The sequence below is a fragment of the Ylistrum balloti genome, unplaced genomic scaffold (assembly GCF_031769215.1).
Source record: "Ylistrum balloti isolate Yb309-2 unplaced genomic scaffold, AGI_CSIRO_Ybal_v1 Utg370612, whole genome shotgun sequence".
Taxonomy (NCBI): Eukaryota; Metazoa; Mollusca; class Bivalvia; order Pectinida; family Pectinidae; genus Ylistrum; species Ylistrum balloti.
The window spans coordinates 855,082-922,728 of NW_026782376.1; the positions used below are offsets into that span (position 1 = coordinate 855,082).

The 67,647-nt window shown below is 35.3% G+C and overlaps 3 protein-coding genes across 3 annotated transcripts; 2 read left to right on the top strand and 1 right to left on the bottom strand.

Annotated features, from left to right (window-relative positions):
• The first annotated feature begins 24,333 nt into the window (after window positions 1–24,333).
• Window positions 24,334–28,829, top strand: LOC132557003 (small ribosomal subunit protein eS21-like). Its single transcript, XM_060221468.1, has 5 exons — window positions 24,334–24,404; window positions 25,835–25,898; window positions 26,070–26,141; window positions 28,103–28,158; window positions 28,749–28,829. Exons 1-5 carry the CDS (start codon window positions 24,355–24,357, stop codon window positions 28,756–28,758), a joined length of 252 nt encoding a protein of 83 aa, XP_060077451.1. The 5' UTR covers window positions 24,334–24,354; the 3' UTR covers window positions 28,759–28,829.
• Window positions 28,830–34,653: 5,824 nt separating this feature from the next.
• LOC132556958 (uncharacterized) lies at window positions 34,654–41,513 on the top strand. The gene is made up of 8 exons (XM_060221422.1): window positions 34,654–34,930; window positions 37,238–37,375; window positions 38,099–38,301; window positions 39,084–39,181; window positions 39,953–40,166; window positions 40,382–40,507; window positions 40,669–40,864; window positions 41,395–41,513. The coding sequence occupies exons 1-8, from the start codon at window positions 34,654–34,656 to the stop codon at window positions 41,511–41,513; spliced, it is 1,371 nt and encodes a 456-aa protein (XP_060077405.1).
• Window positions 41,514–48,091: 6,578 nt separating this feature from the next.
• Window positions 48,092–53,652, bottom strand: LOC132556959 (apolipoprotein D-like). Its single transcript, XM_060221423.1, has 5 exons — window positions 53,509–53,652; window positions 53,082–53,212; window positions 49,718–49,797; window positions 49,396–49,503; window positions 48,092–48,228 (listed from the first exon to the last, which is right to left on the bottom strand). Exons 1-5 carry the CDS (start codon window positions 53,650–53,652, stop codon window positions 48,092–48,094), a joined length of 600 nt encoding a protein of 199 aa, XP_060077406.1.
• Between the last annotated feature and the right edge of the window lie 13,995 nt (window positions 53,653–67,647).

Genomic DNA, 67,647 nt, shown 5'->3' on the forward strand with positions numbered 1-67,647 from the left:
TATTTGATAATTTACAATAATAGTTGTGGTTAACGTACTTGGACCGTAGTCAGACTACTCGTTCTTATAGGGATGGGCGGATTGAATTTTAATCACTGAGTAATTTCTCATTCCCGGTCAGCGGTTACCTTATCAAGTGCTTGACAGGAGTATGTTGATCTATTTTGTACTAGGCTTAGTAGTGAGATATATTGATAATAAAGTGTTATGATAGAATATTTAAATTTAACTTAGTAAACATATGTTTGTACTGAAAGTTCATTTTTGTTGGTAAGAATAAGAAGTCTATTTGTGTAAGAAGGATTAAGAAGTCTGGAATACATGGATGTTAGTTGTTTTCTTATTTTATCAAAGAATGTAAATGTTTATCCTGAGAGTGTGTAGAGACCAGACCTAGAGCCGATGTGCATTTTGTCTATTTTAATGTAAGCTTTAAGCCTTCTGATTAATGTGTTAATTTTCTGCCAGGAAAGCTAATATAACAGTAATAATATTGTACGTCTTACTTGAAAATATCGATTTGTAGAAATTAACAATTTAAGTGTGAAAGATTGTGTGAGTCTGATAGAATTATTACTGTTAACTATTTTATTCACATATGGGGCGCGTTGCCTAATTAAATATTGAACTTTATCACAATCTTCTGGTTTTCTGTACAACTGAGCTATATATCTAGAAACATGACTTGTTCAAATAACCATAGGATAGTCTGATGCTATTAGAACATTCTTCATAAGTGATTACTTAGTTATCTGATTATACTGAATTGGATGACAACAAAAGGTCAAGTCCAGGTCCAAGTAATGTCATGATCAGTTGAATTAAAAGGGATAACAGATTATTAAGAAATATACCAATTTAACTGGATGACCTGGAAGCTACAGAGAGGAACATCACTTAGTCCTGAATGCAGATGGAATGAACATAAAATCCTGATGAAGACTTTAATCGTTATTTATCTATATATCTATTGGTTTAACTCTACATATATTGTAACAGCCTACACGCTACCATGTTGTATAGATCTGAGATTGGGTCCAGATCGCTATGGTATCACAATATTGAAATTAAAACCAGAAAGATAAGTTTTTGGAAAAAGTTGAGAGAACCTAAAGAAAAATCAGTAATTGATCACATAAAGTATCAACTATTGTAAATGAAGAAAACGTTGGTTCAATTACATGGATCGAATGTATAACAGATATAATGAATAATTGTGGACTTTCTAATACATGGTTAACCAAAATACTACTTATCCGAAATAGCTTCTTTCAAAAATTTACCTTACATTAACTGATCAATTCAAACAAACCTGGACAGAAACATGCAAAAACTCTCCAAAATCTACCATTGATAGGGTTGTTAGGGACGAATTTGTTTTTAAAAAGTAAAATTCTATCAAAAAGGATGCTTTAATACTTTGTAAATTTAGATTAAGAAATAATTATTTACCTGTCGAAATTGGAGGTTGGAGAAATACACCAAGGGAAGAACGCATCTGTCACAAATACAATTAACGAGAAATTGGTGATGAGTATCATTATATATTTGAATGTTCGGCTTTAGAAAATGAAAGATGTTGCTTATCCTCGAAATTAATTATGAGACAAACATGCAGAATGTTTTTGTTTAAAAATAACGTAAAAAAAGTATCTTTCCTATAAAAAGATAAGAACCTTCATTAATAAAATTAATCATATATGTTCCCCCAGTAATTATAAGTTTAACAAGGTACATTACATCCATGGTACAGTCTTCCCTCAGTATAGTCACGCATGCGCAAAGTATTTCCTATTCTATGTATATATTGTACATCTGTGTATACCATTTGTACAGTTGTTGAGATATGAGTAAATTTAATTAAATATATTGTTTAAGACGACATAGAAGAAACTATGACAGGAAGTGCACTGAACGCCTTCCTTCAGTGAGATATATTTCACGGAAAACAGATTTTTTATTCAAAAGAGACATTATAATGCAAGATGTCATAAAAGGTATTGCTTATAGAGAGAGAGTAAAGCTGAGTAGACAAAAATATAAGGAAAATAGTTTGAATATGGAAAATATTTACGAAAAAGAAAAGACTATAGATTAGTTTAGTCATATAGCGGTAGATAAAATAAAAAGTCCATCAGTATTCTCATATTTATATGACCGTGGTTTGTCGGTTGTTTTACTGATTACCCAATCGTACGACGATACGCCACGGTCAAAGTATTATCAGTAAATGTTAAACATTTCCTGCATGAATAAAAATCGTTCGCTGACAGCATTTCCTCCTTTCAAATTAAAGTTCAAACTAGTATAACATACCTCATACACATTACTTAGGCTTATAAATTCTACGGCAACTTATGTGGAGCATATTTCACGAATGCCTATGGTCGTTCAGTACAGTCTCCGTGTAAATGAATTTCGTTGAGATTTTGCCCTGGTTTCGTCAATATTCAGTTTGATTTCAGATGTTAGAACTCACCCATGTCTTATCATTAAGAGAAAAGATTATTAATATTTGTTATAGAGATGGTGGGGTAGGGGGGATAGTACATTAATATTACAGATGAAAATGAAATTGTTGGATTTTTCTGGCGAATTGAAATGTTTTCCGATGCAGGGATATAAAACAAAACTGTTTTATAAGCCCTAGATTAATTTAACGAAAACAAAAAATGACCAGCCGTATATGACTAACACGAAAACTACATAAAAATGGCCAATGAGAGTTGAAACCGGTATATAAAATCGAGTCTTTATCGACGGCATACGCCTAGCAATGTCATGTTCTCCAAATGAGAGCAGGAGTCGTGATAGCGAAGCCATCATGTACATTAACTGAAAAGCATCAAACACGCCAAACAGCTACATATTGCAGTATAGACTCGGGGAAATTACACATTAGGATCACGATGGCGATTAGGACTGTAAATGTTTTGTATCAATATTGATTCACCCGCTGTAAAGACGATTCGTTATCTTAATGGTGAGCACATATGGTGTGCCGTAGTATATATATATATGATAAAAGACAAATACGTAAACACTAACTCACATGTATTCATATCTGGCCTGTCTCAGATGATCGGACTAATTATGAAGATGCTTCTTATGTTGGGGAGTATTATCGTCCTATTGCTTCCTCCAGGTAACATGTTGTTTGATTCTCACACAATGGTCCTTCTTATTTGATGATTTTATAAAACAATTCCCTGCATAAATTAACAGATACACTTATATCTTGCAGAGGGCTTCAAATATAAAGATGTAGTGATTTAATTTAAACATGATCAAAGGGTGTTTTTACTGTTTAGATGCTTAAGATTTAAGAATAAATAGAAATTAAACCCATATGATATTTGAAAAAACAAGACGGAAAGGTGATGTAAATTTGTCTTCACTTCAAAGACTATGAACTGCCATTTATTTCATAGTGACTTAAACAGGACATCATTCTTCAAAAAGTGCAATTAAACTGGTAAGGAAAATTTATTCTTGTTCAGAAATTGAACATAATGAAATACTCATGTTGAGTGAGTTTTGCCATGCAATAAATATGTTTTATGGTAAATTAATAAATGCCAGACTATTGTTATCGCAGAGAAGAGATTGAATTCCTTTATTTTTATTTATTAATTTCTAATTTGTTTCATTTGTACTATTTTGCCTAACAGCATCTGCTTTATGGAATTTACAACCCTGTCCGAACGTGGTGTGTGCTCCTAGGGATAACCGCGTTTCCCGTCCCTGTCTCCAGGAGACGGTCCTGTATGACAACGGAATTCCGTGTCTAGGATGTCCTCGGAACATTTGCAACATTGTACCATATTGTCCAAACGTCATGTGTGCCCAGGTGGAAATACCCGCGAAGTGCCGAATGGAAACTTTTATGATGACGTCATACGGCGGAATGTGCCGAGGATGTCCGAGAAATATTTGTGGAAACATCGGTTGCCCTGTCCCTGGAGGTTGTGAAAACAATGGACAGATGGGATGATTGAAATACAAGGCATATTTGATATCATTATCGCGTTATGATTGTTACTAATAAACGAGGTACATGTGCGAAATAAGGTAAACTTTGTATAATTGTTTTGGAAATATCCTGTGATTTTTCTTATTTGATAATAATTCTATGTAATGATTTTTTGACCGTGTCTATCAAACGACATATCATTGGAAAAAAAATAATTAGGGTCCGTCTGTGAATAAATCTTTCGGATAAATATTGATGTCATTAGAAGCTACCTCGTTTCTTTCTTTCAATGACTACACCGTAAGACAGGTTTCCTTTGAATATAGCTCTTTGATCACTGCCAAATTGTACACTCATTACTTTTTTTTATATCATAGCATGTATGTTCACTTTTACCGGATGTGCGTGATAATCACTACAGCATTTAAAAGGAAGTGCCATAATGTTCCTACGTGTAAATTTATTAGCGATTCGATATATCTCGCTTGATGCGCGCACACACAAAATTGATGACGAAGTTGATTGTACATTTGATATCATGAAACATTTGAAAGCTACAAGTCATCTTATAATTATCTTTAGAACAGCCGCGAGTTCAATTGAACAGTCTTATCGGAAGCAGTACTTGGCACCACTTAAGCGTCATTGACAACACCATGATGACAAAACAGTTCCAGGAGCAAATGACTAAATCGATGCTTATCTTTACTTTCTGTCCCTTGTATGAACAGAATCAGTTTCTACACCGACACGGAAAAAGCTGAAATGTCCCTTACATGATTACAATCAGTTTCTACATAGTCAGGACAGAGACTGAAATGTCCCTTACATGATTACAATCAGTTTCTACACCGACACGGACAGAGACCTGAAATGTCCCTTACATGATTACAATCAGTTTCTACACCGACACGGACAGAGACTGAAATGTCCCTTACATGATTACAATCAGTTTCTACACAGTCAGGGACAGAGACTGAAATGTCCCTTACATGATTACAATCAGTTTCTACATAGTCAGGACAGAGACTGAAATGTCCCTTACATGATTACAATCAGTTTCTACACAGTCACGGACAGAGACTGAAATGTCCCTTACATGATTACAATCAGTTTCTACACCGACACGGACAGAGACTGAAATGTCCCTTACATGATTACAATCAGTTTCTACACAGTCAGGGATAGAGACTGAAATGTCCCTTACATGATTACAATCAGTTTCTACACAGTCAGGGACAGAGACTGAAATGTCCCTTACATGATTACAATCAGTTTCTACACCGACTACACTGAAATGTCCCTTACAATCAGTTTCTACACACGGACAGAGACTGAAATGTCCCTTACATGATTACAATCAGTTTCTACACAGTCAGGGACAGAGACTGAAATGTCCCTTACATGATTACAATCAGTTTCTACACAGTCAGTCCCTTACATGATTACAATCAGTTTCTACACCGACACGGACAGAGACTGAAATGTCCCTTACATGATTACAATCAGTTTCTACAGACTGAAATGTCCCTTACATGATTACAATCAGTTTCTACACAGTCAGGGACAGAGACTGAAATGTCCCTTACATGATTACAATCATTACATGATTACAATCAGTTTCTACACAGTCAGGGACAGAGACTGAAATGTCCCTTACATGATTACAATCAGTTTTACTGAAATGTCCCTTACATGATTACAATCAGTTTCTACACAGTCAGGGACAGAGACTGAAATGTCCCTTACATGATTACAATCAGTTTCTACACCGACACGGACAGAGACTGAAATGTCCCTTACATGATTACAATCAGTTTCTACACAGTCAGGGACAGAGACTGAAATGTCCCTTACATGATTACAATCAGTTTCTACACAGTCAGGGACAGAGACTGAAATGTCCCTTACATGATTACAATCAGTTTCTACACAGTCAGGGACAGAGACTGAAATGTCCCTTACATGATTACAATCAGTTTCTACATAGTCAGGACAGAGACTGAAATGTCCCTTACATGATTACAATCAGTTTCTACACAGTCAGGGACAGAGACTGAAATGTCCCTTACATGATTACAATCAGTTTCTACACCGACACGGACAGAGACTGAAATGTCCCTTACATGATTACAATCAGTTTCTACACCGACACGGACAGAGACTGAAATGTCCCTTACATGATTACAATCAGTTTCTACACCGACACGGACAGAGACTGAAATGTCCCTTACATGATTACAATCAGTTTCTACACAGTCAGGGACAGAGACTGAAATGTCTTTACTATGGACATAACAAGTTAACTACATACAGACGGACAGAGAACGAAATGTTCCGTATGTAAACACAACCATTGTAGTACAAAGACACAGAAATAAAGGATGTTCCTGAACGTCAAAATTTGTTTGAACTGTGGGAACGTTTTTCACAGCGCTGTCTTTTTTCACCGCGATACATTTCGCATTTAATGAATGATAATTTGAAAACATTGAAGTGTTACCGCTTAAAGTGATAAATGTGTTAATTTCAATAGAAAAAGTGAATAATTTGACATTTCAGCACAAAATCATATATAAAAATGACGTCTGAAATATGTACAAAAACAACAAATTTGACGTTATAGGCGCGTGTATCGCTTTATTATGGATATACTTTATTATTCATAAGCCGAATTCTCCTTTTCCCGATGTTGAGATCTAAGGCAATTGCCGCTTTAAAAAAAAGAAAGCAAACACCGTTTTGGAAACTTCCAAAGAAATATTTGCCAAAAGAAAACCAGAATTCGTCAGAACACGGAAAGGAGTTTCTGAACGACTTGTGACGCTATTGTATATCCAAAGGAGTCACACATTTAGCGAGTCAAAGTGATTCCAAAGCTGCTTTTGCCGAATCTTTCATGGGTAGATTGAAAAATATCATGTATAGGTACTTCCACTCGAATCAGATACAGGTTCACCGACGTGTTACCGGATCTCATGCGAAGCTCCAACGGTAGAAAACATTCGAGCCTCCAAGGTATTGCCCGCAAGGACATAAACAAAGACATCAAACAGAAAAGAAAGTATGAGAAGAGAAGGCCGTACAAAAAGAAAGAAGGAGATCAGGTGATATTTAGTAAAACAAAAAAACGTTAGTTTCGTCGTAGATGGCAATAGAAATGGACCAAAGAACTATTCAGTTACACCATATTTATATCATGTATAACTATCATGTCTGTCAGATATTTTTCAATCTTTCACGAGGAAATATTCTAAGACTGTACACATGAAAAGAAAACATATGTCACGTGATATGCCTCAAAAAAACATCCAAACAATGATACGCGTCTCCCTGACATTTCATATGAAAAAAGTGTACCGATCGAAGAAAAACAATATTGAAATCCGCGACGTACCCGAACACATGTTGCCACCCATACCCGTCTGTTATTTCTTACCTTGGATATGTTCTTTGACGTGCCTGATTACGAGCCCTACCGGAAGCAGAAAGACCATATTCGTACAAAAAATATCAGACTCTCTACGTGTTCGTAGAAGGCGTCGACTTTCACGAAAGTTTACCTAATTTAGATCGTTTAGATGCTTCTCTTCAGCACTTGGTGGTCGGGTAGAGCAGTGGTAACGCACTCGCCTTTCACCTAGCCGACCGGGATTCGATTCCCGGAATGGACGTGAAAAGGTAAAGTTGACATAACTTGTTTCGCAATTGTTGTAAAATAAATAAAGTTTATATTATAAGCACTTGATAGTCTACAATCTGATGACGGAAGTGGTGCAAGACTGACCTCGTTATTAACGAAGAAGAGTCAGCAAAGAAACATCGTACAAAATTTATTTTTCCAAAACAAAGAACTCAGAAACATCAGTCTTAACGCCCATTACATCGTGTTGATGAAAAACCCTAGAGACGCCTCACAAATCAGATGTCTTTCTCAACAGATGTTTCCGGGAGGAAGAACTCTTCTGTGAGAAGCTTACGACGACGCAACGTCTAAACCCCACGGCTATTTGCTGATAAACCTGAAACAAGACACACACCCCGACCACAGATTGCGTACCGATATATTTCCCGGACAATATCAAAAGGTTTATCTTCCCTAAAAAATCTGTATAAGGTAGCCGCCTAACGAAACAGTTTACAACCATTCGAAACATGACGTCGTTTCTCGAAAAACACCGTAGAGACTTGCAGTATCTATGTCTAGCTAAACCTGCAACGTGTAGAGCGATCTTCGAAATGGCCGATGAAGTCTAATTAATTGTATTTGTGAAACGCATCGTCCAAAAAGGGGTTTCATTCAGGCACTGGCACCGATGGTGTTACTGTTAGCAACCAAACTCATGGGTTGATTGTTCCAGGGAATATGAGAAAGAAATCTTTGGTAATGCATGGATATAGGTTACGAGTGAGACCTAATCCGCTGGTGGACTCGATCGTGAAATCCATGCACGACATAGACGGCGATTTGTCAAATATCTTAAATCGAGACGATCTTCCGTTAGACGATAAAATGGCGTTATACGATCAGAATATAGAAGTACATGTCCAGATATCGGCAATACAGACACTACAGTAGTAAAGCTATATTGATGGATAACGTCCACTCGGTGGGTGTATCGAATGGCAACGCGGGAACAACGGGAAAACCAAAGGACTCCATTCAAGATATCATCTTATAGAGAGTACCGAAAACTTCATGTTAAAAAATGAATAAGAGGAATTAGGATACAAAGGTCAATCGGTGATTAACTGGTTCGAATCTAGTAGACTTAGTCGGTAATGCTTTGCGTCACAGATCTCTTAAGTGCGTCAATCCCGAATGTATGAACAGTTTCCTGACCGCTCTCAGAGACGTAACATTCCTCATAGATCATATTTAGAAAAATGAGAAACGTAGTTCTCACTCCGATACAAAATGCTCCGGTAATTCCCGCTACAGAGCAAAGAATTCCAAAGCATCATCGAACGGAAACTTCAGTCATACAACGAAGATTAGAACACATTGACAAGGATGTGTTGGAATGGAATGACGAGGATAACGATGATGATGATGACGGCGACGAAACCGGTTACGGTAGTACTTCATTGCATTCGAAACTCCCAGATTTTAAATATAAACTTCCCGTCGACCAATATCAAAAACTTTTAAAAAGTGGGCTAGATATAAGTCTTCAGATTGAGATACCAAAGTCAAAAGGACCAAAACGGTCTATGTATTGGAAGACAGAACAAAACCAAAAAACACGCACGCAAAAAAGATGATGGAGTACACAGAAAATACGTCTAGTGGAGAGACATAGCGGTTATAATTTGGCCAGATATTACCGCGAGGGCATCCTTTGTCAAATCGTCATTCTGTACAGTGTAATTGCTTGAAGTATCTATAATTTAACTGTTAGCGATCAACAGGGGTCATTGTAGATTGCTTTGTTGAGCGGCAGTATCTGCTATATATTGCCTAATCACCATTACAAAGAAATACGATATTCTACATACCCCTACCTAGTAACAGTTCAATGGAATATTTCCCGATAATAATTTGACCACTTACACTTCGCAAACTCCAGACCTGAAAGGTTCTTGGAAAATCGGTTCAGCCGAAATTCCTTATCCTCATTCTGGGTTTGATGTGAACGAAGGCGAACTGTGGCTAGAAATGATGGCCGGTGGTAGTGAAAACGTCACTTCTGTGCAGATCGATCCCGGAGCATCGGCGAAACTGCACGTGGAAGTAGGTTATTATCCGACAGTATAATTCCTATTGGAATATTTGTGGGGAGCTAAAGGAATAATGGTATTGCACGGCGACATGTTCAGAATCAACGTTAACGATATCGACAGGCTCACGCATCGTCGTCAGCGAAAGATTAACGAAATTGTTATGTTTCGAGAAAAGGAAATTTCCAGAAGGAAATCATACAGGGAATTGCATGGCAGACGTCAGACAGGGATTATGTTCAATCTACGTATATTGTCCGTCAGTAGAACCTCAAATGGAAGGAGACACGAGAATAAGAATAAGAATAGTTTCCATAAAAGACAAGGGGAGGGAGTAAAATGTACCCTGAACATTTGAGAGTGTTAAAAACCAGAGATGAAGGAGGAGGCATAAAGTCTTGAATTTCACCAATTTGGAGTGTTTTGAACAACGAGAAGGGCTGTACGATATATCTCAAACAGTGGATATCGCCATAGGAAGCAGTGTACAGCGAGAAGGATTCCATTGATCGTACATCGATTACCTGTAGAGATCAGAACAGGAAACAGAGTACAGCGGGAAGGTTCCATTGAGTGTACATCGATTACCTGTAGAGATCAGAACAGGAAACAGAGTACAGCGGGAAGGTTCCATTGAGTGTACATCGATTACCTGTAGAGATCAGAACAGGAAACAGAGAACAACGAGAAGGATCACATTGATTGTACATCGATTACCTGTAGAGATCAGAACACGGAACGATACGTCTAACTTGAGAGATGAAATCACAAAGCGTAATAGTTAAGATCGACACAATGAAAAGGTTCCTATCGATTGTACATCGCTTTATGTATTTTTTACCAGAAATGTCTATACAAGGACCACGTTCTAAATGCTTTTTAAAAAAAGTAAAAAAAAAAGTTAAAAGGAGAATATGGTGACATGTGACATTTATAAATATGACCACTTTTGACCTAAATTCCGGTAGTTTCAGCTTAGCTCTTCTTTTAAAGTATTACATTTATAATTATAATTAGGTATGTCTTCACCTACTTTTAGCAAATCAGCAATACACCAATATCCTCTTGGGAACAGTCTAATTCTAACCCTTGGAAAAAAAGGAAAGATCTCTTCAAGTTGTAATGAAAATGCATGTGAAGCAGTGGATAAAACTACGAAATTATTCTGTTTAAGTATATTCGAGAAACTGTCTGCTGTCGCGATTGAAAGTGTAGCTTTTTTAATGCCGTTCTGCACAGATAGGAAATAGAGCGTAGTAATATGTTTAACGTGTAAGTTCAGGTACACGATTGATAGCTTATCTATGCGCCTCGCTTCTACACATGTAGTTCTCGAGTAACATGAAAACGAGGTTTCAGGTATATTTATATTTGAGTGGGCATGCTCAATATGTTTAAGGACAAAACAAATTCCAGTTATCCAACCTTCACAGCGGTTGATATGACGATGCTGATGGACAAGCTAACCAGACCAGCTGGTAAATATATCTTTTAGTCTGAATGTTATAAATATTGGTGTGACCTTTCTTTTGTACTCTGAGCTTTTATTATGGCTGTATCAAGTCTTAAAATGTAATTGTATTAACACGATCAGTAAGTCACTTGCTATTGCCGCTTATGACTCTGACAATATTTTGATGAATAAACTGAGCCCGTATAGAGGAGCAGCCGCTAATATTTCTTCTCTTAAACCAGTGAATCGGTGTTAATATCATCTGAATTCCAGCCAATCGTCACTAGACAAAGTTTAGTCTACGAATATTTTTACACCGAAAGAAATTGCTGGATTGCAGCTCATTTTATGTCAGAAGGATCGAAAAAGCAGCATGTCTATTCTAGGTCGAACCATAAATTAGTCAAATTGTATGAATGAGACAATGATTACGATATTTCCTTGATTCGGTGCAGATCAGACACAATTATTCTAGTGTTACATAGTGTTATAATACAATAAATAACACTTGGTGGCTAATATAAGGATGTTACTAGGAATCTTTGGGTTTTTGTTGGTTTTTTTAGATAATGATGATAAATGCTCTATTAAACAAATGAATAAATATAAAGTAAAATACCCTATATTCTGACGTATCATAAATACATAAAGTAAAATGCCCTATATTCTGACGTATCATAAATATAAAAAGAAAAATGCCCTATATTCTGACGTATCATAAATACATAAAGTAAAATGCCCTATATTCTGACGTATCATAAATACATAAAGTAAAATGCCCTATATTCTGACGTATCATAAATACATAAAGTAAAATGCCCTATATTCTGACGTATCATAAATACATAAAGTAAAATGCCCTATATTCTGACGTATCATAAATATATAAAGTAAAATGCCCTATATTCTGACGTATCAGTAAAATGCCCTATATTCTGACGTATCATAAATATAAAGAAAAATGCCCTATATACAGTATCATAAATACATAAAGTAAAATGCCCTATATTCTGACGTATCATAAATATATAAAGAAAAATGCCCTATATTCTGACGTATCATAAATATAAAAAGAAAAATGCCCTATATTCTGACGTATCATAAATACATAAAGTAAAATGCCCTATATTCTGACGTATCATAAATATATAAAGTAAAATGCCCTATAATCGCGCCCCTGTCGTGTCGTGTGTAATGTTGATAATGTTGCTGTTATTAAAGAATTTTTGAAAGTTGTAAATATTTTTTTATTTTTGTAGATTACTGCTTTCTAAATCTACAAAAACTGAAGCATGGTAGTCTTATTAATTTAAATATCATATTTTCATTATGTTACATCTAATGATAAAACTGACAAATGAATATATTGTTTGTAATAATCAATATGAATTTTGTTATATAGGTACTGGACTGAGCCTGATGCACTTTCCATCAATTATGGTAATCAGTTTATATTTCCGCAAACGAAAAGCCTTGGCCATTGGGCTGGTTGTCTCTGGAGCTGGAATGGGATCTCTTGTATTCGCCTCTCTCAGTGAATTTCTTTTGGAAACATACTTCTGGCGTGGGACAATGTGGATTATTTCAGCAATTATCCTCATCGAAATACTGAGACAGATATTAAAGCCGAAAACAAAGTTGCTCGATGTAGTGACGTGTGTTGTAAACAATCGTGTTTAAGTATTGAACGCATGCTTGAATCTTTTCGTCTGAAAAGCCCAACCATATTGATATATAGTGTATCATGCTTTTTCGTCATGCTAGGTATATGCATATAAGTATATCTTTTACAGGTTTTTCGTCCATATGTCCAAATGCATTTATATTACAAGCATGGTTTTAATGACGGACAAGATGAAAGATATTTTTGGTAAATAGAGACGGACATCACAAAAAATTAACACGAGTTCATATTACTTTAACAAGTTTAACAAATTGCATGCCATGTTGAAAATCTAAGATACAAATAAAAATGCCACATATACACAGACAATAATAATGATTGTCTATTACTTTTCTCCTTAGGAATGATATAATTATACGTTTATACTTTTACAGGTTTTTTTCATACCACTAAATGTCCTTCCTGCATTGGCAATTGATGTCAATCTATCGACGAATGAGGGAGCATCTCTTATTTTGATCCTGGGTGTTTCAACAGCTGTTACACGTGTTTTAATTGGTTACATAACGGACCTACCATGGGCAAATAGTTTGATAATAAGCAACACCGCCCTGTTGATCGGTGGAGTGTCTACTAGTGTTCGGAGCAGTTATTGGTAAGTTAATTGTATTGATAGCTGCGATTCAATTTTCATTTAATTCTCCAATCTGTTCAAAATGGGCTTAAATATATAGTCCACAATGAAGTAAGTTTTTCGAATTTGAAAATATGTTATATATTTATAAATCAGTTAGAGAAATCAAATGGAAGTTTGTTGCATCCATTAAATCCTAGCCATGTTCGATAGTAATTAATATAGATACATGTCCGATATTATATAAGTTATATAGATATAAGGCATTGCTGTCGTTACAGGGACCTTTGTATGCCTTAGGAGTATCTCAATGGTTGAATTACTGCAGACACATGGACTCAACAGTTCGTATAGCTTTATTGGACTAACCATGGGGCTCTCTATATTCGCTGGATCGCCGATAGCAGGTACAAGTATATATAATGTTCTTCTTAAACCATCGTTGTTAACGATAATTGACACTAACTAGTGTTCCAGAAATAATTTGGATTTTCTTTTCTCAGTACATTGTAAAATAATGTCATTTACCTGTAGGGTTGGCCTGCGATACATAGGGTTGGCCTACCATACACAGGGTTGGTCTACCATACATAGAGTTGGCCTACCATATATAGGGTTGGTCTACCATACATAGGGTTGGCCTACCATACATAGGGTTGACCTACCATACATAGGGTTGACCTACCATACATAGAGTTGGTCTACCATGCATAGGGTTGGCCTACCATTCATAGGGTTGGCCTACAATACATAGGGTTGGCCAACCATCCATAGAGTTGGCCTACCATACATAGGGTTGGTCTACCATACATAGAGTTGGCCTACCATACATAGGGTTGGACTACCATAAATAGGGTTGGCCTACCATACATAGGGTTGACCTACCATACATAGGGTTGGCTTGCGATACATTTTCACCGCTTGTTGGCTTTGTATGCGTCATTCAGTAACTATAACACAGATCAGCTTAGTTTCAAACCGTCTGTTTAACACCACCTTTCCTATTTTATTATTCATATTAACATAAATATAGAATCTGAAACCGGCATTTAAAGGTTAAGTAAAACTACATCAAAACGTCTATCTTCATTTTAATCAAATGTTTAATGTAATGTCAAAACGCATTATCTGTTTTTATCAAAGTACTGATTGCATATTTTGTTGATTGCATTGACTAATGAAGGGAAATGAACCTCATGTAAAAGACATCTGAGATGCAATGCATGTATTATTTGCACGGGATTCATATCCATGCAATAAATTGACAACCATTACCTATATATACATACGTACTTAACAAACTGACCATGTTGTACATTTAACATTGTTGTTCTTATTGAACATGTACGGTACATGTGTACACACAGACGGAACAGCTGGCAGCTAGTTTGATTTCTCACCAAGCAACACAATTGTGGTCCAAAACACGATTTGATTATTACGATGTAGATATGCTAATATTAGACTTTAATTATGCTTTCATTTTGATTGAATAGGAAACACGGTTTTGGCAATCTCAACTTTCAAGTATCATAAGTAAGGGTTTGTAATTTGGTCACACTTCAAGCAAGTCATTGAAAGTTGCCGGAAATCTAATTTAGAAAAGAAAACACATTCATAAGAGTGAAATTTGACAACGCCCATAGACTTTATTCAGATGATGTACACGCCGACATAAAATCTTACGGTATCAGATATTGGAACGTCTGAAGAAATTTCTCATTGCATCACCGGACATTATATCATATCACAATTGAGAAAACCTACATTCACAAAACAATGACAAGAAAGCATATACATATGTAATTAGTTTTCAGTAGAAAGAACACTGTATCGCATATAATATGTACAAAAACAGCTCTATTAGGCGTTTGGTAATCACAACAAAGAGCATTGCTTTACATGATATCATATTTTCTGTTACAGGAGCACTGTCTGACTTGAGTGGGAGTTATAACATGACGTTCTATTTCGGAGGAATCAGTCTTGGACTAGGAGGTTTAATTTGTCTTCCGCTCAGACGGATTTCGGAATGGGAGAAAATTAGGAGTAATACTTACTCAACTGTTACCAACGATGTGAATCATCACAAAAATGACAGAAACAATGTATAAGTGAAGTCACCGTATATATAATATCAGAATGATTTGAAATCAATTAGTTCCGGTCGATCAGTTCTATGTATTGTTTATGTGAGAGTCGTTCTCAGATAATAATAATATTAATGTTATCTTTAATATGCCTATTGTTGTCTTTTTTATGTTTGAGGCCTATAAAACAAAATATACGCCATTAATGTTGATTGCTTCGAATAAAACAGAAACATAGAAAACACGGATATATCTCACAACTCCTTGTTGAAAAAAATGCATTATTGAAAGTAACCTTTTTGGTAGGAGTTGGCTGTAGAAAGGAAATGAAATTCATATTTTTCATTTTTGTTCTTCATTATAAAAGTTCATATTGACGTGATATATAACCGCGATTGTGAAAATGAGGGCAAATGCAAACCAAGTTGTCAGTGATGCTAGAGCATTGAGACGAATCAGGAAAATCTGTCTTCACCAGAAGAAATGTGTATACATTTTCGTGTGGCTCAAATTTCATGGTTTTACCCAAAATATGCATTTCCGACACCACTTCATTTCGTAGATATATATATATTATTATGTACTACTCACTAAATCCTCTTGCACTAAATTTCCTGTCAGTTTTTTATCTCGTAATTGTTGTGTTGACACATGAATTCGTGGATTAATAGTAATCAAGAATTCGGCGAAAATGAAACTTCGAAGAAAAGTCGGAAAGTCCCTCCAAGTTCAAAACGAGGTTAAACCTCACTTGCAGACTCCAAACTCTCGTGCAAACGTCTTGAATATACTAAATTCTTTGTATGATATGCTAAATATACAGAGATTATTGACATCCTAGTTGTATTAATGTTGATAGATGATTATGTACATTGTCCAATGTCAGAACAAAATAATAAATTTGAAATAGAAACAGGTGAATGATTACATTCCCATGCTACCATCGAATTGTATCACATACAGGTAAACAAACATGGTCAGCTAATTATCTATGTTGCCTTTCCGACCAGACCATAAAATGGGTACATCACATCAAATCTGAGACATGGTACTCATATTGACTCCAGATCAGGTATACGACGGATGTACTAGCCAGTACAGGCGGACTGATGCTTCTGTATTGTTCTGTGTTCTCCCCGACATGTTTTGGACCATAGAAAATCTTAAAACAGAGAAATAATTATTGGTATACAATTCAATTATCTCTTACACACAGTAAAGCAAAAGATACGGATATATATAGATATATATATTTGATTTGGGCTGACCGTAATTTATAAATGCCCAATTCCAGTTTTGCCTGACATTTAATTAGAGTTCTAAATTGTCAGCTGTATAGAAAAATAACAACCTTAACTTATGAACATTAAAAACGTATTTTGGTGTATTGTGGTACTATTAAATGGTGTAGATTTGTCGGATACAAGATTAACAAAAAAAAACATGGGTCTACGATAAAATTTATATATCGATATGGTGTGCTCATCAGTACCACAAGGTTGTAAAAAAGACAAAAAGGTGAATAGAACCTACCAGTGCAAATTTAGAATAAAAGTATTATGGATCACTTCGTGCACTCTAAAATAAGAAATCAAATTGCACATGGACCTAATTGATTTCATATCTTTATAAAATATCCCTGATAATCTTCATATAGTGGGTGTTAATATAAATATTTACCTGGTTGTATGACATAATTTAAAAATGAAGAATGCTTTTCGATAATCACGGTTTTTTCTCTTGTGTAAGAATTGATGATTTACATGCAGCCTTTCATCGTTTCCTAATAGCATTTTTAATCCATGCATGGTAAGTGCATTACTCAAGACACTGTACTTTGAATGTAGAATAGTTTACTGTCAAGATATTGATGATCAATTGACTTCGGCAAAGGAACGCATTAGAGTTAATGCTACTCAATATCCACTGCTCATTGATATAAAGGTTATGTCGGCTCTACTGTTTGTCAAACGTAAATTCGGTTTTAGCATCAGCAATCCAATACACTAAAACTCTGTCTCTAAACTCCAGATTTTACTGCTCATGGTGGTTCAACATCTCAAACAGCATCGGTTGTCATGATTTCAGAGGACAAAACTTACAGGTCTGCAGTATTCTGTGATGTTTATATATTCAGCAACTGACAAATATACTGTAAAAAACTTTTCCCGATTAGGTGTCATTTATCTGAACACTTGGATGCATTCAAAATAGTGTACACTGATATGTTGGAGCAGTTTTAAAAGTCCCGGATTATTATGTAAAGTTGTGTTTATTCTGTGAAAAAATATGTCTTTACTTGAAACCAGGATGATCATAACTTGGCTGATAACTTATCTACTGAGAATTTCAAGTGGTTCTACATATGACTGTGACTTATTATTAATAATTTGCCCAGGCGAATGTGAATCAGTTTGTGTGATAACTGGAATAAGGTTCGGCCGGAAAGAAATTTCTGAGTGATGTTAACGCTTCTCCGTCACAGTACTCATCGAAAGAAACAATAACTGCATTATGCAAGATATATAGGCCTAAACCAACCACTTATCACGATAACAATAATAATTTGACAAAACAATAAAGAAAATTTTAGCTTTCGTGGATATGACTTTTTTAGTTTAGCTTAAGTTCAAATGTACCTAGACCAAGACAGGCCAAGACCCAAACTGTCCATACACCCTTAGCAATAGTATGCCGGGTTCGCACGTTGACAGAAAGACACAATCTTGAGACAAAATTTGTAGATTGAATGAACGAAACTTCAGGTTAACTAAAAAGAGGTGTCTGGTGTCAGTAATCACTGAATTTAGATATAAACATATATATTCAAATTTGCAGTAAATGAAACCCTTCAAGAAATGTTTGAGTATTGGATGTGCACAATTTATAATACACAGTAATAAGGGACTAAAGGAGACATCGGTAGAGTAAGTATAATCCTCAACATAATCACCACAATGACAAGAAGTGTTATCGGTCAAATAAGTCAGAGAGTCGTCAGCAGAGAAAGAAAATTACGATATCACCTAACAAATAAATTTCTCGGCGTCATTTCTACATGACAAGGAACTTTGTTGATAAACGTGTTTTTAATGGAAGTTGCACGGCTGGATCTCGTTTATTACTGGGAACAAAATAAGCATGAATTAGCAGTTCACGGTCATCCTACCTACGGCAACATTGAACGACTGTCATTCTGAAATACCTTTGCATTTGATCGGTAATGTTAAATTATAAATATATATATTATTATAAGGTAGCTCCTCTCCAAATATGTGTCCGCATACTATTTGTAGTGAGCCCTCCATATTAACATAAAGTAAAATATACCGATTAATATCACCAAATATAAAATCTACCCTTCTATGAAATTATCAAAGTACACTCCCTCAATCACCTTTCGTTTTCATGATTTCATCTATTGCATTTCTTTTTAGTTATTATCATGCTATATCTCTGCTTTCTATCTCTGAAGGGTGTAACCTGTGAAATGTTTTATACTTGAGCATCAAACTTTTATGAGTAGAAATTAATTATTATCCTAATAATGGAAACTTACACCATTGAAAGAATAATGATATATCCTGAACGCCCTTTTTGGTAGAAATTTAAAGGTGAAAAGACCTATTGTTTTTGTTAAGTTTCTTCTTCCTTTTCTTCGTCCGTATTTTGTGGATTCTCTATCTTTAGATGAGTGAAAGAAAGGTTGATGGTTTTGTTAGTATGTTTTTAATGGCGGTCTGAAGGTGTTACAGGAATATTTTCAAATAGGTCAATCATCCAATATGGCCGCCATGACGGCATCAACTGAAAACATTAAAACTGCTGTAACTTAAAAACCATTCATTGTGGAGAGTTTGTGCATTATATTATTTGTAGAGAATTTCCTTATCTAAATTTTTATCATACATGTTATCAGAAAATATGTCGAATGAAAAAGCTCGCTGTTGGGTTAAAGGTCACAGATTCTAAAACAAATCTTCCAAAAATCAATGCAGAATGATTATCTGATGAAGTTGATATCTTCACTTTTTCCGTAACTTTTTTCATGACCGTTTTATGCCATTTTGAAAATTTCCTTTGATCTTTAGAAATGCCGACAAAAAGTTTGAACTTGAATTATTCCAAAATCTTTAATAAATATATAATTTAATTGGTATGAAAATGTTTCCCCATATTCATTTCAGTAATTGGTGAGATTGTGAACCAGGTTGAAAAAACAAAATGACCGCCATGACGTCATTTCCAATTTTAGCTTAGTGTCAGTATCTCATGAACGGCTCCATGTACTGAATTGAACTTTGGATATGTGATGTAGAATTAGATATAAATATCATTTCTCATGAAACTTTTTCTATTAAAAGACAACTTCCGGTTCCCGGTAGGGGTCAAATTTCAAAAGTGCGATTTTGAGATAAAAACTTCAAAAATCTTCTTCTCAAAAACCAAAAGGCCTAATGTCATAATATTTGGTCCAAGTCATACTCAAGTAGTGGACAATTAGGTTTGTTAATATGAACGACCTTGACCTATGTTCAAGGTCACTAGGGTCAATTATGTTAAATTTATTAAAATAATGATTTCCAATAACCAAAACGTGTAGGGCTCTCATATTTACGATGTAGCATGCTCGGATAAAGTACTACCAAACTGGACAAAAAATACACCGTCAGCTTGTGGAATTCTATTTAGGTTTGCCGTAAATGAAGCTGAGAATAACTTAAACTAGTGCTGTTTTTCGGGGAGTCTGTCCGATATCCAAGATTGTCGCCAAAGAAGTGAAAAGCCCGCAAAATTGTTAGCAACAATTTCAAGTTATTATTATTTTTAAAATTTCGAACCGGGTCAAGGGTAACCTTTGACATTTTCCCTTATCAGAAAAGGTCAGGTGTCACCTTTGACATTTTTACCTCATCTGAAAAGTTCAAGTGCCACCTTTGACATTTCTGAAAAGGTAAAGTGGCACCTTTTATATTATCCCTCATCTGAAAAGGTCAAGTGTTACCTTCGAAATGTTTACCTCATCTGGAAAGGTCAAGTGTTACCTTCGAATTTTTTACCTCATCTGAAAAGGTCAAGTGCTACCATTGACATTTTCCCTTATACGTAAATGTCAAGCGTCGCCTTTGATATTTTTCCTATTTGAAAACTACCGAAATCTAATTAGGCTCTCAAAACGTGCTTATGTAATGAACTATATATTACCTTTTTGAAATATTAGTGAGATTTGAAAGATTTGATGATCATGAAGGTATATATTGACGTAGAACTTGGTCATGTCTTGCTATCGTGTGAACATGAACTACATGTGTAGAAAACTCATGCAATATGTTATACACACGTCTTTTAAAGATGATCAAGTGTAAAATTTGACCTTGAGCAATTACCATCAAAATAATATCAAAACATACGGTTTGATTCTGTGGTGTGAATTCAAACTATAACTATCCTGTTTTTATCTCATATGTTGTTGATTGACTTTTGGCCTTCATCTCTGACAGATGACCCCCAAGTTTTAATCAGGTGTAGAATCAGAAGTTCTGATGCTATGTTGTGAGTGTATACCAAATTATTAAATTATCATAAATTTAAATTACCAGTATTTCGTTTGTAAAGAATTGAACAAGACAACATCTTAATGTCTATAAAACTTTAGTCCGAAAATAAAAACTCCTATTTCCCAAATGATATTCGATAAAGCACATTAAAAATCATATTTACTAATAACTTTTGTTCTATGCGATGAAATAGGACGATAATGTGATATCGTCTGTTTTTAGATAAAGTCGATTTGTCGTTGAAAATAACCGAAATTAGAGGTTATTGACTGGTCGAAACTGAAACATGTCCGATTTCAATGAAATGTGGTATTTAGGGCTGTCATAGCAACCCCATGAAATTTGATGGCTTGTTATACAAAGGTCACTTTGGTATCGTCAGAATCACATTTCAACAGAATGACCGCAATTTTCTTGTCTCTGATTGGTTGAAATTTAAATGTCCGATTTCTATGAAATTCGATGCATAAGTTCATCATGGGTCAGACCATTATTGTCTCCTCCGTTTCATATTTCAGAAAATGGCCACCATTATCTCTGGCCTCCGATTGGTCGAACTTTAAATATTGCTCAATTTCAATCAAACTTTTGTAGGTGTTTTGAATAACTTAAATTGTTCACAATTGGAATTCTAGTTAAAAAAATTATTCTGCCGTTTTTGTATTCTAAGATATTATTCAGTGAATGCACATCAAATTTTGTATACAATTCATTGTGTTGTCCTTTACTTTTTATCCCAGGTCGATCATCCCAGATGACAGCCGCTGTCCCTGATTGGTTGAAATGATTTCCAAAAATAGCTTTGATTCCACTACAGTATACTGATCATAGTAAAACCTTGTGGAAGGGATGAAAACATGACATCTACGTTGGATTCAGTCGCGAATGGCAGTTTTTTTTTATCATGGTCGAAACTAATCTATTGTCCGGTTGTAATGAAATTGGATAAATGGAATTGATATGGCACAGAAAAACCAATGGCCTATTTGATGAAAGGAAAACAAAATTGTCTCTGATTGGTCAAAACTTAAATACATGTATCATCTAATTTGGATGACATTTGGTATGAGGGTTTATTAGGGACTATGGCCACTTTCGTAGCCGCAGATTCACACGAAAAAATGGACTCCGTTTCCTGACCTCTGATTGGTCAAAATTTCTGTATAGCTTGTAATGAAATTATGTAGGTGTATAGTGACACCACAAATGTATTCATAGAAGTCCGTGTGGTATTGTCGATGGGATGAAGGTATCGAGGTGACTTCTGCTATTGCTCGCAATTTCGATTCTACTATCGTGATAATATTTGACGTTTCCAAAGTGAAGAAGTCAAATTGATACATCCTTATCATCACGTAAGCGGGTATATGGTGTTTATTATATTGTTGATACTGTATATGTATCTTATTATCATTATCATTCTTACTGGGGTAAGTAGCCTTAATGGTTAAGGCATCATTTTTGAGCGGAAATGCGTCACGGGTAGATGTGCACGAGTTGAGATGTTAATGGTAACAGGCATTGTGTACTTGCCTCGTGTACCTGATATGAATTTATCGCTCTATTACATTCTTATTTCTTTAGGAGTGAGTGAGTACGTGTTTGCGAGCGAGTCTTGTATACATATATATATATAACATATATAACCTATGTTTTGCATCGTAAATAAACGTCATCATCGTTTTGTAATCCGTTCTCTCAGTTTTCATTTTCTCAGAAAACCAATCGACGCTAATACCACGTTAACATTTATTTGGTATAAAGAAATCTAATCACAGCACTTAGATAGAGAGACAGAGAGACAAATCGACACACAGGAGGTGAATCCAGATTAATGAATGTTTCGGCAAAAAATTCACTTAACTTTTTAAAAGGTAACTTAGAGCTGGTGATAGAATGATACAGCATTGTTTTTCCCCTTAAAAACTTCAAACTTTCGAGCGGAAAGATACTTACACTATTGAACTGAGGTTGCGTAAATCTAAACACGTATGTCAGAATCTGTAATATCTTTAATAACTTTTTACCGAATATAAACTTAATTTGTGAACTGTGCTACTTTGACATATATTAGAAGCTTAATATTTTAATATTTCTATATAGCATATCATCGTGCAATTTTTTTCCTATAACAAATAACCCCGTAGCGAATACTAAAATATAAATTAACTGAAGTCCAATTAAAAGACATTTATATCGACTTGTTGCCTAAATAAGATATAACGACTAGCGTGACCACACTCCGTGATCTTATAAGTCAGTATTATTATATCATACGATGGCTTCCTGTCTCTATAATCTGTGGAATACCCCGTGTACTACGAAATCCTATTTGGCTGAAAGTATTTCTTTCTTATTAAATGGTTCATTTCGGTGACACAAGCAACCAGATAACAAAGCATTTAGCCGTAACATCTACGTTTTCACTGTCGTAAGCCATTTTTTTCTGAAAATTTAATCGAATAGCTCTTATATCTATTATTGTTTCGTCTTACCTCATTAAAATTCCCGGAAGTTTCTGAAAACATTCTGAACTCATATAAAACAAAAGCAAGAATGAATGTCTCTGGCATGGCTGCATCGTACACGTCTCGTTAAAAATGAGTGTACACGTAAGTATCAACGTCAGCATAGTATATACATTGTACACTTCTTCAACAATGCTCGCATGATTCGTCAATATTGTTTTATTTATTGTAAGTGAATCGGTCAGTATATATTCACACCAATGGCTACAAATGTCAGTCGTAAACTTTGAAATTGTATTGTATATATACGAACGGAGTGTAAAGAGAGATAAGCTTATAGATAAATAAAGGAAGGAAGAAAACGAGACATTAAAATAAACTTCATCAGTAATGAATAAAAATAATCGTTTTGTTAAAAATTTGGCAAGGATATGAGGGGATTCATGTCATAAGTTTCAACTAAAAATGACACAAACAATTTCCATCTAAAATTAAATATATCTTTATATATTTGTAACGAAGAAATGTTAGATTTATTTATCAGAAGCATACATTTTGGAAATTGAAATCATGGGGGAACCTTGTGTAGTTACCTTCATAATTACATGTACTGATAGTATCATGCAACCTACTAACAATATAATGTAGGAGTTACCTCCCGTTATTAGTACTGATGCATTGTGGTACAACACATGTGCTTCCTTTTTCATTCGCCATTTGCTCGCGAGGTAATATGCCGAAATGATCCGACTCAAATTGTGCAATAAAGTTATGTTTCTACAAATTTTTATTCATTTCGTTGTTTATTACAGGTAATTTACCACTAAATCAACATGCAGAACGAAGCTGGAGAGTTCGTGGATATGTACATCCCAAGGAAATGGTAATTGTGACTTGTTAAAATATGTATTCATCACAAACGTTGGAAAATCAAAAGTATGCGAGAGTGTTTTGTTTATTAAATAGTTTGATTGGTTCATTATAATGACGGAAATAGCATCCAGACACACAACAATCTACACCTTGTTTGTTGAAACCCTTGACAATAATGGTTTGATAGTTGTATTTATACCCGATCCCTCGCAATCGCGATACCATTCACAGGAAACTGTTTTCAATCGCATTTTGCATATGATTTTGATTGCCACTATTACGACTAATCAGATTGTCAGAGTCTAGATATCCAATATTGGAAAATATCCACCTACCAGTTTCTCTTTCACTTTGCTTGCACGATGAATACAAATGTATTGAAATATGTTACGACTTTTCTGGATTTGTTCAATAAATTTTATAGCTTATCATCAGCATTTTACCGAAATGATATACAGAAACATATTCAACCTTTATTTTATTTGTCTACACAATCTTCAGTATGTTGAAGGAGGTCATTAACGGGTAGAGATATGATAAGTTCAGCTTAAATTGGGAGGGGGAGGCGGGAAACACTACTGCATTTTGTTTCTTTATATATCGCTAAATAACAGACTCTTGGTCAACCCACATTGGACCCTTGATCACCAGATATTAATGGATTGACATTTTGGTGAAGAAATCTTGAGGATATAATCATATTTTTGAAATGTTGAATATTGTTTTTTTATCAAGTGAAATGAATATTTAACATCATTTAAAGTGAAAACTGAGTTTTCATTCAATGCTACGCTGTTAGGAACTTAATAATTAAAGTGGAAAAAGAGTCATAAAATGATTAAAAAAATTCTATCTTCTGATAAAAGATTTACATGTCTGGGTTTCTGTTTGAAAAATTGCAAGGAGGCATGGTGTATTTTCATTTCCCAGCCAATTACTTGCACCAAGGGCAATTCAGAACTGGGACGGTATTTAAAATGTGAAAATGATCACCTGGTAACACAAAGGGGTTCAGACCTGATGTGCAGGTGATATTGTACCAGTAATCGTCTCATTCATTAGGACCTCAAGTTGTGTAATTAAAAAGTGATATTTGAGTCTAGCATCATCAGGGATATACAGTGTGATAATTGATTCCTGCTAAATTTATTTTTTAAGTAATAGGCAAATGATTCTGATGTATCAAATATATCATACTCTGGTATAATCATATTTAGTGAAATTACAACCCTACATGTACATCATTTGTAAGTTATTAAATGTGATGTTTTCCAATAGTGTAGCTCCAGAAGTTAATTTCTTACTGATATGCAAATATGTCATAAATGTTTCTAAAAAGAAAAAATGTATACATGCCAGCAGCATAAATTCAGCGGTATAATTGTTAATTTCAGACTAGTTTTCTGGATAAAGCATTGAAATACAATTTCTTAATTTCAGCTCTGCTAGCAACAGAATCATTGCTGCAAAAGACCATGCTTCTATCCAGCTGAACATTGCTGATGTAAGTGTACAATAGTTTACATTAAGGCTAAATTGTGATAATTCCAAATTTAAGATATATGAATATCTGACTTCTTTTGTTGAAGATGATTATGAGAGAAAAAAAGGAAAAATATTCAAAGAATTTAAGCACACTGCTGTATAAACTTATAATTTTTTATATTTTTGTAAGGTTGATGAGAGCACAGGACGTATGACAGGTTCAAACACAACCTATGCCATCTGTGGAACAATCAGAAGAATGGTAAGTTGATGTCTTACTATATTTATAAGATTGAACTGTTTGAATTGTTTCATTTAATATCATCCACTAACAAGGCTGTCCACTGAAAAAAGTTAATAGATTATTAAAGATCCCTGGGAAATATATTCATATGGAGAAAGTTTGTTAAATTGCATGCCCTCTTCAAGAAATTTGATCATGCGAAGTTAGCAAGTTTTGTAGTGTTGGATAAAAATTGATTTTTCTGTCCATTAAGAATTTTATCAGTTTAACTTGAAATGGAAATCATGGTGAAAAGTTTTTGCTGTACGTAAACATTTTTTAAATGTATAGCAAAGTTATCCAGCATTCAGCCCCATGCCTAGTACCAAGCCCACCCTGACTATGTTTTTGTAGAAATACCAGCAATGCTTTATGATTGTCTTACTATCGATAAGCTCATACCTAGTACCAAGCCCTCTACTATATCAGTGCTATTTTAAGTCCTATAATAAGCCCACACCTTGATTTTGAGTGTTGTGTCCTGCAAGGCTTATTACATGAAACAATCACATATTCTGGGTCATTTTAAAACAAGGTAAATCTTCAGTAACGTAAATTTTGAGATGAGTTTGAAAATTATCGATGGATTTGTAATCGACTTTGATTAGCTTGCCATTAGCATAAAGTGATATAACATGTTGTTGATAAGGATATGTTCTATAAAAGCACTCTTGCAGTCTGACAAAGAAATAACTTGAGTCACTTAAAGCTTGTTACTTAAGATATACAAAATACATGTATTTGTATTGACATACTAGTAACTGATATAGATGAATGAGTTCCCTTTTATTGGCTGTACTGTAATAGAGATGCACGCATACTTATTGTATTGGATCACATTCCAAAGGTGAAGAATTTCATGGTTAAAAGTATTAAACCCATTAGCAGATTATCAAATTTTTTTTAAAGTACCTGATATTTACATAAAACCAGACTAAATTTTCTTTATCTAAGCAGATTCAACTTTTGGAATTATGTTGTCCTGGTACAAAGCGTTGTATTATAAACACACACTGAACACTTTGGAAAACTGGAAAAAAGACTTTATTATAGCATTTCTCTGGTAGGAAATGTAAATTTATTAACAAGAATATTTTATCATAGTCTGTTTCCAATAAGTATAGAATACTGCATTCTTATGTGTACGATACAGATTGGATTTAAGCTATTTCTGACTATCCCTTGTAAATGTAAATAATTCTTTTAGAAGCAGAAAATAGATGTTTGATGAATTCACTTGTTATACCAAATCTGCGTTGTCCCGCTGCAAAGCCCTTATGTGGAATGGAATAGCATTGGATTTGATATACACTTTTGTACTTATAGGGTAAAGAAGCATTGTGTACAGAGATAGGTGTAAAAATATGTTAGGGTTAAGCACCTATCATTGTTTTACATTTATTCGAGCCAATCTTCTTAGTCACCTCCTAGATTTCTCAATTTATGGCCCTTATCACTAATGTGGCTTAGGCAGAGGAAACATTTGTATGATGCAGATAAATTCATTATTGCATATTTGGCTTTACAACTATATGATCTAAATTTATATGCTGTCTATCTAAGAATATGAAAACCATTGATAGACAGCTACAACAATGTTCGAATCGACTTCAAATTTTGGCAGATGACGATTTAAATTTTTTCAATCAAAAACTGTTAGTATGCATTTTTGTCAATTCCGGAAACAACATGTTGATCCAAATCTTTCTTTGTGATGTACCCATTCCAGTTGAACAAACCAAATAAAGTAATATTTGACAGGAAATTATTGTTGAGAATGTAATATTAGTAATGATAACTGTAATGTGTCTTTTGTACGATCTCACAGGCAGAAAAAGGCAAAATATATAGCTCTCTAAGCTGCTGTTAGACGTTGATGGTAATTTGGAGAGAAATTTGTACAATGTTATTTTTCTAATCAACTGATTTTGCTCTTACAGGGAGAGTCTGACGACTCCCTCAACAGGTTGGCCAAGAGGGACAACATTCTTGCTAAGTAAGTTCAAAATAGTTTATACTTTAAACTGAACAGGAAAAAAAGATGGAGAGAAAATGACCTGATATGAAGTGAATTTCGATTTAACCAGTAGTGTTGGAAGAATTACAGTTGACACTTGTTCAATTCACTTTATGTACTACTAAGTTCACAGATTCCACCAAACTCATTTAGTAGAGCATCTGACTTAGCAACTTGAGATGAAGGTCTGAGGTGTATGGTTAGATCTTTACCAATGGTTGTTTGTTTCTCAGGGAGCTGAGAAATAGAGCACTCTCTGCTGACATGGTTGTGTCCTTGACCACTTTACCCCAATTGTTGTGGTTGGCATGTGACTTGTGATGGTCCTCCCATATGTTGTTCAGTGAGGAAGACGTCAGCTATTAAAGGGAAAGCCCATGAGAAAATGAGCTTTGTTGTTGATGGAGCAAACAAGCACTGGGGTGTAATATATTTACGTTGATTTTAGCATTTATATAAAATCAGAGTTATTGTCTCGTATAAAAATAAAGAGTAAGTTTCTCTGTGTATTGTCCTGAAGCTTTTCCACCTGTGCTTTGTGATTAATGATTGTTTTGTTTTCTTTACAGGAACTTCTGAAGGATGGATGTCAACTACATGTGACTTTTTCTTGTAAATAAGGCTGAATAAAGTCGATGTAGGGAACAGAAGTGTTCACATTGTTTATACTGAACGAAAGTATCTCCAACATGGATGGACTACTTTTAATGTTACTTCAATATATATTACATGTAAGATAATTAAGAGAATACCCAGTATTCCTTTTATTAAAAACAACTTAGCCTGTCATAAACGCCACCAGTGTATTGAATTTTAAGACCACTTGTTCAGCTTCCCTATGCAACACACTCCATGACACTCGCAATAGGAAAAACAATTCCTTCATAAACAGGTCTGACCTCGTTGGTATTTTCTCATTGAATATCAGAAATCTCTAACAAAACTACTTCTAATATAGCAAGTAGTTTCTAAGTACTTTCCCCAGTAGTTTTGCTTAAGTCAAGTTTTATATTTTTCATAACTATCATCAATATGAAACATGCTCTTCAGTTTCAATATATATGTGAAGAGATCTTCATATATCAAAAAAGAAAAGCTGTTTTCATATCACTGTCTTCTGACAGGTGAACAGTGAGGTGTACATGTAGTGCAACTCTCAGGACTGAAGTTTTCAAGCTGATATAACTTCTGCGCTATTTATTGATATTATACTAGGAAGGAGTGATAAAAAAACAGCCTCTGCTGTGGTCCCTTTGGTTTTTATCTGGACACATAACCACTGGACTAAGGGAAGTTCCTAATAGCTGTGGACAGTCACATGACCTGTATTCTCAATTTCTACTCTATGACGAAGTACCTAAAGGGCAAAATTAGTGTTAAAATGTGGTTCATCTTGCATTGAAAATAAGTGATCTGATTATTCATGTTTCCAACTTGAATCCTGTAGTAAATTTGTACATACCGCCAATAAAAATCATTTTGGCTCTGCTTTGTTCAAGTCTCAAGTGATCGGATGATGGGCTGTTGTATCACTTCCCCACAAGTTATTCCATGTGTCATTTGATGTGTTCTTTGAACAAAAATTGCTTTCTTATCGTGTAAGGTTTAGTTTAGTTTTATGGTCACCTAAAACAAAAGTTTCGTGGTGATTATTTCTATCACATTCGTTCTGTCGTAAACAATTTAACATTTTCGATTTCTCAAAAACCCTTAAATCTATATCAATGAAATTTTTGCAAATTCCCTGGTATAAGATTAACCAAAATAGTGAATTATGGGGACCCCACCCCACAGGGGCTTCAGAGCCAAAGCGTCAACACTTACATTGGGTAGAATCAAATACTCTTCATGTATGGAAGCATCTTAAGGTGGTTTATCAAAATTGTGAATTTCATGACCCCAGGGTGTCACATTTCCCCTGGGGGAGGGGGTAAAGTCTACTATAGCTTATATTGGGAAAAAATTAGCATGATTTGTTTAATTTCCATTGGAAATATTTCAAGCTTGGTTAGAATTCTGAGTAAAAGATGACAGCATGATGGTATGCATGCTGACCCCCAATGTTTGATGGGTTGGGCCAAAAGGGGTCAACTTGACTGGAATTTCAAAAATCGTCTTCTCAACACCCAAATATGGTTATATTAAATACTCTTCATGGCCTCATGTATCTCGACAACTTGATATATGCTACATCTTGAGCTGCTAACAAAGTGAGAATGTTGGAATCACCTGATATTTCTTTACATTTGTCATCAGTATTTTAAAAAATCATATATTTTTTTATCTAATATAGTCACAATAATGTTCAGATATAACAGAATATCACCTTTAAACATCCAGGTGTGATAACTGTACAATAGAATTGATAATGAAGTCTTTTTACCTGATGACTTTTAATAAATCCCGTCATTGTCAAACATTGTATTGTACGGTAAGTGTAACATTGTATTGTACGTTAAGTGTAACATTGTATTGTACGGTGTGTGTAACATTGTATTGTACGGTAAGTGTAACATTGTATTGTACGGTAAGTGTAACATTGTATTGTACGGTGAGTGTAACATTGTATTGTACGGTGAGTGTAACATTGTATTGTACGGTAAGTGTAGCATTGTATTGTACGGTGTGTGTAACATTGTATTGTACGGTGTGTAACATTGTATTGTACGGTAAGTGTAACATTGTATTGTACGGTGTGTAACATTGTATTGTACGGTGTGTGTAACATCGTATTGTACGGTGTGTAACATTGTATTGTACGGTGTGTAACATTGTATTGTACGGTAAGTGTAACATCGTATTGTACGGTGAGTGTAACATTGTATTGTACGGTGTGTAACATTGTATTGTACGGTGCGTAACATTGTATTGTACGTGAGTGTAACATTGTATTGTACGGTGTGTAACATTGTATTGTACGGTGAGTGTAACATTGTATTGTACGGTAAGTGTATGTGAAACGAGAGGTGTGTGTATTGTACGAAGTGTAAAACACATGTATTGTACGGTGTATTGTAATTGTATTGTACGGTGTGTGTAACATTGTATTGTACGGTAAGTGTAACATTGTGTGTATACATGTGTGTATTGTACGGTGTGTGTAACATTGTATTGTACGGTAAGTGTAACATTGTGTGTAACATTGTATTGTACGGTAAGTGTAACATTGTATTGTACGGTAAGTGTAACATTTTATTGTACGGTGTGTGTAACATTGTATTGTACGGTGTGTGTAACAGTGTATTGTACGGTGAGTGTAACTAGTATTGTACGGTAAGTGTAACATTGTATTGTACGGTGTGTGTAACATTGTATTGTACGGTGTGTGTAACATTGTATTGTACGGTGTGTGTAACATTGTATTGTACGTAAGTGTAAGTGTACGGTGTGTAACATTGTATATTGTGAGTGTAACATTGTATTGTACGGTGTAGTGTAACATTGTATTGTACGGTAAGTGTAACATTGTATTGTATTGGTGTGTGTAACATTGTTGTGTAACATTGTATTGTACGGTGTGTAACATTGTATTGTACGTGAGTGTAACATTGTATTGTACGGTGTGTAACATTGTATTGTACGGTGTGTAACATTGTATTGTACGGTGAGTGTAACATTGTATTGTACGGTGTGTAACATTGTATTGTACGGTGAGTGTAACATTGTATTGTACGGTGTGTAACATTGTATTGTACGTGAGTGTAACATTGTATTGTACGGTGTGTGTAACATTGTATTGTACGGTAAGTGTAACATTGTATTGTACGGTGAGTGTAACATTGTATTGTACGGTAAGTGTAACATTGTATTGTACGGTGAGTGTAACATTGTATTGTACGGTGTGTAACATTGTATTGTACGGTAAGTGTAACATTGTATTGTACGGTGAGTGTAACATTGTATTGTACGGTAAGTGTAACATTGTATTGTACGTTAAGTGTAACATTGTATTGTACGGTGTGTGTAACATTGTATTGTACGTTAAGTGTAACATTGTATTGTACGGTTGTAACATTGTGTGTAACATTGTATTGTACGTGTGTGGTGTACGGTGTGTGTAACATTGTATTGTACGGTAAGTGTAACATTGTATTGTACGGTGAGTGTAACATTGTATTGTACGGTGAGTATAACATTGCATTGTACGATAAGTGTAGCATCGTATTGTACGGTGAGTGTAACATTGTATTGTACGGTGTGTAACATTGTATTGTACGGTGTGTAACATTGTATTGTACGGTGAGTGTAACATTGTATTGTACGTTGTGTGTAACAGTGTATTGTACGGTGAGTGTAACTAGTATTGTACGGTAAGTGTAACATTGTATTGTACGGTGAGTGTAACATTGTATTGTACGGTAAGTGTAACATTGTATTGTACGGTGAGTGTAACATTGTATTGTACGTTAAGTGTAACATTGTATTGTACGGTAAGTGTAACATTGTATTGTACGGTAAGTGTAACATTGTATTGTACGGTGTGTAACATTGTATTGTACGTGAGTGTAACATTGTATTGTACGGTGTGTGTAACATTGTATTGTACGGTAAGTGTAACATTGTATTGTACGGTAAGTGTAACATTGTATTGTACATTGTATTGTGTGTGTAACATTGTATTGTGTAACATTGTATTGTACGGTGTGTAACATTGTATTGTACGGTGAGTGTAACATTGTATTGTACGTTAAGTGTAACATTGTATTGTACGGTGTGTGTAACATTGTATTGTACGGTGTGTGTAACATTAAGTGTAACATTGTATTGTACGTTAAGTGTAACATTGTATTGTACGGTAAGTGTAACATTGTATTGTACGTGAGTGTAACATTGTATTGTACGGTGAGTGTAGCATTGTATTGTACGTTAAGGTAACATTGTATTGTACGGTGAGTGTAACATTGTATTGTACGGTGTGTGTAACATTGTATTGTACGGTGAGTATAACATTGCATTGTACGATAAGTGTAGCATCGTATTGTACGGTGAGTGTAACATTGTATTGTACGGTGAGTGTAACATTGTATTGTACGGTGTGTGTAACATTGTATTGTACGGTAAGTGTAGCATTGTATTGTACGGTGTGTGTAACATCGTATTGTACGGTGTGTAACATTGTATTGTACGGTGTGTAACATTGTATTGTACGGTGTGTGTAACATCGTATTGTACGGTAAGTGTAACATTGTATTGTACGTTAAGTGTAACATTGTATTGTACGGTAAGTGTAGCATTGTATTGTACAGTGTGTGTAACATTGTATTGTACGGTGTGTGTAACATTGTATTGTACGGTGAGTGTAACATTGTATTGTACGGTAAGTGTAACATTGTGTAGCATTGTATTGTACGTGAGTTTAACATTGTATTGTACGGTGTGTACATTGTATTGTGTGTGTAACATTGTATTGTACGGTGTGTAACATTGTATTGTACGGTGTGTGTAACATTGTATTGTACGGTGTGTAACATTGTATTGTACGGTGTGTGTAACATCGTATTGTACGGTAAGTGTAACATTGTATTGTACGGTGTGTAACATTGTATTGTACGTGAGTGTAACATTGTATTGTACGGTGTGTGTAACATTGTATTGTACGGTAAGTGTAACATTGTATTGTACGGTGTGTGTAACATTGTTTTGTACGGTGTGTGTAACAATGCATTGTACGGTAAGTGTAGCATTGTATTGTATTGTACGTGAGTGTAACATTGTATTGTACGGTGTGTAGCATTGTATAGGACGGTAAGTGTAACATTGTATTGTACGGTAAGTGTAGCATTGTATTGTACGGTGTGTAACATTGTATTGTACGGTAAGTGTAACATTGTATTGTACGTTAAGTGTAACATTGTATTGTACGGTAAGTGTAACATTGTATTGTACGGTGAGTGTAACATTGTATTGTACGATGAGTGTAACATTGTATTGTATAATACTGACTTATAAACCATTGTACCGGTGTATTGTTCGATGTGTTTAATATTGTCTATTATAAATATGTCATCGTATAAATCGTATGTGTGTGATAATGTCTATTGTATCATTTTATGGTTGAATGACATATTTCATTATATCTTATAATGTCGAGAATTCATTGCCCGACGAAAAAGTTTACTTGTTTAATACTAGTGTAAAAGAGTAAATAATTTGAAAGTTTCATCAATAATGAATTCTACAAATGTAAAAAAAAATCTAGTTAATTTTATCAAACAAACCAATGATAAAGATTGTTGGCCTGTGTAATAACTGTACCTTGTTGCTGTAAACAAACTTTATTTGGAATGTATTTAGTGTTACGAGTGCACATTCAATGTGACGTTGCACGTGCGAGTTGTTGTCACTCCACCACCGTGTAGCTTTTACCTGACAGGTGAGGAAAGGTATGTTTTGTATTTGAAAATGTACGTGGAGGTACATATGTTTGGTAGACAATGTGTTTAAATATACCGATTCTGTAAACTTGTGTAATCCATGGATGGTCGAGGACTACCTGCTAAATACCAGACACGTCGTATTCAGACGAAACATACCGTGTTTGATCGTTTCATTCCGTATCGGCCATGTTTAAATGGAGACGCATCATATGCCAAAATTTTGGCCCATCAAGACGGCACAGATGCTATCAGACAACCAGCTCAACATCAAGATCCTCGATCACGATACTACAGGAAATTACTGGATGCTGTTTTCAAGAAAAGTGACCATCGGATCCTAGCGATTACACAACGGCCTCTGTCGGGATACTCGAGTAAGTGAATAAATACACTGACTAGTCACTTTATATAGCATACAACAGCACCAGGCCATTTGTAGAGCAGAAGTGCATGATATGTATGTATGTAATGTATGTATGTATGTATGTATGTATGTATGTACATTTTTCTTTAAAAAGTTTGAGTAAAAGTAAGATACTTGTTGATTGCTAGATTTTGTCTATTTGTTACTTTATATATCCGAACGTGAGGTCAAAGTTGTCCAGTTCGTAAAACTCTCTAAAACTGACCATGACACAAGATCAATCGAAATTTTGGAGGTTGCGATTCATATCAGTTTTCTGAAACTAGATAAATAAAAATACAGTTTGCTAACCTGGCGTTGATGAACCGATATAAAAACGCCGACAAATTGTCAGCAGGAGGGTCTGAATAAATAGTATATATCAAATTTGCACCACTTTATGAGGCTTCGAGAAACATAGTAAATGGAATTCTTAGCGATGTCAACCTTGCAACGTCCACGTGCGCCTGACTGCAATGATTAGATTTAGACTCGTTATTACATGTACCTTTAGATCCTGTCCAAGCAGTCATCAGTTTATAGATAACTGTCATTCAATCGATTTAGATTTTTTACCTTTAGAACCTGTCCAAGCGGTCATCAGTCTATAGGTAACCGTCATTCAATCGATGTAGATTTTTACCTTTAGAACCTGTCCAAGCGGTCATCAGTCTACAGATAACCGTCATTCAATCGATTTAGATTCTTTTTTACCTTTAGAACCTGTCCAAGCGGTCATCAGTCTACAGATAACCGTCATTCAATCGATTTAGATTCTTTTTTACCTTTAGAACCTGTCCAAGCGGTCATCGGTCTATAGATAACCGTCATTCAATCGATTTAGATTCTTTTTTTTACCTTTAGAACCTGTCCAAGCGGTCATCAGTCTATATATAACCGTCATTCAATCGATTTAGATTCTTTTTTGACCTTCAGAACTTGTTCAAGCGGTCATCAGTCTACAGATAACCGTCATTCAATCGATTTAGATTCTTTTTTTTTTACTTTTAGAACCTGTCCAAGCGGTCATCAGTCTATATATAACCGTCATTCAATCGATTTAGATTCTTTTTTTTACCTTTAGAACCTGTCCAAGCGGTCATCAGTCTACAGATAAGCATCATTCAATCGATTTAGATTCTTTTTTACCTTTAGAACCTGTCCAAGCGGTCATCGGTCTATAGATAAGCATCATTCAATCGATTTAGATTCTTTTTTTTTACCTTTAGAACCTGTCCAAGCGGTCATCGGTCTATAGATAAACATCATTCAATCGATTTAGATTTTTTACCTTTAGAACCTGTCCAAGCGGTCATCGGTCTATAGATAAGCATCATTCAATCGATTTAGATTTTTTACCTTTAGAACCTGTCCAAGCGGTCATCAGTCTACAGATAACCGTCATTCAATCGATTTAGATTTTTTACCTTTAGAACCTGTCCAAGCGGTCATCGGTCTACAGATAAGCATCATTCAATCGATTTAGATTTTTTACCTTTAGAACCTGTCCAAGCGGTCATCAGTCTACAGATAACCGTCATTCAATCGATTTAGATTTTTTACCTTTAGAACCTGTCCAAGCGGTCATCGGTCTACAGATAAGCATCATTCAATCGATTTAGATTTTTTACCTTTAGAACCTGTCCAAGCGGTCATCAGTCTACAGATAAGCATCATTCAATCGATTTAGATTTTTTACCTTTAGAACCTGTCCAAGCGGTCATCGGTCTACAGATAAGCATCATTCAATCGATTTAGATTTTTTACCTTTAGAACCTGTCCAAGCGGTCATCGGTCTACAGATAACCGTCATTCAATCGATTTAGATTTTTTACCTTTAGAACCTGTCCAAGCGGTCATCAGTCTACAGATAACCGTCATTCAATCGATTTAGATTTTTTACCTTTAGAACCTGTCCAAGCGGTCATCAGTCTACAGATAACCGTCATTCAATCGATTTAGATTTTTTACCTTTAGAACCTGTCCAAGCGGTCATCAGTCTACAGATAACCGTCATTCAATCGATTTAGATTTTTTACCTTTAGAACCTGTCCAAGCGGTCATCAGTCTACAGATAAGCATCATTCAATCCTGACAGTAGAAGAGGCTAATTATCCTTACTGCTTGTGTACGGCATTTCAACGTTATTCATTATATTATATGTGTGTTTATATACTCCTCTTTTACTAAGGTGACAATAACAAACTGGTTAAGCCTTCTTTTACGCATTTACTCTTGTTTAAACACACACGTTACAATTTAAAGTACATCTTTGTAGGTCCGATGTCTCCAAATCGGTCGTTCTTCAACGCCCCGATGGATGACTTGTTTGCCACGCCCTCTATACGGAGAAGACGACATGTACCGAAATCTCCGATCTGCGTCATGGATCTCCCTAAGTTACGAAATAACTTTTGTAAGAATTTTAATTAGAGTCACGAGGTTGGGGAGGGACTGAGAAAAGACGTAGAAGCATTGTGAAAATGCACACGAAATACTGAAATGAAGACGTATTTGTAAAAGTTTATATTACAAAAGTAGGTTTATTTTCTTTATCAAATTGCATTTGTATGTCATATTTTACATTCACTTTATATCAATTCGGTCGTTAAAATGATAAATATGTATATTATATGTATATAAATGAATGTACTTATGGAATTTGGAAAAAACTATGAAATTGCCAAACATTTGTCATCCCACTGGGAAATATTCTGACGCGATTGGGTTCGTTGGATGCTCGTTAGCATTCCTGGTAGTGTTGTTGTGATTAACCTTGTTCTCATTTGAGAACGTGACATTACTTACTCAGATTGACCAAGATTTGTATGACGTTACCGTCGATGAAGCAGGAGATGCTTACTCTTCAGGAACACCTCATCTTATGCTCCGTGTATTTATTACCTGTTGTATTGTCTACGTTTCAATGATTTGACAAATGAATTCAGGTTATCTTTACATGTCGGTATTTTCACTCACTCTCTCTTTGTCTCTCCGACTTTTGCTGGTCAACAGATTAATAGCAAAATCACACAATGAACTATATGTATCTGTAATTAGGATACCAACAGAAACATTTTTGTGTCAGGTTCATGAGAAAACGAAACATTTTAAGATATGTAATGAACTCTCTTAACAGTTACAAACAATTTAGACTGGGGGAAATCCAACAAAATCGCAGTGGCCCTCAATCTGACTACATATGTGTGGGATGCCCAGTCCAAATTGTGCCAGAAGATCCAACTGACTACCTCCCGTCCGGAACATGACTACATCTCCTGCCTGGCCTGGGATCCTGATGGGACACAACTCGTTATCGCTGACAACCTCGGCGATATTACGGCAAGTCGTTACAAACCATTGCATTAGTTACATTTTAAGGACAGTAAAATGACTCCCAAATCAAAAAGTTTTGATCGTTGAATCATGCAGATTACTGTTAAGTCATTTGAACACGTGATCGCAATTACAAAATGGTCTGCTACTTAAATAGGTGCATTTTAACCAAACTTGTAAATAATTTACAAAATAAGTTACCAGTTAGAGTTGTATTTAGGCAGAAATTTAGGATGAATTCTGAATTATGGAAAACTTTCAAATTATGGAAAAGTTTTGCACGTGTATTCCATATCCACGAGAAAAAAAACAACACTCACTATATAGGCACGTGTTGACTGTTGATATAATTATTGTAAACCAATAAAATCGCACATTTCGTTGGCAGGTAAGGTAGAAATTACATATATATTTATACCTGTACGGAAATAGAAAATAATGATCAGAAATAACGGAGAAAAGTGTAAGATAATGGTGAATGAGTCACTTTTTGTCAAAAATATTGTGACCGGAGTTCATCTGCATACGACAATAAAACAATTCATTAAAACATCAAATAGGTCATTTGTTTTGGTTATTGAGGTGGAAAGAAACATGGATTCAAAAATTAAAAAGACACTTCGCTTCCACGAAACACGAACGCTTAATAATGTTCTGGCGATGACCGTGACGGACGGACGGGTGGACGAAAGGACGAAAAGCACATCTGTAGTAACATATCTATTTCGCCTATTCATACTTTTCGACATATAGTAGTATGGTATAATTTTGAATATTATTTAACGCAGGTATGTGACCCTGAATGTTCGGTGATTAACCATCAGACACACCTGAAGGAACGGACAACAGTCAACATTGTCCGCTGGACTGACCACGGCATATACAGGTGACAAGTCTAAACATTATAGCCACCGAGGCATCGTCAGACTTGTGTGTTTTACGGTATTATTTAACAAGTAGAATGTATTGTCGCTCTAGGTGATTGTTATCTGCAGACAAATATCGTTTTACGTAGTATGGTGTTTGTCTGCAAAACTCCTTGTCATTTATGACGACGATAAGTACCAGAAAAAGACAATAAAATGCTTATATTTACATTCACTTCCTACTTCACGTTCGTGTACGAGTTACAACTTGATTTAAACTAAATTAAATCATACATTATCGACAGTGTTATCCGTATACTGGAACAGCCATTTTGATGGCGAACCGTCGCTATTTCTTCACCCATAATACTGACGTCATAATGGTTACGTATTGTCATTTATTGTTTCGTAAATTACACATCTTTAAGTAAGTTTACAGAATGACATTGCCTTGATAATCTCAATGTCTATAAAATTCTTTGTTTATAATGTACCTACATCCATTCTGAAGTCCACTTTACAGACATTTCGTCATTTGTTTGAAGCTATGTTTGTTGTTAGCACGTCGACTAATTTACAAAACAAACGCTAGTAAGAGTCCGCATTTACACGTATGTAGTGATGCTTTTTCTTCAATTAAACAGAAACGGTTAATATAATAAATAATATAAAATTTAGAACTATAATTCATTTGTAGCCAAGGACGAAATATTTCATCGATTCAATGAAAAAGTTAGTACATGTAACAAAATTGGTTTGAGAAAGTCAACAAGTTCACTTAACTATTGTAGTGGGGATCGTCATGGCACTGTATACAAGCACGACCCTCGGGTGAGGACGGCCGTGGCTCGACTTGGGGGTCATGACGTGATGGTATGTGGACTGTCCCAGGGGCCAGGGACACATTACTTGGCCAGTGGAGGTGGTGATGGACTTGTCTGTATTTGGGATGTTCGATCGTCAAAAGTTTACAGAAAAATTAAAGCTCACACGTTATTGGCAAAGGTAAGCGGTTATCTGTGAATGTTGCCTGGAAATACTGTGAACAGTTCCAGTATGCTTATCAACGATTGCTGATGATATTTTTTTTACCGGAAAATAGACTTTTCAGTATTTTGAATTATCAATACATGATTTTTTATCTGTCGCTTATCAACACTTCAATGACATTGAATTTTTCAAGTCAGAAACATATTAGTAGTTTGCCCTGAATGTTGTAGGCGTTGGCGTGGTGCCCTTGGCGGAAGAATGTACTCGCTTCCGGTGGTGGGTGTGATGACGGCAATATCCGGTTATGGAACATAAACACCGGAAATATGGTCGGGGAAATTTTAACACAGTCACAGGTAATAGTTTTTACATATCTACTTAAACTTATTTTAGGGTAGCCAGCATGTTAAATTTCAAACGAAATATTCTGACGAGTGTTTAGTAAATGTAATATTTCTATCATTAAACGTTTATACTAAAGAAAGAAAAAAAATTGGGCCTACTGTTATCTTACCAGATCTGTGGCATGTTATGGTCAGAAGAATATCACGAGCTCGTGTCTAGTCACGGACAAACCAAAGCCGAAGGGAACGAAACCAACGACCTCATCCTATGGGAAGAGAAGGATTTCTATTTTGAGCCTGTCGCCAAACTCCAACAGCACATTGGACGTCCCTTACATCTGGCCATGAGCCCTGACAAAACACATATAGGTAGGTAGTGAAACCAAGACTACAAGTCCTTGTCTACTCCCCGTCTGCTGTAAGAGTGACGAAGAATACACAAGTCGCCCTTCACTTGGCGGCAAGTCTTTCTCATAAAGCTGAGAACGGACTACTTTCTGCTGACATGGTTAAGTCCGTGGGAAAGAAGTTAGTCCTTATTACTCTGGATGTCCTGCGACGGGCCTCTGTATGTTGTTCAGTGAGGTCGCCACGAGCTAGTACACGGATACTCGGTCTCAAAATGACAATGGCTTTTCATGGGATAATGAACCAAGTGAACAAACCAACAAAGATGGTGTAACCATCGAACCAAGGTTTTTTTAGTATAACAGCAAAATATTAATTCATAACTGTTAAGATTTCATTGATCTAAGTAGTGCCCGGGAAAATGAATATCTACAGTATTGATGTAGAAATAAGGGCTTCGTAGATTGATCTGAATAGCAATGGCGAGAAAACATTTAACTTTGACTCTGAAAATTACATTTTTTTCTAATTTTGACATTTTCGAATTTCAGCTTCTGTTGGTGCGGATGAACACATATGTCTATGGCACTGTTTCCCGGCTTCTTCTAAGGAGGAACATTCATCTATTAACGTCGTTTCCCCTGTTGCACTGGATGGACATATCCGATAAGAATGACGTAATTTATCCTTGCAGTCAATGCACGTGAACACCTAAAATTTAGGATAAGAGTTCGTGCTTCTCATAAAGTAACACACTTGTATTTAAATGACTTCATAATTTTAAGCTCACAACAACAATAAACAGACTTTAAGCTTACAGGTCAAATCTGGTTAAATATCAAGAAGCATTCTATTTTTGTTACGTCATGTTATTGCGTTGTTTCGTCAGTATTTGTTGTTGGCATATATCCCCACAATACGTCATCAGTTTTTGTTGTTATAAAAAAAACATTGATTTTGAACCGATTATTGTTTCTTGTTTTTATAAGAAAGATGTTAAGTCAAGACTTGTAACCTGTTTTATTCGACCATTTGAGTATTATGACAACGCTGTTTTTTCCGATATACTTACGTAATCGAAATTCTAAAGAAAGATTCCATACCATTTTGGCAATATGCCAATATTTCTTATTATTACTGTTAACCATAATGTATTGTATTAGACAGAGTTCATTAAGGACACATCAAAATTAAAATCCAGGTAGAAAGCCAATTGTAGAATACATAGGAATTGGACATGATACTGACAACTCAGCCTCGATACTCCAGGAATTACCTTCCCTATCGTTCCACACCCCTGGAACATTTCATGGCAAAATTTAAGGCTCAAGCCAAGTACTTCGATTACTCTATTGCAATGTGCTATCTGCATGCGCACTTTGTGAAATTGTTCAAGTTTTCAAATGTAGGTTAAAGGTCAATGTCAAGATCAAATATTTAGGTACCACCAGTAAGGTCTTGTCACAAGCAACACATATGTAGGTACCACCAGTAAGGTCTTGTCACAAGGAACACATATGTAGGTACCACCAGTAAGGTCTTGTCACAAGCAACACATATGCCAAATATGTAGGTACCACCAGTAAGGTCTTGTCACAAGCAACACATATGCCAAATATGTAGGTACCACCAGTAAGGTCTTGTCACAAGCAACACATATGCCAAATATGAAAGCCCTGCCTTTAACGGTGTTAGTTATGGGCAAGGTTAAAGAAACTATACGACATAACCCTAGTTTAAAGCCAGTACACTATACCATTATTCGTTTGAATTACATCAAATGATCAAACTGGTCTTTTTTTTATTTTAAATCAAGAAGGTGGTGTACATAGAGCCTCGCCATGAAGTTTTCCAAGGTTGTAGAAAACGATAGTGATCGTAACCCCTAGAGTATCGCGGATGCTGTCGACCCGAAACAATAGATATCTAGAAGATGAATATACCGTCCGACAAAGGGGTGTATATACTCCACAATAAATATCACAATCAATTAGTTTTATAGATGTTAATTTAACATCGCTTGTTGTTTGCCATCTTCAAGTTGCATCGAGATTCGCTAATATGGTGATACAGAACACGAGCACGTACGTGCACATGGCCTCATTGAGACTAACCAGAGCTTAAGGCAGTTTACATATCTAAAATAATAATAGTAATAGTAATATATTGTGTTAAGTCTCATCGACCACTACACTAAATAACTTGAATGATTTAAAACTTTCACTAAATTTAGTAAACGGCGTCCCAATACTGTCTTGTGCTGATAGGGCGTTGTCAGTTTCTCACGCTTGATGTGCGCTGTTAAATTGAAATTGATTGATTTGTTTATATTCTATTTTATTATTAACAAAATGCAAAAAATCTATACCAGACGCCATACATCGACACAGCTAACCAGGTATCTAAAAATTGATTTTTCTTATCTTAATTTCACGGTGCCATTGACACTTTGATTTTATTTATAATTGTAAACTTACATCATTGATAAGTTGATTGAAATGCGTTTCTCAAAACCATAAACAACTTCATTTTCTTTAATATGTATATATATATACTGCAGAGGTTACGCCCACAATCGCTCTCTGTACCCCTAGAACCATCCTCGATACTCCAGAGGTTACGCCTCCAATCGCTCTCTATATCCTTAGAACCATCCTTGACACCTCATACCTTACGCCCAACATCGCTCTCTGCCCTGGAATCATCCTCAATACTCTAGAGGTTACGCTCACTTTCGCTCCCTGCAGCCCTGGAACCATCCTCAATACTCTAGAGGTTACGCTCACTTTCGTTCTCTGCAGTCCAGGAACCATCCTCAATACTCTAGAGGTTACGCTCACTTTCGCTCTCTGCAGCCCAGGAACCATCCTCAATACTCTAGAGGTTACGCTCACTTTCGCTCCCTGCAGCCCTGGAACCATCCTCAATACTCTAGAGGTTACGCTCACTTTCGCTCTCTGCAGCCCAGGAACCATCCTCAATACTCTAGAGGTTACGCTCACTTTCGCTCTCTGCAGCCCAGGAACCATCCTCAATACTCTAGAGGTTACGCTCACTTTCGCTCTCTGCAGCCCAGGAACCATTCTCGATACTCCGGGGTAACGATCACTTTCGCTCTCTGCAGCCCTGGAACCATCCTCAATACTCTAGAGGTTACGCTCACTTTCGCTCTCTGCAGCCCAGGAACCATCCTCAATACTCTAGAGGTTACGCTCACTTTCGCTCTCTGCAGCCCTGGAACCATTCTCGATATTCTAGAGGTATTCTTACTTTCGTTCTCTGTAGCCCTGGAAGAGGTAATGGCAAACACGAAGGCACAAGCCAAGTAATTTGATTGATCAAGAGCAGGGTTAACAACATCTACGGGCTCGAAACAAAGACTGCGCCATAGATACACAAAATGATCAATTAGACGTTGAAACTGATATTTTTTTGTCAGCTCAACTTTCTCCTTCTTTTCAAAAAAACTATTCATGGCCATTAAAGCGTTTTCTATTAGGATTTTCCATTATGCTTCAATAGTTTGGAATTTGAAAAAAAGAGTCCTTTGATACATGATTGTGTATTAACATTATCACTCATAATGTACATCCAGAGCCGAATGACTCCTGAAGAAATGCTCATTTAAAATTGAAATCTATGCAAGATCCTTTCTTTCCAATTGGGGTGAAAAGGAAAATGCCACCGAGCTTTGGATAAAGCAACACATATTTCGATTTCTTCAACTTAAAATTCTAGTGGTTAAAAAAAATATAAATTTACTATATAAAGTATATACAGAATGTGTATATATATCATACTTGCAGGATTATGAAGACAATGCGAAGATAAAATTCATGCTAGATTCGATCGCATTTAGCAGTGTTGATGACATGATGGTTTGAATTATGATTCCTTATACTGTGAAGGTTGTTACTTAAAAGTTTTTCTTTTCAAGGGTGGAGTAAGATCAGAAAAAGATCATTTCCGTATGAAAATAACACGTGCTTGATGAAATCGCGGAAATTTGTAATATCGAATACACTTCATCTGCTTTAAACAAATGTGGCTTACCCTGGTAGTATCAACGCCTGAAAGAGAGGGAATATTTGGACACAGGGAACCCCTGATCTCGAAACCGAACCCTGTTTAACTAGTCACAATAGTAGCTAATACAAGTACTAGGTACAGCTGAAAAAGCTTCACCGCTGTGTCAGAAATGTTTGACTTGCTTAGTTTATGTAGTTGCTAAAACGTTACTTGAGGCAAACAAAGTTGTACCGCGTAGGTATTTAGTGTAATGGTCAGTGTAAGTTCCAATATGGTGTATGAATATTTCATATATCATGTCACCATTACTTGATATTTTCTGCCCTTAGGCAGGGTACAAGTTATAATATTTCACACAGAAAAACTTTATTACTCATAATTAACGCCCTAAGGTAGGGTACAAGTTATGTGCGTGGTTATAACACCTCAGTGAAGTTCTGATGTACGTGGTTATGACACTTCAGTGAAGATCTGATGTACGTGGTTATGACACTTCAGTAAAGATCTGATGTAGTGGTTATGTAACCTTAGTGAAGACCTGATGTACGTGGTTATGTAACCTTAGTGAAGACCTGATGTACGTGGTTATGTAACCTTAGTGAAGACCTGATGTAGTGCTTATGTAACCTTAGTGAAGATCTGATGTAGCGGTTATGTAACCTTAGTGAAGATCTGATGTACGTGGTAATGACACTTCAGTGAAGATCTGATGTAGTGGTTATGTAACCTTAGTGAAGATCTGATGTAGTGGTTATGTAACCTTAGTGAAGATCTGATGTACGTGGTTATGTAACCTTAGTGAAGACCTGATGTACGTGGTTATGTAACCTTAGTGAAGATCTGATGTAGTGGTTATGTTACCTTAGTGAAGATCTGATGTACGTGGTTATGTAACCTTAGTGAAGATCTGATGTACGTGGTTATGTAATCTTAGTGAAGACCTGATGTACGTGGTAATGTCACCTCAGTGAAGACCTGATGTACGTGGTAATGTCACCTCAGTGAAGACCTGATGTACGTGGTTATGACACCTCAGTGAAGACCTGATGTACGTGGTAATGTCACCTCAGTGAAGACCTGATGTACGTGGTAATGTCACCTCAGTGAAGACCTGATGTACGTGGTTATGACACCTCAGTGAAGACCTAATGTAGTGGTTATGTAACCTTAGTGAAGATTAAAAAAAATGGAATTTCAAATAATTTCAGATCCTCAAATCTACGAAACTAAACATATAGTTAATATCAATTAAAAACTGAATAAATATACTTGTCTGGAAATGGAATTTATCTTTGTAAGAAAAAACATTTTACCGTCTTGATTTTATTGTGTGTGTGTGTGTGTGTGTGTGGGTGGGTGGGTGGGTGTGTGAGGGTGTGTGTGTGTGTGTGTGTGTGTATGTGTGAGGATGTGTGTGTGTGTGTGCGCGCGCGCGCGTGTGTGTGTGTGTGTGTGTGTAGGAGGGGTATAATAACATTGAAAAAAGCTTCAAATGATTTACATTGTTGTTACTTCAATAGGCCTACTGGTTAACTACATGGTACCGCCACAATATGACGTCATCAATCGTGACTTGATTGTATGTTATGACGTCTTAGAAAGGGGAGATAATTATGTATATAATTGTAATAATTTATACAATGTCGGTTTTAATGTCTATATAAATATCACTATTCTCATCAACTGGAACAATCTATGTATAACATATGTAAGTTGACGACACATGGATATTGATAAATGTAGAAACGAAGACGAAATGAAAACAAATCAAATAATTCCGTTCCTTTCTTCATCTCTCTGATGTCGTTGTATTTACACTTCCATGTTGCTTTTAGGATATCCTCAGTTCGTAAGCGCCTATTTCTTGGCTCATCCGATTATGCAGTATTAGCCATATCTTTCGTATAATAAGAGCAATTGCATTAAGTAAGGACTCTTTTATGTATAAACCATGATATTGTTTGAACAAATGGTCAGTGGAATGTTTCATCTTCAACATCTGTATCTTATTCACAATTTATGTGATACTTTAAATTAAGAATATTTCTTCTTTTTCGTTGCGCAGGTGAATCTCTATTGAATTAAGATGATTATACAAAAACCCGACCTTTCATTTGGAAAATCTGTAAGAAACTGCGCACCATATCTAAGTCGGAAGTCGTTTTTATCAATTTTTAATCCAGAAAGTTATATACCGGAATTCTACAATATCCTCATAGAGTTTATTGGTAAGATCTCCCAACAAGTTATTGGGATACTTATGGAAACAAGCTGTGTTTTTATACGAGGTGGAATCTATCGAAGAGGATATAAAAATAGTAACACCTTGTCAAATCCTTCACTTTTCCATAATTGATAAAGTCTTTTAAAAACTAACAATAAATCTATTCATAACCATCACAACTGGAACCAAGAGCGTACAGACTATTCCACTTTGTACATGTTCAGCTTACAGTGTACCTTGATCTTCCAACAACGAAATCAGCAAGGACATTTCTCCTCACAATAATAGTAATTCTCCATTTTTAAATTGTGATATCATTGCTTCCCCAAACCTATGGCATTTGAATGTCATGATTTGATATTGAATAGCTTGTTCCTAACACTGAACTATTATTCTTTTTGAAAACGATGTTGAGAATTGACAGATATAGTCACAGCCAACAGAGTTTTAAGAGATACATGTTGATGAAGGCTATGGGATAGGCTTATTGTAGTCATAGTAATATCATTGGGAGATATGCGATTTCGTGTTTTATTTTGTTCTTATTTGGAAACGCGACATTAATTACTTAAACTGACCAAGATTTACGTGGAGGGTGCCGTCGATCAGAAGATGTTTACTCTCCGGAGTCCTGGTCTTATTATCTTTGTACTTTTTCGCGTGTCTGCGTGCAGATCTTACCTTTGTTTATAGTTCATCCCCGGTTTATCGAGTTAAAGTTTGAATTAAATTTCTGGTAATATGTTGGTATTTTGCTTTGTTATTTTCGACAGGTTTCAATATCTTTTAAGAACCATAAAGGCAAACATACTTTTCCTTTCTTTTTATTGCACAAAAAATGGATAGATGTTATTTAACAAAACTAAATTAAAGAAAACAACCAGGAGAACCGGTACGTTTATTTATTTTCGCACGCTCAGTGGCAAGTACATTCATATAGTTTCAAATGGTATGGAAATCACCACGGGGGACGTTGATATGGTGAACCTTGCACCTTATCTTCCACAGGAAGACTGGTCGGAAGTTTGATACTTCGAGTAGCTGATACCATAGGATGTCACAGCACTTTGCAGTGTTGATTCTTCGGTGGGGGTTAACGCCTGTCTATCGCGTTTTACGATCCACGATGCCTCTGAAAAAAAATGGTAAAAGATGTGACAAAATGACTACCACTGTTTGATGTTGGACCAACTACTGACTGACTGAAATATCCATCTTACCTTACTTTAAGTTGTTTTCATTTCATGTGAGATTTTATGAAACACGTCTCGAAGTTTCAATTTTTGTTCAGCAAAGCGCGTAAAAATCAAACCTAGAACCGATTTATAAAATATCAGATGAATATCTATTCTATTTTAACATTACAATATTGCAAATATAACAACATCCTCAAATACACTACTTCCTCGCGCAAAACTAAATTCAAACATAGCATTATATTCCACAAAACTCGACCAATGTTTTTAGAAGACGGAGCATACCAAAACATGTTAAGAGTTTCTACACAACACTCGGGAAATACCATATTTGCCACACATAAGTAAACAGTTTCTACACAACACTCACGCAATGCCGTATTTGCCACATATATGTAAATATCTTGTACACAACACTCACCAATATACCATATTTGCCACATATATGTAAACATTTTCTATACAACACCCACGCAATGCCGTATTTACGACACATATATAAACAGTTTCTACACAACACTCACGCAATGCCGTATTTGCCACACATATGTAAACATTTTCTACACAACACTCACCAATATACCATATTTGCCACATATATGTAAACATTTTCTACACAACACTCACGCAATGCCGTATTTGCCACACATATATAAACAGTTTCTACACAACTCTCACGCAATGCCGTATTTGCCACACATATGTAAACATTTTCTACACAACACTCACCAATATACCATATTTGCCACATATATGTAAACATTTTCTACACAACACTCACGCAATGCCGCATTTGCCACACATATATAAACATTTTCTACACAACACTCACGCAATGCCGTATATGCCACTCAGATGTTAACAGTTTCTACACAACACTCACGCAATGCCGTATTTGCGACATAAATGAAATCAAAACATGAGTACTTCCACACAAAAGCAGAAACAGTTTGTTTTATACACAAAGTGTTCGTTTACATGTATACCATGTATTTGATAATACATATATAAATAGTGTATTCTCCAAATGATTTCTTTTTCTTTTTCAAAGGAATCCGTATTATTGACTTGCTTTAAAATTCTGATGTTTTCTTGATACGTACCAATGGCTGTTCCGTAAAACAGGTCCCTACACGCGTACATAACGGACGGATCTTCATAGCCTGGCTGTACAATAGTAAAGACTCCAACGAATACCCAGTTGCCGTTAACTTAAAATAGCAATGCGAAAGTTTGGTTATTTTCAAATATTGCATAATAAACTATGCAATGAAATTTCCACTAAATACATTTTGCTATAATTATTTTTACTTGTCATTACATGTACTTGTCTGAGAGGTGTTTAAATGCGAATACCTGTTTTGTTTTGTGAAAAGTCTTCCATGAAAAGATTTTGCTGACAGAGTCATATATTAATCTTCATACCTCTAGTTTTGGCTCGAAAAGTGCCTGACTTTGAAGTAGGTTCTAGAACGATCCTTGTCGATGTCTGTAGCGGTAGTGGCCTACAAAATTTGATATGGAATTTCTTAATATCATGCAGATAGGGTAACGTTCATGTTATTTAAAGTTTCTGTTTTAATGCTATTTCGTTGGCAACTATTTTGAGGATAAACAGAGATTCATTTAAACTGGAAAATGCATATTTAAAAAGTTTCTAAATGTTGAATATTGCATTAACGTTAGAATTTATAGATAAGAAGAAAAACAAAGAAATCGACAAAAAAATCTAACATGAGCTAAAGAGTTTTTGCAATGACTGGTCATTTCTGTGCTGAATGCCATTGGTTGGTACATTCCACGTCACCGCCATCACTGGCTGCCATTAGACGTATCCGCTGTATATCATGTTTTAGAATACACAACAAATGATATTAATTTTTTAAGGAAATTACACGCGAAAAATGTGGATACCGGAAAATCAATCAAATATGAAATACGCTCTGATATTTTTGATTTATTATAAAACAATCATCAAAACCAGAATAAATTACTGCTAAAACAACGAAAAACCAATGGCATTGATGTTAAAACAGATGCTAATTTCCAGAATATGAATCTTTTTTATTTTTCTTGTTTAACTCGTAACTAATTCTGAAATATTCTGTTAGACATTTCTAAAGCTTCTGGTCCTGTTAAAATGAGTCCAAGAACTATTAAGGAAGCAAAGACAGGGTCTGTTATTTAAACCCTTTCTAAATTGTTTAATAAATCTATCGACTGTGGTAAATATCCTTCTATATGGAAAGTCGCTAATGTTACGCCAGTTTTTAAAAAGGGTGATAAATCCATTGTTTCAAACTATTGACCTATATCTTTAATAAGTATCGTTGGCAAACTAATGGAAAAGTGTATTTTTAAACATGTTCACGATTTTTTTAGAGATACAAATTCTTTTACAAATTGTCAATCAGGCTTCACACCAGGGGAATCAATTACTAGATATCACAAATGATATTGGGAGGGCTTTAGACGCAGGTAAAGAAATCATTGCGGTATTCTGTGACATAAGTAAATCGTTTGATAGGGTTTGGCACAGGGGTCTTATACATAAATTGGAAAAATCTGGCGTTTCTGGTAAACTTCTATTTTGGTGCAAAAATTATTTAAATGACAGAAGTCAAAGGGTTGTTATAAATGGTCTTTTTTCTGAGAGCCAAAATATCAAAGAAGGTGTTCCTCAAGGTTCAATATTAGGTCCTCTCTTCATTCTAGTATATATATTAATGATATAGTGAATGATATTAATTTTAAACTAAAGTTATTGGCTGATGACATAGCCTTATATATCATAGTTGAAAATCCCAATATTGCTATTGATACCATCAATAATGATCTTTAAAAAATATATGTATGGGCAAATAAGTGGTTAGTAAAATTTAATCCAGACAAGACAGAATCTTTATTAATTAACCAAAAAACTATACCAGGAATTTATGATCCTATCACTATGGACAATGTATCTAATGTAAAATCTCATAAACAAGTAGGGGTATTAATGTCTGATGATGGTACATGGAAAAAACATATTGATTACATATTGAAGAAAGTGTTTCCAAGACTAGCGGTTTTAAGAAATTCAAAAAACATATTAGATAGGAATTCTCTCCAAACAATATATTTTTCTTTTATCAGACCTATTTTGGAATATTCTGACGTAGTTTGGGATAATTTACCAAAATTTTTTATGTCAAAATTTAGAAAACATCCAAATTGAAGCTGCAAGAATAGTTACAGCTGCTACTGAATTGTCAAGTATTAGTTTATTGTACAATGATGTGGGTTGGGGAAAACTCTCTAAAAGTCCAATCTAATTCCAAGTAAGGTATCAGATATCCATAGACATAATACTAGAAATTCAAACAACTTATTATTAATTAATTGCAGGACTCAGTTTTATAAAACATCATTTTTGAATTCTGCAGTACATTTATGGAATTCTTTACCAATCGATATTCGCGAAAATCCGTCTGTCAGGATAATTAAAAGATTTTTACAAAAAGATAATGTAATTATTCCTTACTATTTTAATATTGGAAGAAGAAACCTTCAAATTTTGATTGGGGCTCAAATGTAGTAATCTCAAACAACATTTACACTTAAGAAATCTGGAAGAAAGTCCATTTTGTTAATGCGGGTTAGTAGAAAGTACCCACCATTTTTTATTACCTTGTGCTAATTATAACATAATTCGACAAAATCCTTTACTTCAGCTAGATATTACTCTAACTGGAAAAAATCTATTATGGGGAAACGACACTTACTCTAAACAGAAAAATGAACAAATATTCTTGACCGTGCAAAATTATATGAAGCTCAGTAAACGTTTTACCTAATGTTTTTTGTCCTTTATTTCTTATTACCATACTGCACATCATGTATTGTTTCATAGATCTGAAAGCAGCTTTGTAAGGTAACCTTTTTTTTACATACCAATGAATCAAGGCGCTACTACTTAAGTTAGAAATTACATTTTGTAATTCTATCCACCACATGTGCGTAAGTATATAGATATTATTGTTATGTGTGAATATTACTTTTTCGTCCAATGTCGATGTTAGGTGTTCCAGTTTTGATTTATATTTGTCTTTGTATGTACATGGGAAAGGAATTGATATAAGCTTCAAGCTTGTTTTCCCATCCCATAAGATTAAATGTACCTGTCTGTATTTTAATGCTAATTATTGAATAAAATCTTGTTTAAACTTAATTCTGAAATATACGTAATTACCAAATCTCTGTATTTTCCTTCGTTTTAACTTGAGTCACAACTTATCCCAAAAAATGGTTGAACCTATACTCCACTGATGTTTCTTCCCTTTGGAAATCTTTCACGTGAAAACGTGTAGCAAATTTAGAAATGATAGTTGCGATGAGAATAATTCTGAATTACAAAAGCCGTTTTAAATGTAATCAGGAAATCATTAGAGGTATGAATACATGATTTACAAGTATAGAACGCTTTACATTATGAACGCATAGAGTTATATACTGCATAGTTAGCATTATTCGCGGCAAGTTTTCTTTTTATATTCGCGGTCGTTGAAGATAATGAATCAATGTCCCTAAAATGAATATGTTATACACATAGCTGGATACAGATGGATATGCATGCGTCCGTGAACAAAACCAAACCAGGGCTAAGCGAAAAAAAACTAAACGGTAGAGCATACAAATTAGTTCACTACTTACTATTCGCGTTATCATAGATTTAACACTTAAGTATAACATTTATAGAAAGCAAATATTTTTTCTGTAATAGAAATACACAATATATTTGAAAACTTACCACCTCACCTCCCTGTAGTATACAAGATTGAACCCACCATCGTTTCGTTCAAATAACGTGTATGTCATACATTTCACGTTCGATTGGAGTGCGAACTGGAATCTCTTCCTCTCGTACCATACACCCGAATACTATAGTAAATAAAACAAAAATAAAAGAAAAATTCTGTTTATCTTTTCCTGTATGGATGTTATTATTTATAAACAAATATGTAAAACGCAATTTAACTAGGATAGTGTGAATGTTAACCGAAAAAAGTGTGAGTGGATGGGGGTGTTGGGGAGAATTAATACCAAAAAACTTAACAGACTTATTTTGAAAAATGTCGCTGATATTAATACTGAGAAAGATATAAATTCATTGTCTAAATTTGTCTTTTGTACAATAATCTACTATGATAAGTGACCAAGAAGACTGATAGTCTTACCCTGGACATGTTGAAATCTCCAATTTGCGGGATATTTGGACACGGTGAATTCCGCAATTCAAAACCAATATCAGTGAAATATCCTTGAACAGACACCACAGAAGCCATACCAAGGACGCATAATACGTATAGTGGGGATGCCATCTTTTTCTCCGTCCTGCTACTAATGTTAGAATATCAAATAAGCTTTCTATTTAAATACCCGTGACATTCAAAGGGAAGTAAAATATTGCGCATGGAAAAGTAGTCCCTTCACATGAAATAAGAATAAAGACACATATTTAGAGTAATGATAAGGATTTACGGTAAATGTTTAAGGTTACACGAAAATAAATGTATCAGGTTTTTGTATAATAATTACATTAAATTTTTCAAACTTTAGAAAACAAATAAGGAACTACTTTTCAATAGTTTTCAATATAGTATATAGTTTTGGTTCCCTTTCTGGAAACTTGACAAGAAAAAAAATCTTTCCTGAAAAAAAATTCTCAGTGCCATGTAAAAGTACGTGTTTTGTTGATATGCTGCATTCTATTACAACTATGAAAATGCTGTCATGTTATTGTGATGATGTTGTTTGAAAGAATCTATGCATAATTACAATAACATTGTAAAGAGATGAAGCTAACAAAACTTTGTGTCCATAGTGATTTTATAAACGTGTCGGGTGAGCCCACGTGACTTTCACTTTAAAATGTTATGTGAGAGGAGGTCATCAATAATGTGTCTAATAGGGAACATTAATGGGCGAATGTAATATCAATAAGTAGCGACCATTGCTGAGAATAGTAACCTTAAGATAGCTTGCTCCAAAGGTAAAGACATTAAGTATCGGTACACAAACAACAAAATATGTTGTGTGGTTTTTTGGGCGTAACACCTTTTGGCGTTCTGTTTTACAAGATTTTAAACATCAGATGCTTCATGTCATATCATTTTCACAAAGAACATTTTGTGATTAAGCTAAATATATCCATCTTTCGTGTTATTCTGCATTTCTACAAATTCTAAAATTCGAACATTTGCTTGACAAATAAAATTTTAAATGTTATTTGTTTGATGATGGAACATCTTGGAGATGTATCCTCTCCTGCTATTCCTATTTTTTGCAATAGAGCGGCGTGCTTTCCCTCTCCATTTTTTTAATTAGGGCAGTCAATGTTGTAATGCTGGCCATGTCTGGAACGGCCATTAGACGATTCTTCTTCAGGGTGGAACATTTTGGGTTTGACAGTAGACTTTGATATTGTTTGAACATCTTTGTGTTTGTCTGTAAACGATCTTCGACGTTGTGAAACTTGCCTTTATTTCTCTATTGAATATGAAGAGCCTGTTTAGAAGTTCCCCCTTTATTCTTTCGATGGACACTATGATAAGGGTACTTTTATTTATATATTTCTATCGTTTTATCGCTGTGATTACGTTGACATGTTGATATTTTCTTGTTTTTACAGCATTTGTGTTACATTGCTGTGTGAACAATTAATAACACTTTGTTTTAGTGTCATTAAGCTGGCTGATATTAAACAGACTGCGATTAGCCGAAGATATGCTTCCTAGATCATGCTTGACTTTTGAAATTATATCTATTATAAAAAACATGCAAATTAATAACAATTATAAGCTCACAATCCTGACAACGATGAGGTATTGAAGTTCAATTGTATAATGTTTCTGTGTTCCAGAAAATGTCCATTTTGTGTATATAAATAGGTTGAACTATTGACAAGTAGACTTTTACTTCGCTAGTGGCAAGTCAACTTACAATAAAGATTTAATTAATGTAATATATATGTACGTAGGCATATAGACCATTAATGAAATCAGTAACTACTGGAAGTTACCACATATTGTGTCACACATGGTCAGAAATGCAGGTTATTATCTTCACCGGGTCATGCGAAGGTCAAATGGTCATACTTGGTAGACCTTTTAAACATTGGGTATATTCTCAAAGTTGACAATATCTATAAGGTATTAAGCTCTGCTGAAGGTCCGTAATTCCTATGTTACATACCGGTACTTTGATTTTTACTTTTATATCCATAACATTTAATGGAATACATGAAAATCAATATGTGTTGATTTCTGTACAGACAACAAAAATATAAAAACCTTTTTAAAAAATAAAATACCTGAATTATAATAATAAATATTATCCTCATTTTTGTCGTATTCCGATGTTCATATGGTAATGCTGTTATAAATTTAGATATACTTAGTCCATAAGTTATTTATTAACCTGCACTTGATTTGACCATCTCTTATCCAATCAAAAAAAACCTCGAAAAAACATTGTTGGTGGATTAATCAGTCCTAGGATTCAACACAGCAAACCATTTAAGAAAACTGAAGGTACTGATCAATCGGAAGTTACAGATGTTCCCATAATTAAAGAAATAAAAACTGAAAACTGCAGCTCAATGCAGTTCGACAAAAATATGTTCTCATAAATTCTTGTTAGGGAAAATATTGGGGAAAAATGTGTTTAAGTCACACATACGTCGGCTTTACCTTTTATAAACATGACGTCATTTTGTTCAATTATATTATCTGAACGAATTGACATTTCATTCTGTATAAGAATATTAGTTTACTTCTAAAATATGATATGCATCCGCCATGATTTCTACGAAAAGCACATATGAAACACATGCCTTTTTATGTATTAAGTAGAATTGTGGTACATGTATGCACTGTTCCTCTTGTTCTGTGTGTTTCTAGAATATAAATGACTGTAAAAGTATTTATTTCGATGGAACGATTTTTCGCGGTCATATCGATTTTACAAAAAAATTTAATTTTGTGAAAAATGACAATAATGAATAACGAACTAAAACACGTATTGGTTTTATCATTTAATGTGAAAAGTTGTTTAAAACGATATCAGAAAAGAATGGCTTCTTTGAGATCTTTACGGATCCACAATTTTCCTGATCAGATTTCATTTTATATAATTTTCTTTTCTTAAAGTATGCAAACAACAGCTTTTCAATGGAGTAGTGAATCGATGCCAGTAACTTTCCTCTCTTTCTCGTCATCACGGAAATATTCTCTGAAATAGACACACGTTGTGGCACATTTAAACAACGCAAGTGACACATGGACAAAGGAAATTGACCATTTACTTTTAAGTCAGTGGTTTTAAAAGTAATGAAAGAAACTTACAAATGTTGGTACATTATTTCAATTACATTAATTGAGAAAATGGAAAGTGAAATTATCATGATTGGCCTTCAAGCAAAATATATCAGATATGCAAACACCATTTTCCACAACGTTATGCGAACCAAATGTGTTCAATTCGAAGAAAGCTTGAGGATATTTCTTGAGTGAGAAATGAACAACGTAAAAATTAAGCTCGGGGATATTCCTTGAGTGAGAAATGTACAACGTGAAATTAAGCTCGGGAATATCCCTTGAGTGTGAATTGAACAACGTGAAATTAAGCTCGGGAATATCCCTTGAGTGAGAAATGTACAACGTGAAATTAAGCTCGGGGATATCCCTTGAGTGTGAAATGAACAACGTGAAATTAAGCTCGGGAATATTCCTTGAGTGAGAAATGTACAACGTGAAATTAAGCTCGGGGGAACCCCTTGAGTGAGAAATGTACAACGTGAAATTAAGCTCGGGAATATCCCTTGAGTGAGAAATGTACAACGTGAAATTAAGCTCGGGGATATCCCTTGAGTGTGAAATGTACAACGTGAAATTAAGCTCGGGAATATTCCTTGAGTGAGAAATGTACAACGTGAAATTAAGCTCGGGGGAACCCCTTGAGTGAGAAATGTACAACGTGAAATTAAGCTCGGGAATATTCCTTGAGTGAGAAATGAACAACGTGAAATTAAGCTCGGTGATATCCCTTGAATGTGAAATGGAGAAAGTGGAATTAACTGTAAATAACAGTCAGTAATTGTGAACAAATGTTTAAAGTGTCACTTTTCGTACATATGAATTACTCCGTTATTATTCGATATTATCAACAGGGTACATATGATCTATAAATTACGATAATTAGAACAGACTTCCAAGTCAATAATCAAAGTTCTAATGGAAAGCAGTGTTCTGAGGAAAGGCGAATTCTCCTCTGTGTTCCTTATCTTTTTTTTTATTTTTTATTTATTTGATTTTCTTTGTTTATTTATTCCGTCAGTTTTCTCTATAAAATAAAAGAACACATGAAAATTCAAAATAGCAAACTATACTAGTGCGTTACCGAATATGTCTTGAAATACTGACCGACAAAATTGGCCGGAAAGAGAGGATTTGGACTGCACGAGTATACCAGGGCATATCGAACATAGTCGGTAGCAAGGATCCAATAGTTTGAATACACGGACCCTGAAACATAAACGTTATAACAGAGGATAGTCACTCGGTTCAATTTTAGGATGTGTGATTCTGTGATTGCTAGCCAGGGCTGTTTGTGTTCCTCAGGAAACCGAGAAACGGACCGTGTTGTAGTGACTGCCTTCCGACAACATGCCATACCCAAAAAGCTCTGCATGGCATGCTACGAGCGTTCCATATAATGTTTAGCCAGAAATTACTCCAGCTGTTGACGGAGAGGTAACTACAGCCAAAAACAACTAGCGGCCAAGGAACTGTCGACATCGAAACGATTACCAAAACGTGGCGGAAAAACGTGTATATCAACTGAGAGTTTTGTCTGTCGCGTGAGTTGTTCAACTTTAAGTCATATGTTTATGTTCGTAAATTTCAAATAAATTTAGTTTCCTTAACTTGTTTAAAACATGGATCAGAAATATCTACATATTTATATATAAACAGAAGAGTTATGATACATAAAGGTTACACAACGAGAGGTTATCATATACTTCACTCGAGTTAGTTATCATTTAAGATTTATAAAAACACGAGCTTTCCTGTTTTCAACATAGTGAAAAAGCTGCTTCATTGATGATGTTTTTCTGTACCAACGAGCATGTGTATGAGTTGGGGCGTAATGACCCGAGGTGCCGCTTAATAATATGCAAAATTTTACGAGAAATGCTTTGAAATATGAGTAGGTTTACACCATGGTGTGAGAGTGGAATAACACAGCGTATTGTGTGGTGTGAGAGTGGAATAACACAGCGTATTGTGTGGTGTGAGAGTGGAATAACACAGCGTATTGTGTGGTGTGAGAGTGGAATAACACAGCGTATTGTGTGGTGTGAGAGTGGAATAACACAGCGTATTGTGTGGTGTGAGAGTGGAATAACACAGCGTATTGTGTGGTGTGAGAGTGGAATAACACAGCGTATTGTGTGGTGTGAGAGTGGAATAACAGCGTATTGTGTGGTGTGAGAGTGGAATAACACAGCGTATTGTGTGGTGTGAGAGTGGAATAACACAGCGTATTGTGTGGTGTGAGAGTGGAATAACACAGCGTATTGTGGTGGAAATTTATTTATTATACGTATTCTGATAATTCCACAGAGCATTGGCTTCATTTTAATTGCTTTTAGTTTTAAAATTTTCTATAGATTCTAAAATAAGCAAGAGGTTTGGGCACAAGTTATAAAAATTTACAGAAACCCTCTCCTCCACCATTTGATCAAACAATGTGACAGAAGAATTAGGAAATCAGAAAATAGAAGGAACAAACAGGTTGAAAGTGCATGGAAATTGCAAGAATACCATGCAGCAATTCTTATCATGTACAAAAATATATATTGTATATCTTTTCATATGTATATATGATATATAACATATCTGTATGGCTCATACCAGCTACACAATCCAGTCACAAGTTCCTCTATTCAAATTGACAATGTAAATGATCGTGTCTAATGACCTTGCTGTATATTTGCGCACCTCTTAGGTATCCTTCATCGTGCCAGACAGAACAGAATATATACATTTTAAATAGTTTATGTTACAAAAACACTTATGACACAATTTTCTAGCCAGGATCGTAATGAGATAATTGTTAAATCAATTAATTGTTTAGATGACGTCATTTTAATGTATCGTCATACATACAGACCTGGAGACAGCCGAAGGAGCAGTTTAGCCGGCTCATTGGTATCGGGAACCAGGACGCCTCCACGCACGACTGCTGAATGTCCAGTTCTGAAACAATATTTTATATCGTTTAATAATATCAAACATTTTCGTCTTGTTGTTTTGTGAAGTATGTATTGTATATTACGATGTCCGCTAATCCATTCATTATTTACAACGTAACTATAGGCCTTGTGACTCATCGTAAACATGTATATCAAGTAAGGGAATGAGTAGATAAAATTTACTGAACCCTAAATGTGCGTTCAAAAATTGATGAGGAAATCATATTTCCTAAATCATAGAGTTCGCGGCACGCAAGGGGAGATAACTCAAAGAAAACGAGATATACATGCAGTATAAACATATCGTACGCGTATAGTGTGGCTTTATACCTGATTAAATACCACAATGATAGATTATTGAAATCGACATTATAAACGATAGCAAGGCCGTTGATAGGTTCAGTACATAGAAAATATTCATTTATCGATAAAACTTCATATTTATTTGGTAATACATTATCATACAAAACATAGCTACCACAGAGGGCTGGGACATATACCTTCACTCCCGCACAATACATAGCTACCACAGAGGGCTGGGACATATACCTTCACTCCCGCACAATACATAGCTACCACAGAGGGCTGGGACATATACCTTCACTCCCGCACAAAACATAGCTACCACAGATGGCTGGTACATATACCTTCACTTCCGCACAAAACATAGCTACTATAGAGGGCTGGGACATATTCCTTCACTCCCGCACAAAACATAGCTACCACAGATGGCTGGGACATATACCTTCACTCCCGCACAAAATATAGCCACCATAGAGGACTGGGACATATACCTTCACTCCCGCAAAAAACATCGCTACAACAGAGGGCAGGGACATATACCTTCACTCCCGCACAAAACATAGCTACCACAGATGGCTGGTACATATACCTTCACTTCCGCACAAAACATAGCTACTATAGAGGACTTGGACATATCCCTTCATCCCGCACAAAACATAGCTACCACAGAGGGCTGGGACATATTCCTTCACTCCCGCACAAAACATAGCTACCACAGATGGCTGGGACATATACCTTCACTCCCGCACAAAACATAGCCACCATAGAGGGCTGGGACATATACCTTCACTCCCGCACAAAACATAGCTACCACAGAGGGCAGGGACATATACCTTCACTCCCGCACAATACATAGTTATCACAGGGGCCAGAACATATCCCTTCCTTCCCGTACAATACATAGTTATCACAGGGGACAGAGCACATCCCTTCCTTCCCGCACAATACATAGTTATCACAGGGGACAGAGCATATCCCTTCCTTCCCGCACAATACATAGTTATCACAGGGGCCAGAACATACCCCTTTCTTCCTGTACAATACATTGTTATCACAAGGGACAGAACATATCCCTTTCTTCCTGTACAATACATTGTTATCACAGGGGACAGAACATATCCCTTTCTTCCCGCACAATACATTGTTATCACAAGGGACAGAACATATCCCTTCATCCCGCACAATACATTGTTATCACAGGGGACAGAACATATCCCTTTCTTCCTGTACAATACATTGTTATCACAGGGGACAGAACATATCCGTTTCTTCCTGTACAATACATTGTTATCACAGGATCATCTGGACGTTTTCTCTTTATAAAGATCATCCGGACGTTTTCGCTTAATAAGAATCATCCGGACGTTTTCTCTATATAAGGATCATCCGGACGTTTTCTCTTTATAAGGATCATCCGGACGTTTTCTCTTTATAAGGATCATCTGGACGTTTTCTCTTAATAAAGATCCTCCGGACGTTTTCTCTTAATAAGGATCATCCGGACGTTTTCTCTATATAAGGATCATCCGGACGTTTTCTCTTTATAAGGATCATCTGGACGTTTTCTCTTTATAAGGATCATCCGCACGTTTTCTCTTTATAAGGATCATCCGGACGTTTTCTCTTTATAAGGATCCTCCGGACGTTTTATCTTTATAAGGATCATCCGGACGTTTTCTCTTTATAAGGATCATCAGGACATTTTCACTTTATAAGGATCACGCGGACGTTTTCTCTTTATAAGGATCATCCGGATGTGTTATCTTTATAAGGATGATCCGAAAGTTTTCTCTTTATAAGGATCATCCGGACGTTTTCTCTTTATAAGGATCATCCGGACGTTTTCTCTTTATAAGGATCATCCGGATGTGTTCTCTTTATAAGGATGATCCGAAAGTTTTCTCTTTATAAGGATCATCCGGACGGTCTCTCTTTATAAGGATCATCCGGATGTGTTCTCTTTATAAGGATCATCCGGATGTGTTCTCTTTATAAGGTTGATCCGAAAGTTTTCTCTTTATAAGGATCATCCGGACGGTCTCTCTTTATAACGATCATCCGGACGTTTTCTTTTATAAGGATGATCCGGACGTTTTCTCTTTATAAGGATCAATCGGACGTTTTCTCTTTATAAGGATCATCCCGACGTTTTCTCTTTATAAGGATGATCCGAAAGTTTTCTCTTTATAAGGATCATCCGGACGTTTTCTCTATTAAGGATGATCCGGACGTTTTCTCTATATAAGGATCATCCGGACGTTTTCTCTGTATAAGGATCATCAGGACGTTTTCTCTTTATAATGATCATCCGGACGTTTTCTCTTTATAAGGATCATCCGGATGTGTTCTCTTTATAAGGATGATCCGAAAGTTTTCTCTTTATAAGGATCATCCGGACGGTCTCTCTTTATAACGTTCATCCGGACGTTTTCTCTTTATAAGGATCAATCGGACGTTTACTCTTGATAAGGATCATCCGGACGTTTTCTCTTTATAAGGATGATATGGACGTTTTCTCTTTATAAGGATCATCCGGACGTTTTTTTTCATTATAAGGATCATCCGGACGTTTTTTCTTGATAAGGATCATCCGGATGTGTTCTCTTTATAAGGATGATCCGAAAGTTTTCTCTTTATAAGGATCATCCGGACGTTTTCTTTTATAAGGATCATCCGGATGTTTTCTCTTTATAAGGATCATCAGGACATTTTCACTTTATTAGGATCACGCGGACATTTTCTCTTTATAAGGATCATCCGGATGTGTTCTCTTTATAAGGATGATCCGAAAGTTTTTTCTTTATAAGGATCATCCGGACGTTTTCTCTATATAAGGATCATCCGGACGTTTTCTCTATATAAGGATCATCCGGACGTTTTCTCTTTATAAGGATAATCCGGACGTTTTCTTTTATAAGGATCATCCGGATGTTTTCTCTTTATAAGGGTCATCAGGACATTTTCTCTATATAAGGATCATCCGGACGTTTTCTCTTTATAAGGATCATCAGGACATTTTCACTTTATAAGGATCACGCGGACGTTTTCTCTTTATAAGGATCATCCGGATGTGTTCTCTTTATAAGGATGATCCGAAAGTTTTCTCTTTATAAGGATCATCCGGACGGTCTCTCTTTATAACGATCATCCGGACGTTTTCTTTTATAAGGATGATCCGGACGTTTTCTCTTTATAAGGATCAATCGGACGTTTTCTCTTTATAAGGATCATCCGGACGTTTTCTCTTTATAAGGATGATCCGAAAGTTTTCTCTTTATAAGGATCATCCGGGCGTTTTCTCTATTAAGGATGATCCGGACGTTTTCTCTATATAAGGATCATCCGGACGTTTTCTCTGTATAAGGATCATCAGGACGTTTTCTCTTTATAATGATCATCCGGACGTTTTCTCTTTATAAGGATCATCCGGATGTGTTCTCTTTATAAGGATGATCCGAAAGTTTTCTCTTTATAAGGATCATCCGGACGGTCTCTCTTTATAACGATCATCCGGACGTTTTCTCTTTATAAGGATCAATCGGACGTTTACTCTTGATAAGGATCATCCGGACGTTTTCTCTTTATAAGGATGATATGGACGTTTTCTCTTTATAAGGATCATCCGGACGTTTTTTTTCATTATAAGGATCATCCGGACGTTTTTTCTTGATAAGGATCATCCGGATGTGTTCTCTTTATAAGGATGATCCGAAAGTTTTCTCTTTATAAGGATCATCCGGACGTTTTCTCTTTATAAGGATCATCCGGATGTTTTCTCTTTATAAGGATCATCAGGACATTTTCACTTTATTAGGATCACGCGGACATTTTCTCTTTATAAGGATGATCCGGATGTGCTCTCTTTATAAGGATGATCCGAAAGTTTTCTCTTTATAAGGATCATCCGGACGTTTTCTCTTTATAAGGATCACGCGGACGTTTTCTCTATATAAGGATCATCCGGACGTTTTCTCTATATAAGGATCATCCGGACGTTTTCTCTTTATAAGGATAATCCGGACGTTTTCTTTTATAAGGATCATCCGGATGTTTTCTCTTTATAAGGGTCATCAGGACATTTTCTCTATATAAGGATCATCCGGACGTTTTCTCTTTATAAGGATCATCAGGACATTTTCACTTTATAAGGATCACGCGGACGTTTTCTCTTTATAAGGATCATCCGGATGTGTTCTCTTTATAAGGATGATCCGAAAGTTTTCTCTTTATAAGGATCATCCGGACGTTTTCTCTGTATAAGGATCATCAGGACGTTTTCTCTTTATAATGATCATCCGGACGTTTTCTCTTTATAAGGATCATCCGGACGTTTTCTCTTTATAAGGATCATCCGGATGTGTTCTCTTTATAAGGATGATCCGAAAGTTTTCTCTTTATAAGGATCATCCGGACGGTCTCTCTTTATAACGATCATCCGGACGTTTTCTTTTATAAGGATGATCCGGACGTTTTCTCTTTATAAGGATCAATCGGACGTTTTCTCTTGATAAGGATCATCCGGACGTTTTCTCTTTATAAGGATGATATGGACGTTTTCTCTTTATAAGGATCATCCGGACGTTTTCTCTTTATAAGGATCATCCGGACGTTTTTTTTTTTCATTATAAGGATCATCCGGACGTTTTTTCTTTATAGCTATCGCTCTTTCTGTCTCCATTCATTTCTGTTTATCAGTATGATATTAGTATTATATAATGTGTTATGCCCACTGCGTGATGCTAAGTATAAAAACAATGTACCGTACTTTTGTATGGAAAAATGAAACACTTGTATGATGGAAATGACTAGAAATGACCATATTTGTTTAAAACCCCTGTGGTAGATACAAAATATACATTGCCTTGTATGTCCTTTGCAATATCCGTTCAAATCAATAAAACATTTATAAATCAAAGTAGCTCAAGTCCTCAGTGTAAATATGTTTTCTTAAATAAAGTTGTTCTATTCGAATAAACATTAATGCTTTCATACTGTGATGAAACTTATTCCCGACTGATTCCGTCAATGCTGGCAATCAACGAAACCAGTCGAAATGTTCCGGCTATTACCGGGAATGGAAATTCATTGCATATTGTGGCAAAAGTCACGCACATGTAACACTACTCTGACTCACAAATAAACACAGAAATATGATATCTGGTTATACATACTTTCGTTGCCGCATGTCGATCCGGATGTTACCATTGTTGGTACTGTTAGGGAATAGATCGATTTCAACAGAAGGACACTTAAACTGCAGTCCAGAATGTTTGTACGATTTAAGAGGAATCAGTTTGATATGTTCATGCCAAGTCCCAGTAAACTGAAAGAAGGAAGAAAGAGATAAAAGAGAGACAAGCTCGTCTTTATTGATAAAATAAACATTTGATAAATAAAAAGAAAAAAAGCAAAAGCTTTATATTTCATTTTCATATATGCTAATTACAGCATTCTTCACGTATATCATGTGTGCGTGCGTGCATGTGTGCATGTGTGTGTCTGTGTGTGCCTTATATCTCTCCCTCTAAGGTATGTTTCCTCATGGATAATTTTTTGTCTTTGTTTTCCCAGAAAATATTAAATTATTTGATTTTAATTGCATCTCATTTTTTAAATTGAAACTAAAACGTTCCCGAAAAAATACTGCACTCTTATTTTGCAATGATCCTACAGCATATTGTTAATAATGCATTGTAATTACTCTCATAGAATGGTTTACTATTTTATCATTTTTGCGACGTTTTTTTAGTGATACCAAACTCATAACCGCTATTGAAATACCAGACAAATGTTTTTCATGTAATATTATCATTGTCCCTTCATTGAAACATGTACCATAGCATTATAACAGATGTACATGTATGTATGGAAAGATCATTTGCGAACGCGATAACGATAGAAGGATATTTCAATTATTTTCCAAGCGATATCAATATAAAGATTTTCCTTCAGTTAACAGCAAAGTTTATTTCTTCAGTTGTTATATGTATACATTGATATTTATTTTTGATATCAGTATGTACATATCTAGGTTTTTATGACGCCGCCAGTATTGAAAAAAAAGCCCCTGAACAATAAGTTGTCCTCTCGTGGGAGGGCTTACACGCATCAGTCACCGCGAAAATTTGGACAGTAGAAAAAAGCTTGCAGTAATCAAACGAAGCGCGTTAACCTTGTGATATCTTAAATACAAGAACGTGAAGACATCGATATCACGATGCTTTACAAGTTTACCTTTGTTATGTTGAAGTTTTCATGTGTTGGTATATCCGGACATCCACTACTTTTTGGCCCAGCATCCTTTGTCTTTATTGGTCTAAAACCGAAGACGGACGACATTATTCCGAAAAGAAGAACTGGAAACAACAGAGAAACTGTCATATTTGTTCCCTGTAAACTTCGGAATACAGGAGCCAGAAATCAGGCAGTACGTTCCTCAAACGGACATGTGAATTTCACAGGTTTATTACGAACATAACACTACATCAAACACGTTTATTTACATATGATGGATAGTGATCGTTGTGAAGTGATACTCCGATCAATCTTTACCGTATTGTCTCATTCGCTAGATATGTACTCCATAATAATAGCTCGTATTTGATATATCATTTCGAGTCAAAGTTTTAAAAAGGAGGTTTATAATGGGTCTTTATTTTAAGATCATTTAAAGTGCGAATAAGGGAAGAAAATGATAATGCTAATTACATTTACTATTTCATATGAATTTTAAGTACGTTTCTTCATATTTCAAAAATCTGTAGATTTCTCAATGAACTGACCAAGAACATCAACATAGTTGGTAATACTGGCTTTCTCCGTACTTGAAACAAACACAAAAAACACAAAAATTTCAATTTATAGTAAATAGAAAAATTATGTGGTATTTTTATCGTAGAATGTGAAAGACGTTACTGAGTTTCCATACTTTTACGGTCTCCATGCACCACCATTACGTCTAAAATGTATGCTAATTATGTAAAACGTTTCTGTTATGCTTCAAGTGTTCCGAATAATTAATTTTACTGTAAAGTGATCTAACCTACTGAGTTAAACTTGATGGACTATCTTTGGAAATAAATAATTCTGGCTGAGAGTTGTCATTTTTAGCATACCGCGGCGTCCGTCCTTCCGTCAACTTTTCTTCTCAGGATGGCTACTAGTCATAAACGACTTATTAGAATTTGACCAAATTCAGTCTGAAGCATTCTTGTGGGAAGTGGAACTAATTTTGTATAAACGATGGTTCTTGGCCCCCGGAAGGTGAAGTGACAGGTTTCAATAGGGGAAATAGAGGGAATTCTCTAAAATCCTTCTTCCTCTGTTAAAATATCAGTATTATGTACCAATATGGTCTGGAACATACTTTCTCTCTTTCATCACAAAATCTTTTAGATAAGGCAAAAAATCTTGATCAACTTATAGAAAAAATCTTACAACCAATTCATTTATATTTACTTAACATTCAAAGAGCGATTTAATATTTTTATTTTCTTTACAAAATCGTCTTTCTTAAAAGAGATAAATCAGGCTGAAATACATGATATATTTCTCAATTCTATTAATGTATAAGTGACAAGTGTCAAAAAATGACACGAACTCTACTTGGTAAGTTCATCTTGGTGGTTTTTAGCTTAAATAAAATAAATTCTAACTCTATTTCCTTATCATAATATGAATAGTCAAGCAACTATATGAACAATATTCGAAAATAGATAGATATTTAAAAACAATGTACGGGATAAGATCAATATGC

Bases quoted from the DNA above. Each gene is read 5' to 3' on its own strand.
- LOC132556958 (XM_060221422.1), top strand. From the start codon at position 34,654: ATGGATGGTCGAGGACTACCTGCTAAATACCAGACACGTCGTATTCAG. The intron at 37,376-38,098 runs GTAAGAATTTTA...CTCTCTTAACAG, and splicing joins TAAGTTACGAAATAACTTTT to TTACAAACAATTTAGACTGG. The intron at 40,865-41,394 runs GTAGGTAGTGAA...TTCGAATTTCAG, and splicing joins CCCTGACAAAACACATATAG to CTTCTGTTGGTGCGGATGAA.
- LOC132556959 (XM_060221423.1), bottom strand. From the start codon at position 53,652: ATGGCATCCCCACTATACGTATTATGCGTCCTTGGTATGGCTTCTGTG. The intron at 49,504-49,717 runs GTATGAAGATTA...TGCTATTTTAAG, and splicing joins TTTTCGAGCCAAAACTAGAG to TTAACGGCAACTGGGTATTC. The intron at 48,229-49,395 runs GTACGTATCAAG...ATTTTTTTTCAG, and splicing joins GTTTTACGGAACAGCCATTG to AGGCATCGTGGATCGTAAAA.
- LOC132557003 (XM_060221468.1), top strand. From the start codon at position 24,355: ATGCAGAACGAAGCTGGAGAGTTCGTGGATATGTACATCCCAAGGAAA. The intron at 24,405-25,834 runs GTAATTGTGACT...TCTTAATTTCAG, and splicing joins ATGTACATCCCAAGGAAATG to CTCTGCTAGCAACAGAATCA. The intron at 26,142-28,102 runs GTAAGTTGATGT...TTGCTCTTACAG, and splicing joins GTGGAACAATCAGAAGAATG to GGAGAGTCTGACGACTCCCT.